This window comes from Oncorhynchus clarkii, unplaced genomic scaffold, assembly GCF_045791955.1.
Source record: "Oncorhynchus clarkii lewisi isolate Uvic-CL-2024 unplaced genomic scaffold, UVic_Ocla_1.0 unplaced_contig_327_pilon_pilon, whole genome shotgun sequence".
Taxonomy (NCBI): Eukaryota; Metazoa; Chordata; class Actinopteri; order Salmoniformes; family Salmonidae; genus Oncorhynchus; species Oncorhynchus clarkii.
Genome location: NW_027258170.1, coordinates 11692 through 83780, shown reverse-complemented (window position 1 = coordinate 83780; position 72089 = coordinate 11692). Strand labels below are relative to the sequence as shown.

The window sequence follows — 72089 nt, the reverse complement described above, 5'->3', positions numbered from 1 at the left end:
CTTGAGGTGTTCTGATCTGGAGAGACTCTTCTCTGCCTCTTCAGCATCATGATGTTGTTGAGGATCCCCAGAGGATCCACAATAGTCACGTCTCTCTCCTGCTTGCTCCTTTTTGTTTTGTCAACTTTTCGGTAGGGATGTTACGTTTGATACCGGAGCTACGAGGCATGCGTCCAAATAGCTAACCAGTAAACTTAGAGATTGCCTTATCTCGCTGCTTTCTCTTCCTTAACTCCGTCTGATCCAAAAGTTCTGTGCGTCCATGAATCCACGTAAGGCCACCGACTCTGTTGCCTTTCATCTGAACTATCTGTGGTGATCGGGGGAGTGGGCCATCAGTTATTGCTTATAGTTATTACCGCGGAGCGTGGCTTGGAGCGCACTCTTCAAACATATTGTGTAATGTGAATTGTCAATGATCATGGCCCTACAGATCCTCATAGGCCAATTATGCAATCGATATGGTTAATATGTAATGAAATGAATTATATGTACACATGAAGACAATTGAAAGGGTGAAATGAGAAACGTCATTGTTTGCTAACTGATCGACATTTGATGCCAAACTAATGGGGATTATAGATTGAATTACCATTCACTGTTTGTATTCTTTCATGTTTTATGATAAATAGTTACGAGCCTAAATGACTCACGGATGATTACTATTGACTTCTTAATGAACTGGATTGTTGACTCCCCTAATTATGTTAATCATGAATGATTGTTATGATATGATCTTTGGGATGAGGAATTTGATCGGATACATGTTATTTGTTTCCTTTGTTATGCAGCACAGACTACTCAGTAAATATATAACTTTATGGTTATAGGAATTCCTGCCTCAGTCTCATCCATTCCTCTGTCACCTGACACGTGACCGACCACCTGTTCACCTTCACTGTCAGTCATCCTACCTGTCCAGCAACCCACACAGATTCCACAAATTTTTCAGGCGTACTGCATTAGCATCGTATAGCCCACGTGATATGCAACTTTTCAGGGAAGTTAGGAACCAATATACACAGGCAGTTAGGAAAGCAAAGCCAAGCTTTTTCAAACAGAAATTTACATCCTGTAGCACAAACTCCAAAAGGTTCTGGGACACTGTAAAGTCCATGGAGAATAAGAGCACCTCCTTCCAGCTGCCCACTGCACTGAGGCTAGGAAACACTGTCACCACCGATAAATCTACGATTATCGAGAATTTCAATAACCATTTTTCTACGGCTGGGCTTGCTTTCCACCGGGCTACCCCTACCCCGGTCAACAGCTCTGCACCCCCCACAGCAACTTGCCCAAGCCTCCCCCATTTCTCCTTCATCCAGATAGCTGATGTTCTGAAAGAGCAGCAAAATCTGGACCCCTACAAATCAGCTGGGCTAGATAATCTGGACCCTCTCTTTCTAAAATAATCCGCTGCAATTGTTGCAACCACTATTACTAGCCTGTTCAACCTCTATTTCGTATCATCTGAGATCCCCAAAGATTGGAAAGCTGCTGCGGTCATCCCCCTCTTCAAAGGGGCAGACACTCTAGACCCAAACTGTTACAGACCTATATCTATCCTACCCTGCCTTTCTAAGGTCTTCGAAAGCCAAGTTAACAAACAGATCACCGACCATTTAGAATCCCACCGTACCTTCTCCGCTATGCAATCTGGTTTCCGAGCTGGTCATGGGTGCACCTCAGCCACGCTCAAGGTCCTAAACGATATCATAATCGCAATTGACAAAAGACAATACTGTGCAGTCGTATCCATCGACCTGGCCAAGGCTTTCGACTCTGTCAATCACCGCATTCTTATCGGCAGACTCAACAGCCTTGATTTCTGATAGAGGAATTAAATTCCTATGTTTAATACCCAATTAAATTAATACACTCAGCCCATTTCTAAGGATTTGTAAGAAACTTATGTGCTTAAAATGGGCGGAGACCAGTCTCAAAATCAAGCACTAGCGTTTATTCTCAAGAGTACTGAACACGATACAATTTACCACAGGTTATAAACTGAAAATGACGTCATTAGTTTTCGAACTGCCCTGTCTCTTCTCCACTCCAGTACAATGGCAGTATAGTTCTCAAGCCTTCCCACATCGTCTCTCACCAATTTAGATAATTTATGACCGAGCCAAGGTCTTCCTGTGTAGATAAGCATTCTAGCCAGTCTGACGATAAGTTCATTAATTTCTACCAAGGAACAGACAGTCATTGTTCTAATTCTTGATTATAATTACACACATTATATTATGTACTAGGATTCAAATACAATTCATACATCTTATACAATAACATAATAGTATTCTGATTAGTCAATCTTGATTGAAATGTATACATAATTAGTCATTATTGATAAAAAATCCCTTAACAGTTTCTCAAATGACTGTCTCGCCTGGTTCACCAACTACTTCTCCGAGTTCAGTGTGTCAAATGGGAGGGCCTGTTGTCCGGACCTCTGCCAGTCTCTATGGGGGTTCCACAGGGTTTAATTCTCGGGCCGACTCTTTTCTCTGTATATATCAATGATGTCGCTCTTGCTGCTGATGATTCTCTGATCCACCTCTACGCAACCGACACCATTCTGTATACTTCTGGCCCTTCTTTGAACACTGTGTTAACTAACCCCCAGACGAGCTTCAATGCCATACAACTCTCCTTCTGTGGCCTCCAACTGCTCTTAAATGCAAGTAAAACTAAATGCATGCTCTTCAACCGATCACTGCCCGCATCTGCCACCCCCTAGCATCACTACTCTGGACGGTTCTGACTTAGAATATGTGGACAACTACAAATACCTAGGTGTCTGGTTAGACTGTAAACTCTCCTTCCAGACTCATATTAAGCATCTCCAATCCTAAATTAAATCTAGAATCGGCTTCCTATTTCGCAACAAAGCATCCTTCACTCATATTGCCAACATACCCTCATAAAACTGACTATCCTACCGATCCTTGACTTTGGCGATGTCATTTACAAAATAGCCTCCAACACTCTACTCAGCTATTTGGATGCAGTCTATCACAGTGCCATCCGTTTTGTCACCAAAGTCCCATATACTAACCACCACTGCGACCTGTATGCTCTCGTTGGCTGGCCCTCGATTCATATTCGTCACCAAACTCACTGGCTCCAGGTCATCTATAAGTCCTTTCTAGGTAAAGCCCCGCCTTATGTCAGCTCACTGGTCACCATAGCAGCACCCACCAGTAGCACACGTTCCAGCAGGTATTTTTCACCCAAAGCCAATTCCTCCTTTGGCTGCCTTTCCTTCCAGTTCTCTGCTGCCAATGACTGGAACGAATTGCTCACTGCTGCCAATGATCAGTAATCAGAGCAACGAATGTAGCCCATCTGTATTGCTCCTTTGCACCACCGTATCTCTACTTCCACATTCATCTTCTGCACATCTCACTCCAGTGTTTATTTGCGAAATTGTAATTATTTTGCCACTACGGCCTATTTATTGTCTTTCCTCCCTAATCTTACTTAATTTGCACACACTGTATATAGACTTTTGTATTGTGTTATTGACTGTATGTTTGTTTATTTCATGTGTAACTCTGTGTTGTTGTTTGTGTCACACTGCTTTGCTTTATCTTGGCCAGGTCGCAGTTGTAAATGAGAACTTGTTTTCAACTGGCTTACCTGGTTGAATAAAGGTGAAATAAAAATTAATCAAATACTGTATGTGGGAATGTCCATCCTACATGTAGTGTTGGTACATGGACTATTCCTCAACTGCATATATCATAAATTGCTATTGAAAATAGAAGTATTATTTTCAACAACTGACATTTTCAGATTTTATTTTGACACACACTTTGGTGCTTACAATTCATTCTCTACTGTCATAGATTTGGTGGGCACTGTCATCTGTGATCTTTGTGATATTACTTTCTTTAAGCACGTACTGATGAAACTGTCACTTAATACTTTTTTCTTAAAGTCTAAAAACGCTCTACAGTCGTGGCCAAAAGTTTGGAGAATGACACAAATATTAATTTTCACAAAGTTGGCTGCTTCAGGGTCTTTAGATATTTTTGTCAGATGTTACTATGGAATACTGAAGTATAATTACAAGCATTTCATAAGTGTCAAAGGCTTTTATTGACAATTAGATGAAAAGAGTCAATATTTGCAGTGTTGACACTTCTTTTTCAAGACCTCTGCAATCCGCCCTGGCATGCTGTCAATTAACTTCTGGGCCACATCCTGACTGATGGCAGCCCATTCTTGCATAATCAATGCTTGGAGTTTGTCAGAATTTGTGGGGTTTTGTTTGTCCACTCGCCTCTTGAGGATTGACCACAAGTTCTCAATGGGATTAAGGTATGGGGAGTTTCCTGGCCATGGACCCAAAATATCTATGTTTTGGACCCCGAGCCACTTAGTTATCACTTTTAGCTTATGGCAAGGTGCTCCATCATGCTGGAAAAGGCATTGTTCATCACCAAACTGTTCCTGGATGGTTAGGGGAAGTTGCTCTCGGAGGATGTTTTGGTACCATTCTTTATTCATGGCTGTGTTCTTGGGCAAAATTGTGAGTGAACCCACTCCCTTTGCTGAGAAGCAACCCCACACATGAATGGTCTTAGGATGCTTTTCATGTTGGCATGACACAGGACTGATGGTTGCACTCATCTTGTCTTCTCCGGACAAGCTTTTTTCAGGATGACCCAAACAATCGGAAAGGGGATTAATCAGAGAAAATGACAGTACACCGGTCCTCAGCAGTCCAATCCCTGTACCTTTTGCAGAATATCAGTCTGTCCCTGATGTTTTTCCTGGAGAGAAGTGGCTTCTTTGCTGCCCTTCTTGACACCAGGCCATCCTCCATCCTCCGTCTTTGCCTCACTGTGCGTGCAGATCCACTCACACCTGCCTGCTGCCGTTCCTGAGCAAGCTCTGTACTGGCAGTGCCCCGATCCCGCAGCTGAACCAACTTTAGGAGACGGTCCTGGCACTTGCTGGACTTTCTTGGGCGCCCTGAAGCCTTCTTCACAACAATTGAACCGCTCTCCTTGAAGTTCTTGATGATCCGATAAATGGTTGATTTAGGTGCAATCTTACTGGCAGCAATATCCTTGCCTGTGAAGCCCTTTTAGTGCAAAGCAATGATAACGGCACGTGTTTCCTTACAGGTAACCATGATTGACAGAGGAAGAACAATGATTCCAAGCACCACCCTCCTTTTGAAGCGTCTAGTCTGTTATTTGAACACACTCAGCATGACAGAGTGATCTCCAGCCTTGTCCTCGTCAACACTCACACCTGTGTTAACGAGAGAATCACTGACATGATGTCAGCTGGTCCTTTTGTAGCAGGGCTGAAATGCAGTGGAAATGTTTTTGGGGGATTCAGTTCATTTGAATGGCAAAGAGGGACTTTGCAATTAATTGCAATTCATCTGATCACTCTTCATAACATTCTGGAGTATATGCAAATTGCCATCATACAAACTGAGGCAGCAGACTTTGTGAAAATTAATATTTGTGTCATTCTCAAAACCTTTGGCCACGGCTGTACATTTATTCACTCTGTGATAGGGTTGGATCCTATATACCACTTTTATTGTCCTGTAAATGGTTCAGTGCCTATAATTTAGGCTGTGTGTAGAATGGGGCATAAAGGAAATTACCTCTACTAATAAATGACTACTAGATTATAGTGATAAGGAAAACAGCATACAAATTTGGCCTGTGTATTCATTTGCCTTGTGTATTGATAACTAATCATAATTCCATTATTTTTACATAAAAAAGGGAATACTTCAAAATGAGAAGATCCTGCCATGGAAAAGACGACTGGGCTTCCATAAAGTGTAAAGGAGGGGAAATAACTCACCACGCAGCAGGACACGTTCAGCTGTGGGGTCTTTATAATGCAGGTTTGATAGTTATATTTTCAATAATGAATGGTTAGCTGTTCTTTTTTGGTGTAGATGGCCAAGGAAGTTGCACAGAACTTCCCCAACATCCCTTCCCAAATGAATATGGAACCTTCAAAAACACATGGAGCAACTGTGAAAAGAAATGGCTGAGGATATACTAAAAATGTCTGGTATGTAATGACATTTAATTCAAAGTAAATGTAAATTCTTTATTTTTATGTAGTAGTGTGGGACAGCCATATGTTCAGTTCATGACTCTGATTTCAGAGTTCAACAAAGCCAACAACTGCTTCATGTGTGCCACTGATAAAGAACCTGGATGTGGCCCAAAGACTAGTTAGTAACTTTATTTATCATGTTTATAATCTTTTGACAACAGTGACGGCATGTAAGACAATTTATGATATAACACAATGGACGGCTAATTCGAAATTCGTCATACTGCATTGATATTTGATATTATTTATAACGTCTTACGCTTTGTTTTGTTTTGATTTAATATTTTGCATGCCAACGGTGGTTCCATGTGCTGTGCCTAGGAATGATGACAGAGTTCAACATAGTAAAGAACACAAACTGGAAGTGCAGTCTTTGTTGTTGAAAATGTATGCTATACCCCATCCACACTGAAGAGATAAAACCAGGGATAAAGAGAAAGTCAACACTGTGAAATGTTTCATACTTAATTGAAGTTAAGTGTCTGTTGATATTTTGGAAAAGATTAAAGGTCTACAAGTTGTTTTATTTGTCAATATTACATTTTTATTAATTGATTTACTGGCCACCATTACTGTGGTTACATGTTCAGTATATGTATTGACCAGCAAACCCACTGCAGCCTACCTCACTAACTCCCTCTCCATCCCTGCTTTGGACAATTAATAACATGACTCTCGTACTTTGCCCCTTTCCTTTATGGTTGATATTAACAATGAAAATGAATATTATCTGTCTCTCTCCTATTGTGTAGGTCACTGTTAAATACTGTGGAAAAATAATTAAAAAAACAGGGAAAATAAGTACTTAGTACTACAAATTATTGTAGAGAAATATTAAAGAAAAGGGTAAACACTGGACTGAACCCCCTAATTGTCAAACTAATAATAATGTACAACAATATAGAAGAGACATAGAGGTTATGCAATATGGGTGTATATCCACTGCATGCTTCTTAGGTGTGTAATTGACATGACCAAGGAGCTATTGCAAATTTGAAACAACGAAAAATGTACGTTACACCACGTGATTTTACAGTACACAAACAAGAGTGTGCAATATAGAAGGGTAGTCAGCGGACATTAGGTCACATGACCAAGGAGCTATTGCAAATTTGAAACTACATTACCTTTGATTTTAAATTCATGTAAAACCATTTAAGTATTAAAACCATTGAGATGAAAATAGACAAACTAAAGGGTGTGCAATGTGTAGGCCTACTGAGTGGACATTCTGAACCTTGTTTGAAGTCACTAGGTCACACGACCAAGGAGCTATTGAAACTTTACATTTTGAAAAATGTGAGATGAAAATGCACAAACTAAAGGGTGTGCAATATAGATGGGTAGTCAGTGGACATTCTGAACCAAAAAAAGTTTGTACTTTGTTTTACGCTCCCTAACTAATTCAACTTGGAATACAAAATGCTGCTCACATTTCCACATGTTTATTGGCTTTGGAAAGCATATTAATGTCCAAATCGTGAAAATAAGACCTGTGCACTGTTGTGCGCAATTTTTCCAACATCATGACATTATTTGTTGTCTGTGGCTCAAGTGGTTTGAAAGCTTTTGAGGTTTGAAAGCTGACTTGAAACTGTCTTTACCTCGGTAAGATTAGCCTACTAAAAGCAACAGGGTTATGCATACATACATTACATATCCTATGGCCCAATCTGTTCTCAGAGCATTTCATATGATTCTATAAGTAATTCTGAGAGATGCAATTTAGTTTGATATGTTACATTTAGTATGGTCAGTTATAGCCTACAGTATATACCGATACTTTTTTACAGTGTTGTTCACTTTTCTTTCAATCTGACTGGACTGCGTCATCACTGAAAACCCTACAGTGGTTGGCGTATGCCGCTTGTGGAATGTGGGACATGTTGTTTTTAAACAATTAGCAGCGGGGGAAAAATAGATTACGGTAGGTTGTAATCTTTACTCGCACACTGTGCTCGTAAATCATTTTATTTTTTGGGGCAAATGCGAGTGAAATACTCGCACTGTAGAGCCCTGCTACTGTTCAAAAGTTTGGGGTCACTTAGAATTTGTTTTGTTTTTGAAAGAAAAGCATTTTTTTTTGTCTATTAAAATAACATCAAATTGATCAGAAATACAGTGTAGACATTGTTAATGTTGTAAATGACTAGTGTAGCTGGAAACAGCTGATTTTTTTATGGAATATCTACATAGGCGTACAGAGGCCCATTATCAGCAACCATCATTCCTGTGTTCCAATGGCACGTTGTCTTCGCTAATCCAAGTTTATAATTTTAAAAGGCGAATTGATCATTAGAAAACCCTTTTGCAATTATATTAGCACAGCAGAAAACTGTTCTGATTAAAGAAGCAATAAAACTGTCCTTCTTTAGACTAGTTAAGTATCTGGAGTGTCAGAATTTGTAGGTTCGATTACAGGCTCAAAATGGCCAGAAACAAAGAACTTTATTCTGAAACTTGTCAGTCTATTCTTGTCCTGAGAAATGATGATGGCCTTCTAGGCAGAGTTGCAAAGAAAAATACATATCTCAGACTGGCCAATAAAAATTAAAGATGGGCATAAGAACACACACTGGACAGAGGAAGATTGGAAAAAAGTGTTAAGGACAGACAAATCTAATTTTGTGGTGCTTGGATCACAAATAAGAACATTTGTGAGATGCAGAAAACATGTAAAGATGCTGGTGGAGTGCTTGATGCCATCTGTCAAGCATGGTGGAGGGAATGTGATGGTCTGGGGGTGCTTTGATTGTGGTAAAGTGGGAGATTTGTACAGGGTAAAAGGGATCTTGAAGAAGGAAGACTATCACTCCATTTTGCAACGCCATGCCATATCCTGTGGACGGCGCTTAATTGGAGCCAATTTCCTCCTACAACAGGACAATAACTCAAAGACCCTCCAAACTATGCAATAACCTTTTAGAAGAAGCAGTCAGCTGGTATTCTGTCTATAATGGAGTGGCCAGCACAGTCATCGGATCTCATCCCTATTGATCTGTTGTGGGAGCAGCTTGACCGTATGGTACGTAAAAAGTGCCCCTCAAGCCAATCCAACTTGTTGGAGGTGCTTCAGGAAGCATGAGGTGAAATCTCTTCAGATTACCTCAACAAATTGACAGCTAGAATGCCAAAGGTCTGCAAGGCTGTAATTGCCGCAAATCGAAGATTCTTTGACAAAAGCAAAGTTTGAAAGACACAATTATTATCTCAACTAAAAATCAATATTTATAACCTTGTCAATGTCTTGACTATATTTCATATTCATTTTGCAAATCATTTCATGTATGTTTTCATGGAAAACAAGGACATTTCTAAGTGACCCCAAACTTTTGAACGGTGTACATATATATATTTTTTGCTATAAACGTTGTGGGGTTCTGCCCCACCTTCCCTGAATGACGGGTCACCACTGAGTATGGTATTTATTCATTTGTGGATGTCCATCTTCGATTTTGTATGATATGTTAAGAATTACAATTCCTATTATATGTTACGAATATGTAAAATGTAAAATAAGTTATGAATTCGCAAAACATATTATATGTTACAAATTTGCAAAAATGTACACTATATTATGAATTTGCAAAATGTATGATATGTTACGAATTCTGGCTAGGTGGCAATCATAAGCTAGCTTGCAAATGTTAGCTAGGCTAGGGGTTAGTGTTAAGTTTAATTTATAATTTAACCAGGCAAGTCAGTTAAGAACAAATTCTTATTTACAATGACGGCCTAGGAACAGTGGGTTAACTGCCCTATCAAGGGGCAGAACGACAGATTTTTACCATGTCAGTTCAGGGATTTGATCCAGCAACCTTTCGGTTCCGAGCCCAAGACTCTAACTCCCAAGACTCTATATTCCTTTAACCACTAGGCTACCTGCCACCTCTAGGTTAGGTTAAAGGGTTAAGGTTAGGGTTAGGGTAATGGTTAGCTAGCATGCAAAGTAGTTGCAAAAGTGCTACAAAGTAGTAAGTAGTTGAAAAGTTGCTAATTAGCTAAAATGCCAAAGTTGGCTGTGGTGAGATACAAACTCGCAACCTTTGGTTGCTAGACATTTGCATTATACATAGTTGCAAAGTAGCTAAAAAGTAGTATGTAGTTGAAAAGTTGCTAATGAACTAAAATACTAAGTTGTCTCTGATGAGTTTCAAACTCGCGCACCCATCCACCCTGACCAACCACCCTTAAGTAACCATCTGTCTTATGTACCCATCAGTTGCGGTCGGTGCCGTTGAAGATGAGGGAGGACAATTTAGACTTTTCATGAGAATAGCTTATTTCTATTACAGTACATTGGATGACTGTCATTCATATTCCTTTCATCCAGTTCAATGTGACAGTGATAGGTTTAGGCTACTACATGATTCTCTAATTTTCCCTATACACATCATGAGGTTGCTACAACCTAGCCTATGAATGAAAGTTTACAACGTAGGTGCACACAGGCCGAGATCATGTTTTTGGGTGACAGACAGTGACACATGGACAGACGGTGACACATTCAATATCGCCTTGCACACTCTTCTTGCCTGCATCTAGCTGATCTAGGGTCTAATCATTAGTCCAACAGTTGCAAATACAAGTTGATATTAGACAAATTCAGGTATGTTTATCCCCGTTTTGTTCCTTTTGCTTCCGTTTAAGAAACTTATTTTCCACAGAATCGGCAGAATGAATACACCCCGAGATGATTCACTTTTATAGCAGCCACTGTTTTCCTTTTCGCATCCCCCTCCACTCACCGTTTCCCTTCCCTTGTGGACTTCACTGCACTACACATCGGCTGTATGTGACCAGGCGAAAAAACCTTTACAAGCAAAACCATATCATAACCCCTACATCGTTGTCACCATATTGGCTAAAATAACGTCATAGTCAGCATAGCTAATACTAGAACTAACATGTTAACCTGCTACAATCATACAGTCAGTAAGCAGTGTAGCAGTTACCTCAGCGAGCCCTGGTGGCAATAAATTAGTAAAACCAAAAGCTTACCTTGACTTGGAAGAGTTCCAGTGTTGTGTTGGATAGTCATCGCCAGCTAGCTAACATAGCATCCCTCTATTTGAGCAGGGTGTTTCAGTAGGCTAAACTAGCTCGCTGCATTTGCTAGCTAAGTAAGTGAAACCGAAAGTGATAAAAAAAAATCTGGAAATCTCTATCTTTCTCTTGTTTCTCCTTCATTTTGGAAGAAATTAATTTGTTCAAAACTGTGAAACTATTGTCTTACTCTCTCTTTGAGTCAACTACTAACCACATTATATGCACTGCAGTGCTAGCTAGCTGTAGCTTATGCCTTCTGTACTAGATTCATTATCTGATCCTTTGATTGGGTGGACAACATGTCAGTTCATGCAACAATAGATCTGATAGAGTGGAGGATGTCCTCCGGAAGTTGTCATGATTACTGTGTAAGTCTATGGAAGAGGGTAAGAACAATGAGCCTCCTAGGTTTTGTATTGAAATCAATGTACCCAGAGGAGGATGGAAGCTAGCTATCCTCCGGCTGCACGATGGTGCTACCCTACAGAGTGCATGTGAATATATTTAGTATAGTTTTATCTGAAAATAATCACTTCTAAAATGTTTTATTTGTATGAAATTCACTGAGGAGGATGGTCCTCCCTTTGCTCCTCTGAGGGGCCTCCACTGGTACCCATACCAAACACAACATATCTTGGAGTGTCTCGGATTTACATACAGAATAATACGAAATGCTCTGAGGTTAAATGGCCTGGGAATTTGTTTTCACCTGCCATGTTGTTTCGAAGTAGAGATAATGTATCCTACAGATTAAGAGGATAAGGAAAGAAATATAACATAAATTGTTTTATATGTTGTCCACCAGATGGCGAGATTGGCCTTTTTTGGTAAGTACTACTGGAATGTTTCCTGATACAACTTGCTACATTAATGCAGGTAAATTAACCTTGAAATGTTGTATAGCCAAAAATATCTAGAGATGTAACAAGATATTTGCATATCATTTATTTATTGATATGAAAATTACATTTCCCCCAATGTTTTATTCTATTTTCTCAAATTTCTACAACATAGAAATACATGCATACAATCCTATGTACATATCTGTTGTGCTGACTGATTGATAACAATCTCATCTAAATAGGTAAATTAGCAAATGTTGAACAACAGTCTGGTACCAAAGGACACGTGGACAGTTTGCCATAGGTAAAGCTGCATGTCTGTCACGACTTTACACCTTTGTTTCCCCTCTTCAGCAAGTGACAAAATGAAGCAATCAACCAAAGAAAAAATTATTGCTGCGAGGATTTGAAATGTATAAGTATTTGCTGCCTTCAAAACTACAAGGCAATATATGAGTAACACATGACTTGGCCCTTTTGAGGGAGTGGGTATCAAACATTTAAAAAAATCTATTTAGCAGTTCCTTGAAATTATAGTCATCACTTTATCATAAAGCCAAACACTAGAGGCAGATGGGGTTAACATGGTAGGCTATGCGATTGAATGGACTCTAGAATCTCATGAACAAAAATGACCCCAAAATTGTATTTACAAGAAGATAGCGAAAGTAGGCTACTATATGAAAAATTCCCCGTCCTGAGAAGGTGTGGTCTTTAAAAGCACCATCATTTTGAGCCAGGCAACTATCAGGAAGCACCAGAGGAATGAATCACAACAAAATAACATACGTTTTTTCCTCACTTTGACACAATGCGCACATCTGTATTTCTTCCCCATTTTGTCAGTTTCACAATCATTCCAATTTCTGTTCCGTCTTTTCATGACTCCCTGTCCCCCTTTTGTCTTGTATTCTCTCTTCCTCTCTCTTTTTATGTCAGTCTCCACATTCCCCTCTTTCTCCCCTTCTTCAAATCTGATTTTAAACCTAACCTTACCCCTAACCACACTTTTAACCTTATGCTTAACCCTAACCTTAAATTAAGACCAAAAAGTTATTTTTTGTTTTCATACATTTTTACATTAGAGCCAATTTAGCCTTTTTGGCTGTGATAACTAGTGACAACCACCTTAAAAAAAGTACATCTCTAAATACATAACATACTACCTGCCTTTGTAGAGATAAAAAAAAAAAAAAAAAACTTTATTTCTGCAACAACACACTCACTCAAATTGTAAGCACGCTAGTTACAGTGCCTCCTAAACACATGATTGACATTGGGTAAAGACGATAGGCTATCAGCTGATCATTGTGTTGATGATTGATGTAAACCTGATAGTTAACTAGCATTTTTTGTGATTTCTCTTCAATGCTCTTAAATAATAACTTCATTATATACTATAATATTCATACTCTTCTAACTCATGCTACGGTATATGGCTGGCTGGTGGCCTGTGTGGATATTTTAGTATATGGTGGCTAGCTAAAGTCCAGACTACCTGTGTTGCTGCTGCCCTGACACACATGTGCAACACCCGAAGGGATGAAGGGATGGAGTTGGGTCAGAGGGTCGTAGAGGGTCGTACAGCCTGAATGCAGCTGCTCCTCTCGGCCTTCTGCCTCTCTGCTGCGCGTAGGCTATGTAGACCAAACAAAATATTGATGATGATGTAGATCAAATGTTATGCTGCTGTGGCAGTACTGTTGATATTTAAACTAGGTAGCTTGCTACACAGACTCGACTGGTGACTGCATCCCAAGCCATGCATGTTTGGATACCAGGCACACGCAAGCTCTGTACAGGGCAGACCAATGGGATGGGGGGTTGGGGGTGGTGAACTTGACGACTTTACGATGACTTGTGGGTTCAGAACAACAACAAAAAGGTGCTCGGGTACAGGTAGACCCCTCTCTGTGCACGTGGCTGGCTCACGCCATGACAGAGAAGTGGGAGGTGTTCTCGCTCTCTACTGAGCTGAAGGACCCAGTGGTCCTCCGAAGTTTCCTCTGTCCTCCCCATCTGTCCATCCCTGGATAGAACCTCTGTCCCAGCAGACCCTTACACATTCTGGTCAGCTCCCTCCTAAACTTCACCCCCACAAAGCCATACAGCAGCGGGTTCAGGGCACAGTGTGACAGCCCCATGCTCTCAGACACCAGGATCCCGATGTCCACCGTGCGGCCAAACTGGCAGCCTCCACTAATTACGCCCAGCTTCTTCAGGCTTTCGGCCAATTGGAAGGAGTTGTAGGGTGCCCAGCAGAGCACAAACATGGACACCAGGGAGACGATGAGGTGAAGGGACTTCCTCTTCTGGCGGCGCGAGGCGTTGCAAAGGGAGCGGAAGATACGGATGTAGCAGTAGAGCATGACCAGCAGGGGCAGCCCAAAACCCAGCACCAAGTTGACTAGCGGCATCCCCACCTGCCACTGCACTGAGCTGTGGGGGAACACCGTCTGGCACACCAGCAGGCCCTGATGATCCCCCGAGCGCCCCACTTCCACCTCCACCACCTGTCTAAAGGCGATGTCCACCCCACTCAGGCCAAAGCACACTGTCCAGATGAGGGCACAGGCAATCTGGGCATGGCAGGTGTTGCGTTTCCAGCTGGTGCTGACGGCGTGGACGATGGCTAGGTAGCGGTCGAAGCTGATGCAGGCCAGGAACAGGATGCCGCTGTAGCGGTTCAGAGAGAACAGGGCTCCGGAAATCTTGCAGGCGGCCACACCGAACAGCCACAGGTGGGACCACTGGACGGCGAACAGGGGCAGCGTGAGGGCCAGCAGGAGGTCGGACACGGCCAGGTGGAGCAGGAAGGTGTCGGTGAGGGAGAAGGAGCAGGCCCCGCCTGTCTGAGAGGTGCGGTAGCGCATCAGCACACACAGCACCAGGATGTTACCCACCAGCGCCAGCACAAACACCAGGCTGTAGACCACAGGGGAGTAGCTCCGGGTGAAGTCCATGATGCCATCCTGGTTGCAGGGCACGCCACTGGATTGGCTACTGCCTGTTTCTGGTGAAAAGCTGTAGTTGTCTTCATAAATCTGGAGACATAAGAGAGGAAAAGAGAGTTTGAGGAAGGAAAATTAGCTAACTACAACAATGTTCTGGGTCCGTATGCATGAAGCATTCCCCCTGCCATATAATCTGGTTCATTATGATCAAAAAGGTAAAACTGACCCTAGATCAGCACTGCTACTCTGAGACACTTTATGGATACAGGCCCTGGATTTTCCTCATAGGACAGAGCGCATTTGTATCTCTGACTAAACTCAAGATGATGCAGTGCTATATTCATACAGATGTGTGTACCTATTACATATAATACACAATACACTTAATTTGACCTACAGTGGGGCAAAAAAGTATTTAGTCAGCCACCAATTGTGCAAGTTCTCCCACTTAAAAAGATGAGAGAGGCCTGTAATTTTCATCATAGGTACACTTCAACTATGACAGACAAAATTAGAAAAAATCATTTTTTATGAATTTATTTGCAAATTATGGTGGAAAATAAGTATTTGGTCAATAACAAAAGTTTCTCAATGAAGACTTACAGAAAACGTTTGACAAGATTTTCACACACTGTTGCTGGTATTTTGGCCCATTCCTCCATGCAGATATCCTCTAGAGCAGTGATGTTTTTAAGCTGTTGCTGGGCAACACAGACTTTCAACTCCCTCCAAAGATTTTCTATGGGGTTGAGATCTGGAGACTGGCTAGGCCACTCCAGGACCTTGAAATACTTCTTACGAGGCCACTCCTTTGTTGCCCGGGCGGTGTGTTTGGGATCATTGTCATGCTGAAAGACCCAGCCACGTTTCATCTTCAATGCCCTTGCTTTCACTCAAAATCTCACGATACATGGCCCCATTCATTCTTTCCTTTACACGGATCAGTCGTCCTGGTCCCTTTGCAGAAAAACAGTCACAAAGCATGATGTTTCCACCCCCATGCTTCACAGTAGGTATGGTGTTCTTTGGATGCAACTCAGCATTCTTTGCCCTCCAAACACGACAAGTTGAGTTTTTACCAAAAAGTTATATTTTGGTTTCATCTGACCATATGACATTCTCCCAATCTTCTTCTGGATCATCCAAATGCTCTCTAGCAAACTTCAGACGGGCCTGGACATGTACTGGCTTAAGCAGGGGGACACGTCTGGCACTGCAGTATTTGAGTCCCTGGCGGCGTAGTGTGTTAGTGATGGTAGGCTTAGTTACTTTGGTCCCAGCTCTCTGCAGGTCATTCACTAGGTCTTGTGATCATTTTGAGCCCACGGGGTGAGATCTTGCGTGGAGCCCCAGACCGAGGGAGATTATCAGTGGTCTTGTATGTCTTCCATTTCCTAATAATTGATCCCACAGTTGATTTCTTCAAACCAAGCTGCTTACCTATTGCAGATTCAGTCTTCCCAGCCTGGTGCAGGCCTACAATTTTGTTTCTGGTGTCCTTTGACAGCTCTTTGGTCTTGGCCATAGTGGAGTTTGGAGTGTGACTGTTTGAGGTTGTGGACAGGTGTCTTTTATACTGATAACAAGTTCAAACAGGTGCCATTAATACAGGTAACGAGTGGAGGACAGAGGAGCCTCTTAAAGAAGAAGTTACAGGTCTGTGAGAGCCAGAAATCTTGCTTGTTTGTAGGTGACCAAATACTTATTTTCCACCATAATTTGCAAATAAATTAATTAAAAATCCTACAATGTGATTTTCTGGATTTTTTTTCTCATTTTGTCTGTCATAGTTGAAGTGTACCTATGATGAAAATTACAGGCCTCATCTTTTTAAGTGGGAGAACTTGCACAATTGGTGGCTGACTAAATACTTTTTTGCCCCACTGTATATAGTCACAGCAAAATAGTCCTGAAGCCACAGGATATGAACATTTAGTCCATAATGGTGCTTGATTGGTGGTTAGAATATTAGCTGGACAAAAGTAGTCTACATGAAAAGTAATGTCAATATAACCGTGTGTAAGTTTTCAGTGAAATTATGTAAATTACAAAGCTTATCTGCATTTCCTGTGGTGCAGGAAAATTCTCAGCAACAAAAGCATGATCAAATTAAGATCATACACTTGTAGCTTCTATGATTTTGAACAATATTTAAGTGGCTTCAGATTCTCTAACCATTGTTTTAAAATACAAGTTTTAATGTACAGATTGTTATACATTGTCTCATACATATTTAGTTTTATTCTGTTCATTTCTTGACCAACCATGTTATAAATATATAATTTCTTATTTGACTTACCTGGCTAATAATTTTTTTTAGTCTGCTACTCCCAATTATTTATTGCAGCATCTATTGCTCTTGTAGTCATAAAGAACTACATTCATCAGTATGTGGCATAACAAGACCGTTACTCACATAGTAATCTGTGGTTGCCTTGACGTGATCCATTGTTACCAACAAAACAGCGGAACACCTGAAACACCTTCACAGACTCAGGACACTCTTCTCGTAGTCTCACCCGCGTTCCTCTCTTCTTTTGCCACTCTGAACCAAATAAAAAGGAGAAGCTAGTAATTCAGGAACTGAATCCTCTCATATTTTAGGCCAAGCATACCTATTCAAAGACAGCTGTTAGGAACCGGTGACTGTCCAAAGGGGATTGTGACATAAAGTTTTAAAAAATGTATGTGGCTTACTCAGAGACAGACAGACATGTTTTTCTAGTTATGCACTCTCTCTAGCTGTTATTCCTGGCTTATATTGGCGATATGTAGTACATTGCCATGTACAGTACACACAGTGCCTTCGGAAAGTATTCAGACCCCATAACTTTTTAAAACATTTTGTTAAGTTATTAAAACTAAAAAACAGAAATACATGATTTACATAAGTATTCAGACTATTTTCTATGTGACTCAAAATTGAGCTCAGGTGCATCCTGTTTCCATTGATCATACTTGAGATGTTTCTACAACTGGACCACCTGTGGTAAATTCGATTGATTGGATATGATTTGGAAAGGCACACACCTGTCCATATTAAGGTTCCACAGTTGACAATGTATGTCAGAGCAAAATCCAAGCCATAAGGTCGAAGAAATTGTCCGCAGAGCTCTGAGACAGGATTGTGTCGAGGCACAGATCTGGGGATGGGTACCAAAAACTGTCTGCAGCATTGAAGGTCCCCAAGAACACAATGGCCTCCGTCATTCTTAAATGGAAGAAGTTTGGAACTGTAAAGGTTTTCCTCCTCTTTGTCTGAAGAGGTGTAGCAAGGATCGGACCAAGATGTGGCGTGGTAAGTGTCCATGGTTGTTTATTTAAAAAACATAAACTGAACACTCAATGAAATACAAAACAATAAACGTGAACAAAACCGAAACAGAACCGTGTGGCGAACAAACACAGACACGGAAACAATCACCCACAAAACAACAGTGAAACCCAGGCTACCTATGTATGATTCTCAATCAGAGACAACTAACGACACCTGTTCTGCCTCTGATTGAGAACCATACTAGGCCGAACACAGAAAACCAACCTAGAAACACAAAACATAGAATGCAGTACTCTACCAATCAGGCCTTTATGGTAAAGTGGCCAGACGGAAGCCACTCCTCAGTAAAAGGTAGATGACAGCCCGCTTGGAGTTTGACAAATGGCATCTAAAGGAATCAGACCAAGAGAAACAAGATTATCTGGTCTGATGAAACCAAGATTGAACTCTTTGGCCTGAATGTCATGTGTCACATCTGAATGAAACCTGTCACCATCCCTACGGTGAAGCATGGTGGTGGCAGCATCATGCTGTGGAGATTGTTTTCAGTGGCAGGGACTGGGAGACTAGTCAGGTATGAGGGAAAGATGAATGGAGCAAAGTACAAAGATATCCTTAATGAAAACCTGGTCCAGAGCTCTTAGGACCTCAGACTGGGGCGAAGGTTTACCTTCCAACAGGACAACGACCCTAAGCAAATAGCCAAGACATTGCATGAGTGGCTTCAGGACAAGTCTGAATGTCCATGAGTGGCCCAGCCAGAGCCCGGACATGAACCCGATCAAACATCTCTAGAGAGACCTGAAAATAGCTATGCAGCGATGCTCCCCATCCAACCTGTCAGAGCTTGAAAGGATCTGCAGAGAAGAATGGAAGACACTCCCCAAATACATGTGTGCCAAGCTTGTAGTGTCATACCCAAGAAGACTCAAGGCTGTAATCGCTGCCAAAGGTGCTTCAACAAAGTACTCAATAAAGGGTCTGAATCCTTATGTAAATGTGATATTTCTGTTTTTAATACATTTGCAAAAATTTCTAAAAACCTGTTTTTTGCTTTGTCATTATGGGGTACTGTGTGTAGATTGATAAGGGGAAAAAACCATTTAATCCATTTCATAATAAAGCTGTAACATAACAAACTGTATGTTTTATGTGCAGTGCAGTAGCCTACATTCTAAGAAAAAACCCACACAAACATTGAGACCCCCCCCGAAGGAAAGTGTATTCAAATGTCTATGAGCGGACTAGATGCAGAAACTGATATACAAATCCCTGACTGCTTGCCAATCTAATTGAGTACAGATAGACTGAATGTCTGGCACACATTCCCATAACATTGGGAAATGTTTTGAACTTGCCTCATCTGGGGAAGTGAAATCTGTGTTTTGCAGGAGTTGGGTTTTTACTGTCTGTACTGTGGTATTATTCAGTTTCGACCCTGTCTATTGTAGCTAAAAACCAGACAAACATTTGCATTGTTTGTGGATATGAATCTGTTGGATGGATACAATCAGACATTCTTTGATTTCTGTAAGCATTTCTCTGAGCTCACATGGATATCCAGTTATTTCTAAACCTTGCGGCCATGCGATACAGTCTCCGATACAGTCTCCAAGAGCATGAAAATCATTCTAAAGATATTCCCCACTGTGGAACCATTGCAAAAACAGGATAGTGAAAAATACAGTGTCTAGCATAGAACAAACTCTTAAAGTCTTTACACATAACTAAATGCAAAGATGTTGTATTATATTATTACTGATATAAAAGCCTCTTACCTGCCCACTGTCGGAGTGTTGACGTGTTGGGGACGTGGACCCCCTGAGGAGATTGAGCAAGTTTGATATCGCTTGCAGTTAGGTGAGGAAGAAGATGTACCTCTGTTTCAGGTCACAGAGTTACCTCTGATGTGCTTTCACACTGTGTCACCCATGCAACGCCCCAGGGAACTGGAATAGATCAGCCATTTGCTGGTTTACTCACTATTTCCCTTAAGCATAGATACTGCATGTATATCTGTTATCTAGAATCTGGCCTTATTCAGATGGTGTGATCGTAAATAGTCATAGAGCAACTATTAATCAAATCAAATCAAATCAAATGTATTATATAGCCCTTCGTACATCAGCTGATATCTCAAAGTGCTGTACAGAAACCCAGCCTAAAACCCCAAACAGCAAGCAATGCAAGTGTAGAAGCACGGTGGCTAGGAAAAACTCCCTAGAAAGGCCAAAACCTAGGAAGAAACCTAGAGAGGAACCAGGCTATGTGGGGTGGCCAGTCCTCTTCTGGCTGTGCCGGGTGGAGATAACAGAACATGGCCAAGATGTTCAAATGTTCATAAATGACCAGCATGGTCGAATAATAATAAGGCAGAACAGTTGAAACTGGAGCAGCAGCACAGTCAGGTGGACTGGGGACAGCAAGGAGTCATCATGTCAGGTATTCCTGGGGCATGGTCCTAGGGCTCAGGTCCTCCGAGAGAGAGAAAGAAAGAGAGAATTAGAGAGAGCATATGTGGGATGGCCAGTCCTCTTCTGGCTGTGCCGGGTGGAGATTATAACAGAACATGGCCAAGATGTTCAAATGTTCATAAATGACCAGCATGGTTGAATAATAATAAGGCTTAACAGTTTAAACTGGAGCAGCAGCACGGTCAGGTGGACTGGGGACAGCAAGGAGTCATCATGTCAGGTATTCCTGGGGCATGGTCCTAGGGCTCAGGTCCTCCGAGAGAGAGAAAGAGAGCATTAGAGAGAGCATATGTGGGATGGCCAGTCCTTTTCTGGCTGTGCCGGGTGGAGATTATAACAGAACATGGCCAAGATGTTCAAATGTTCATAAATGACCAGCATGGTCGAATAATAATAAGGCAGAACAGTTGAAACTGGAGCAGCAGCACGGCCAGGTGGACTGGGGACAGCAAGGAGTCATGATGTCAGGTAGTCCTGGGGCATGGTCCTAGGGCTCAGGTCCTCCGAGAGAGAGAAAGAAAGAGAGAAGGAGAGAATTACGCACACTTAGATTCACACAGGACACCGAATAGGACAGGAGAAGTACTCCAGATATAACAAACTGACCCTAGCCCCCCGACACATAAACTACTGCAGCATAAATACTGGAGGCTGAGACAGGAGGGGTCAGAAAACACTGTGGCCCCATCCGAGGACACCCCCGGACAGGGCCAAACAGGAAGGATATAACCCCACCCACTTTGCCAAAGCACAGCCCCCACACCACTAGAGGGATATCTTCAACCACCAACTTACCATCCTGAGACAAGGCTGAGTATAGCCCACAAAGACCTCCGCCATGGCACAACCCAAGGGGGGGGAGGGGGGGGCCACCAACCCAGACAGGATGACCACATCAGTGAATCAACCCACTCAGGTGACGCACCCCCTCCAGGGACGGCATGAGAGAGCCCGAGTAAGCCAGTGACTCAGCCCCTGTAATAGGGTTAGAGGCAGAGAATCCCAGTGGAAAGAGGGGAACCGGCCAGGCAGAGACAGCAAGGGCGGTTCGTTGCTCCAGAGCCTTTCCGTTCACCCTCCCACTCCTGGGCCAGACTACACTCAATCATATGACCCACTGAAGAGATGAGTCTTCAGTAGAGACTTAAAGGTTGAGACCGAGTTTGCGTCTCTGACATGGGTAGGCAGACCGTTCCATAAAAATGGAGCTCTATAGGAGAAAGCCCTGCCTCCAGCTGTTTGCTTAGAAATTCTAGGGACAATTAGGAGGCCTGCGTCTTGTGACCGTAGTGTACGTGTAGGTATGTACGGCATGACCAAATCAGAGAGATAGGTAGGAGCAAGCCCATGTAATGCTTTGTAGGTTAGCAGTAAAACCTTGAAATCAGCCCTTGCTTTGACAGGAAGCCAGTGTAGAGAGGCTAGCACTGGAGTAATATGATAAAATGTTTTGGTTCTAGTCAGGATTCTAGCAGCCGTATTTAGCACTAACTGAAGTTTATTTAGTGCTTTATCCGGGTAGCCGGAAAGTAGAGCATTGCAGTAGTCTAACCTAGAAGTGACAAAAGCATGGATTAATTTTTCTGCATCATTTTTGGACAGAAAGTTTCTGATTTTTGCAATGTTACGTAGATGGAAAAAAGCTGTCCTTGAAATGGTCTTGATATGTTCTTCAAAAGAGAGATCAGGGTCCAGAGTAACGCCGAGGTCCTTCACAGTTTTATTTGAGACGACTGTACAACCATTAAGATTAATTGTCAGATTCAACAGAAGATCTCTTTGTTTCTTGGGACCTAGAACAAGTTTAAGTCCGAGTTTAAAAGTAGAAAGTTTGCAGCCATCCACTTCCTTATGTCTGAAACACATTCTTCTAGCAAGGGCAATTTTGGGGCTTCACCATGTTTCATTGAAATGTACAGCTGTGTGTCATCCGCATAGCAGTGAAAGTTAACATTATGTTTTCGAATAACATCCCCAAGAGGTAAAATATATAGTGAAAACAATAGTGGTCCTAAAACGGAACCTTGAGGAACACCGAAATTTACAGTTGATTTGTCAGAGGACAAACCATTCACAGAGACAAACTGATATCTTTCCGACAGATAAGATCTAAACCAGGCCAGAACTTGTCCGTGTAGACCAATTTGGGTTTCCAATCTCTCCAAAAGAATGTGGTGATCGATGGTATCAAAAGCAGCACTAAGGTCTAGGAGCACGAGGACAGATGCAGAGCCTCGGTCCGATGCCATTAAAATGTCATTTACCACCTTCACAAGTGCCGTCTCAGTGCTATGATGGGGTCTAAAACCAGACTGAAGCATTTCGTATACATTGTTTGTCTTCAGGAAGGCAGTGAGTTGTTGCGCAACAGCCCTTTCTAAAATTTTTGAGAGGAATGGAAGATTCGATATAGGCCGATAGTTTTTTATATTTTCTTGGTCAAGGTTTGGCTTTTTCAAGAGAGGCTTTATTACTGCCACTTTTAGTGAGTTTGGTACACATCCGGTGGATAGAGAGCCGTTTATTATGTTCAACATAGGAGGGCCAAGCACAGGAAGCAGCTATCCAGCGGCAAGGAAATGTTCCTTTTTTTCTGTCCACAACCACACCATGTAGTGAGCATCAGTGTGAAGAAAATGTCACACCTTATTTATTTATATATTTTACCACCGCTGGGGTATCAAAGCAGCATGTCACCATGTGTAAGAACAACCTCTAACTGAGGGTAACGTTCTCAATCCACATAAATACGTTTTGTGCAATTCAGTTTATTCAGATGTGGATGGATGTCCTAGGTGTTCAGATAAATGACGTTAGGTGGTGGAGCTGTCAGGTTTTCTTTATTCACTTGGGTAAAGAATAAAAACAACGTTTTTACTCTTGGTTGTAAGGTCAATACTACACAGGGGGTGGGGTATGTAGAGGCACTAAACAGGAGCACAAATGGAAGAAGCAATAATCTGATAATACCTGCAACACCTTTGCTCTTAATCTTAGTAGAAACTCATTACATAACATACAAAAAATTAGACCTTCTTATTTTCAAAGCACTGCAGAGACAAGGCTGAATTTGAGAGGGACATTATAGCATGTTGAGGTTGTTACTGTTTGGAGTGGTGGCTTATACAACTGCAACTTCATAGCTGCTGTTTCCTTCCTCTACACTCTGTGACTCAGAGAGGTGAGATGTTAGTCAATGGAAAAAGGCAACAGATTGTTGGGCACTGAGAGTAAGATAATGTACAAAGTATGTTTTGGTAAACTATTCAAGGTATGTGGGGAAATAACTTTCTTATTATATTAATGGGTAATTAGTTGGTGTGTAAACATTGGTTGAAAATCTTTAAAACTCTCAGGCTGAGTGTTTCTTTTCTATCCAATTGAGAGAAAGCTTTTTGCTTGATCTAATGGTGTATCAACATAGACTACTATTTGTTTAAGGAAACCAACCGGAAAGCAACTACATTGCACACACAATAGTGTAAGATTTCACATCCTTAATTTTACAGAGAAAGACGAAAAAGTCACTGCACACTTCCAATCAAATGCAAATGTATTTTAATTATAGCTGAGCTTTCGGTCAGTCGACCTTCATCAGAGCATATCTCCACAAACAATATTCGGACAGATAAGGCCACACAGAGAGCCTTTTAGCGAAAATATATTTAGAATGAGTCAGAGGGAGAATGAAAGAGGCCACCACATGCTCTTGCTCCATGTGTTTTCAGTGGCACGTGACAAAAACTCACTGCAGAAAAGCCCTCACAGAAGTTGCACAGCTGAGTTCTCATTTATCATCCTATTCAAATGTTTGCATTAGTACTATGAGCAGTGCACAGGGCCATGCACATGTGTTTTTATTTAAAAGAAAAATCTACTTTAATTTGTATTTACAGTGCCTTGGCACGCGACCTTTTACCACATTTCAGGCTTCAAACATAAAATATAAAACTTTATTTTTTTGTGAAGAATCACAACAAGTGCAATCATGAAAACGACATTTATTGGATATTTCCTTTTTTAACACAAAAACTGAAAAATTGGCCGTGCAAAATTATTCAGCCCCCTTAAGTTAATACTTTGTAGCGCCACCTTTTGCTGCGATTACAGCTGTAAGTCGTTTGGGGTATGTCTCTATCAGTTTTGCACATCGAGAGATTTATTCCCATTCCTCCTTGCAAAACAGCTCGAGCTCAGTGAGGTTGGATGGAGAGCATTTGTGAACAGCAGTTTTCAGTTCTTTCCACAGATTCTCGATTGGATTCAGGTCTGGACTTTGACTTGGCCATTCTAACACCTGGATATGTTTATTTTTGAACCATTCCATTGTAGATTTTGGATCATTGTCTTGTTGGAAGACAAATCTCTGTCCCAGTCTCAGGTCTTTTGCAGACTCCATCAGGTTTTCTTCCAGAATGGTCCTGTATTTGGCTCCATCCATCTTCCCATCAATTTTAACCATCTTCCCTGTCCCTGCTGAAGAAAAGCAGGCCCAAATCATGATGCTGCCACCACCATGTTTGACAGTGGGGATGGTGTGTTCAGCTGTGTTGCTTTTACGCCAAGATAACGTTTTGCATTGTTGCCAAAAAGTTCAATTTTGGTTTCATCTGACCAGAGCACCTTCTTCCAATGTTTGTGTGTCTCCCAGGTGGCTTGTGGCAAACTTTAAACGACACTTTTTATGGATATCTTTAAGAAATGGCTTCTTCTTGCCACTCTTCCATAAAGGCCAGATTTGTGCAATATACGACTGATTGTTGTCCTAGAGTCTCCCACCTCAGCTGTAGATCTCTGCAGTTCATCCAGAGTGACCATGGGCCTCTTGGCTGCATCTCTGATCAGTCTTCTCCTTGTATGAGCAAAGTTTAGAGGGACGGCCAGGTCTTGGTAGATTTGCAGTGGTCTGATACTCCGTCCATTTCAATATTATCGCTTGCACAGTGCTCCTTGGGATGTTTAAAGCTTGGGCCTTGTTCTTCATGATGCTCTCTGCGCTTTTAACGGACCTCTGAGACTATCACAGTGCAGGTGCATTTATACGGAGACTTGATTACACACAGGTGGATTGTATTTATCATCATTAGTCATTTAGGTCAACATTGGATCATTCAGAGATCCTCACTGAACTTCTAGCTGCACTGAAAGTAAAGGGGCTGAATAATTTTGCACGCCCAATTTTCCAGTTTTTGATTTGTTAAAAAAGTTTGAAATATCCAATAAATGTCGTTCCACTTCATGATTGTGTCCCACTTGTTGTTGATTCTTCACAAAAAAATACAGTTTTATATCTTTATGTTTGAAGCCTGAAATGTGGCAAAAGGTCGCAAAGTTCAAGGGGGCCGAATACTTTCGCAAGGCACTGTAAGCATAGAACTGATTATTTCTGCAACAACACCCTCACTTACAATCACAAATTGTAAGCAAGCTAGTTACAATCATGGCAGAGGGAAGATATTTCGGGGTGGGGATGCTGACAAATATTTTTGTCTGCTCATACAGGAGTAATAAAGGCCCAGCATACTAATTTGGTGCGATTGTTTTGTTATTGACATTTTATTTAAAAAATATGGTATTCTTATTCAGGGGGTGCTGTAGCATCCTCAACACCTCTACTTCCCCCTGCTATGGTTACAGTGCCCCCTAAAGAGATGATTGACATGGGGAAAAGAGGGTAGGCTATAAGCTGGTCATTGATGTTAATGATTGATGTGAATCTGGTAGTTAGCTAGCTAAATATTTTGTTTTATTGATTGTGATTTATCTTCAATGCTCACTAACGTCTAACATTCATAATCTTCTAACTCATGGTACAGTGCCTTGCAAAAGTATTCATCCCCCTTGGAGTTTTTCCTATTTTGTTGCATTACAACATGTCATTTAAATGGATTTTTATTTGGATTTCATGTAATGGACATTCACAAAATAGTCCAAATTGGTGAAATGAAATGAAAAAAAATTACTTGTTTAAAAAAACACATTTAAATAACAAACGTGGTGCGTGCATATGTATTCACCCCTTTTACTATGAAGCCCCTAAATAAGATCTGGTGCAACCACTTACCTTCAGAAATCATATAATTAGTTAAATAAAGTCCACTTGTGTGCAATCTAAGTGTCACATGATCTGTCACATGATCTGAATATATATATACTCCTGTTCTGAAAGGCCCCAGAGTCTGCAACACCACTAAGCAAGGGGCACCACCAAGCAAGCAGCACCATGAAGACTAAGAAGCTCTCCAAACAGGTCAGGGACAAAGTTGTGGAGAAGTACAGATCAGGGTTGGGTTATAAAAACATATCTAAAACTTTGAACATCCCACGGAGCACCATTAAATCCATTATAAATAATTGAAAGAGTATGGCACCACAACAAACCTGCCAAGAGAGGGTTGCCCACCAAAACTCACGGACCAGGCAAGGAGGGCATTAATCAGAGAGGCAACAAAGAGACAAACGACAATCCTAAAGGAGCTGCAAAGCTCCACAGCAGAGATTGGAGTATCTGTCCATAGGACCACTTTAAGCTGTACCCTCCGCAGAGCTGGGCTTTACGGAAGAGGCCAGAAAAAAAGCCATTGCTTAAAGAAAAAAATAAGCAAACTGTTTGGTGTTCGCCAAAAGGCATGTGGGAGACTCCACTGACATATGGAAGAAGGTACTCTGGTCAGATGAGACTAATATTCAGCTTTTTGGCCATCAAGGAAAATGCTATATCTGGCGCAAATCCAACACCTCTCATCACCCCGAGAATACCATCCCACAGTGAAGCATGGTGGTGGCAACATCATGCTGTGGAGATGTTTTTCATAGGCAGGGACTGGGAAACTGGTCAGAATTAAAGGAATGATGGATGGTGCTAAATACAGGGAAATTATTGAAGGAAACCTGTTTCAGTCTTTCAGAGATTTGATACTACAAAGTAATGACTTTGGGGGTGAATTGTTATGCACTGTCACGTTCTGACCTTAATGTCTTTGTTTTAGTATGGTCAGGGCGTGAGTTGGGGTGGGTAGTCGGTTCTTTTTTCTATGTTGTATTTATGTGTTATGTGTATTTATGTGTTTGGCTTGGTATGGTTCTCAATCAGAGGCAGGTGTCGTTCGTTGTCGTTCGTCGTTCGTTGTCTCTGATTGAGAATCATACTTAGGTAGCCTTTTCCCACCTGTGTTTTGTGGGTGATTATTTTCTGTTTTAGTGTTTAGTGTTTTACGCATTGTTTCGGTTTTCGTTTATTTTCACGTTGTTATTTTGTACTTTCAGTGTTCAGTAAAATAAATCATCATGAACACATACCACGCTGCGCATTGGTCTGACATTTCACACTCCTCGTCAGAGGAGGACAAAGAATTCCCTTACATGCACGCTCAAGTTTAGTTTTTTGGCTTATGTTTTGTTTGTTTCACAATAAAATATATTTTGCATCTTCAAAGCGGTAGGCATGTTGTGTAAATCAAATGATACAAACCCCCCCAAATACATTTTAATTCCAGGTTGTAAGGCAACAAAATATGTCAAATGGCAAGGGGGGTAAATACTTTTGCAAGCCACTGTATATGGCTGGTTGGCTAGTGGCTTGTGTTGATATTTTAGTTAGAGTCTAGACTGCCTTGTTCAGTGCTTATGTTACGGCTTTCTTGTGTCGAAGGAGAGGAGGACCAAAATGCAGCGTGGTTATTTTGATTCATCTTTAATAAAAGATAAACACGAACAATACAAAACAAGAAACCTAAAGTGAAAACCTAAACAGCCTTATTTTATTTTTTTTATAAAAATAATTTATTATCATCAATACCATTCATTCTTTACAACTCATAATTTCCATACAAACTCAAATAGTGGTATTTTAATTTAAACAAAACAAAAACCCCAAACAAAACCTCAGGGGAGCATCTTCCCTCCCCGTCATCCTACAAACTACCTTTCCCTATCTCCCCATCCCTAATCTATCCCCTTACAAATCTAAATGACACCCAGCCCTAAACCCCCCTTCCACCTCTCCCGGGCAGCATGCTGCCCCCACTTCCTCTCCTCCCTCTTCATCCTCCCCCTCAAATCTCCTTCCACCCTCCTCACTATCCCTTCCACCCCCCAATCTCTCCCTGTCTTCACCATGTTCTGCCTGGCTTCCCACAGCCCCCGTTTAAAGAGACTCATGAGAAGCCAGAGCAGAAACCTGTCCCTATCCGTCCCTCTCGCTCTCCCTACACCTCTCTCTAACCTGGCCCACGTCAATACAAAATCCCCCCTTACCAAACCTAACAACACCCGTGCCCTAGCCCATACTACTCCGGCAAAGGCACAGTCCCAAAAGACATGGCGCACAGTCTCCTCCCTGCCACAAGAAGATCTTGGACAGGTGGGGGATTGCACCAAACTATACCGGTACATGATGGAACGTACCGGCAAGCACTTATGGAGGCTCAACCAATTCAGGTCCTTGAGCCTGTTGTCCAGACCCCGCGCCTGCACTCCCTCCCAGACCACTTCCGAGATGCCCACTACAGGCGCCGGACTCCCTGCCTTTCTGACCTCCTCGTACAGGTGCCTGTGATCTAAACCTACTCGGGCAACTTCAACCTCAGGGTGCTCACGCAGTCACTTGGCCGCATGACCAAAGTGCCACGGCAGCTGTTCCGCCCGAGGACCCGTGTTAGACCACACCATTACGCTTCTCGCCTGATACGAGAAGAACACCCGCAGGAGGTAACCGGACGGGTGTATCACTGGATGAGCAAGCTCCGTTAACAAGAAAGAAACAAAAATTGCGTCCAGCTTGAGGGGGAAATGTGGTACCCCCCTACCTCCCTCCCCGATGGGACAAAGCATGCGTGCCCTGGCGACCCACTCGCACCTGCCACTCCACATGAACTGAAACACAAGCCTCACTAGAGGCCTCCTCAGACTAGCCGGCAATGGGTAGATGTACGCCAAATACAAAAGAGACGGCAACACATCCACCTGTAGAACCAGGACTTTGCCCATAAAAGACAAATACCTAGCCTTCCACATTGCTAGCTTCCTCTGTACCCCTGCGATACGCATGTTCCAGTTTAGCGTCGCTGAGCCGGAGGTCTCAAAATGGACCCCGAGAATCCTCAGGGCCCCCTCACAGAGAGATAACCCCCCGGGCACATCCGTTCTACCGCGCCATCTTCCGAAAAACTTGACGGAAGACTTTGCATGGTTCAGAACTGCTCCCGACGCTCAGGTGAAATCCCCAAAGATGGCAAGGGACCTTGTCAGGCACGAGTCCTTGCACAGCAGCAAGGAAGTGTCGTCGGCGTACTGCGTCATCTTAACACGCAGCCCACCACTTCCAGGGATCAACAAGCCTTCCACCCCTGTGTCTGCACTAATGGCAGCCCCCAGAGGCTCCATGTACAGAACGAAGAGGAGAGCCGAGAGTGGGCACCCCTGCCTGACCCCAGACGAGAGGTCAAAAACGTCACCCAAGTGACTATTTACACTAACTCGGCACCCCGCTCCGACATATAATGTACGAATCCATCCTATGAACTTCTCCCCAAATCCTAATCGACCTAACACTCTGAATAAAAATGATCTATTCACGCGATCAAAGGCTTTCGCCTGATCTAGCGCTGCTACCATTAAAGGCAGTCCTCTATCTTCAACCCAAGCGATGGAGTCCCTGATTAACTGTAGGTTCCATCTAATAGAGCGGCCCTCTACCCCGCACGTCTGATCCTCATGGACGACGTAGGGAAGGGCTGTGCGCAACCGGTCTGCTAAAACCTTTGCAAGTAGCTTGTAATCTACACACAGCATGGTCAACGGCCGCCAGTTGCCAAGGTCTGTTACTTCCCCCTTCTTATATAAAAGTGACAGCACACCAACAGCCATTGATCCCCCCGGGACCCCCGTCTCAAGGATGGCCTTCAAGACTTCGAGGACCACTGGTCCAAGTATACCCCAAAACTTGAGATAAAACTCAGCCGGCAGCCCATCTATCCCAGGCACCTTCCCTTTTCCCATCCTCCTAAGAGCGCTCTCAACCTCTTCTAGTGAGATCTGGGCCTCCATCACTTCTCTAATGTCCTCCGGCAACCGCCTGGACAAGTGTTCTAAAAACACATTTCCCTGCTCTACATCTATTTCCCTTTCCTTAAATAAACCTTGGAAATGATCAGTTGTCACCCTGACCATATCCTCTGGTTCTCTAACTATACTACCATTTTCTTCCCTAACGCCATGCATTACCTTCCTACTCTGTCTGGCCCTAACCGACTTAAAGAACATAGCAGAACAAGTCTCATTGTGTTCTAGAAAGCCACTATGCGCACGCTCCAGGAAAGCTCGAGCCTTCCGCTCCTGCAACTCCCTGAGCTGCGCCTTTAGGGTTGCGGATCTCTCCCAGTCAAACGACCCGCCGAGGTTGCCTGCCTCGTACTCGAGTTCAATTAACCTTTGGATACGATCCACCTCCCTCCTCTCCTCCCTTTTTTTCCTCTTGCAATATCCTATTATAAAAGCCCTAATCCTCACCTTAACTAAATCCCACCACTCTAACACCCCCTCGCACATGGACCGGAGACCCTCAAGCCTCCAAAAGAAACCATAAAACCCGTCAACAAAAGCCTGCTCCTCCAGCACATCCCGATCTAGCTTCCAGTACCCCCTACCAAAGAGGCAGACTGGCGACCCCACCTGCAGGAGCACCCCGTCGTGATCCGAAAAGAAAACAGGCAACAGCCGCCCAGACAACTTACCCAAAGACCTGGGTACAAAAATATAGTCGAGCCTCCGCTCAACCCCCCTGGAGTTGCGCCATGTAGGACCGTCCATTTTCGGAGTAGTGTGCAGACCACCATCTACCAGACCATGGCAAGCCATTAGCCTGGCAATGGCGCCTGCACTGCTATCCCCCCCTCTTCCTAAATCTGTATTAAAATCCCCCCCTATCACTAATTTCCTATTTGTGACACACAGGGGCGTCAGACAGTCCACCATCTCCCTCCTGTCTGCCACCACCTGTGGTCCATACACCACCACTAATCTAAAATTACAATCCCTTATCGTGACATCCACCCCTATAACCCTCCCCTGCATTACCACAAAAGAATCCTCCACTTTAACCTCCCTGTGCCCACACAAAATCCCTACCCCCGATGAGTGCACCCCCCCAACACCCCAAACCGACTCCCCCTTGTCCCACTCCCTCTTAAACCTATTAACATCCCCTCCATCCCTCAGGTGAACCTCCTGTAAAAAACAAAAATCAAACCCCACACCCTCCAAATAACTAAAAACCGCCCTCCTCTTAACACAATCCCTTAAACCCCTTACATTTAAACTAACAAAAGTAAAATCAGACCCCATGAAAGAATAAAATAAAAACACCCAACAGATATTGAGAGCCTGTGGAAACCAGCAGCAACCCAGAGGTTTCTCCCACCCCCATCACTCTCTTGGCCATCCCCTCCCTCTCACTGTCGGCCAATCGCTCCCTCCTCTTCATTCTCTTCTTTGGTGATGACGGCAGTGGAGAGATACCAACCCCCCCCCCCCGCCAGCTCCTCCACCATACCCCTCATCTCTTCCACCAGGGCACATTCCCCCCAGTCCACTTGCTCTTCCACCGTCTCCTTCTCCACCACTCCTCCATCGCTTTCTTCTCTCTCATGCTCCTCCACTCGGTTGCCGTCTTCCGCCGCTTTTCCTGGTTCTCCTACTCCCGTGCCTTCCGTTTCCTTCTCTCTTCCTTCCGCCGCTTCTTGCTCCTCCTCCTTCCTTGTGGCCTTCCCCTCTGGACCTGTACTCTGATCATGAGGCGTGCTTCCTTCCCCTCTTCTTCCCCCATCCCCCGCCCCTGCTCCCCCCCCCAGCCGCATATGACCGCTGACGGGCCGGGCACCCCCGCCACAGGTGTGCTGACGAGCCACACCCATGGCACGTCTTAGGCTTGTCACAATCCCTCGCCTCATGATCCTCAGATGCACAAAATCTGCATTTTCTTGTACTGCATGAGGCGAATATGTGACCGTAGGCCATACAGCGTCTGCAAAATGGGGGCTGACGTGCATAAAACAACGTCCCCCTGTCAGCCCCTAGGGAGAACATAGCAGGAGGATGGAGGTAGCCACCATGTCCCTTTGGGTCCTCTCTGAGGAGGGCCTGGAAACCTCTCCTCCCATTCCAAAACCCAAGGGAGTCTTTGAGGTGCCTTGCTGAGGAGACGTTATCCATATATCTCCCCAGAAAAGCCCTCACCTCTTCGTCCTTAACGTAAGGGTTGTAAATGTTGACAGTTACAACCCTAAAATTATTCTTCGCCAGGCTTGTTATTTCGTAGTGGCACATCGGCCTCTCACCTCCCACTGCTCTTGCCCTTCTCAGGATATCATCGTGTTTTGCCTCTGTATATAGTGCCACGTCGTATGCTCCCTCCAACGAGTTGCCTTGGAAACAAAACACGTCCTTCACCGTCAGCTTTAGAATCCCCATCAATATTATCCTTCCAAAAGATTCCCGTCCTAAAGGCTCCATCTCCTTTTCCTTCCAAGCAAACCTAATCGTGTTAGCCAGCCCAATCCCAGGGACCGACCGTGTTGATGTATTTAGCACCATCTCCGCAAGGAGAATGGCGCTCGTTCTCTTCTCTTCCAAAACAAGTGAAAAGAAAAAACCAAAGTGACTGAGCCTATCTGGTGCAAACGATCACAGAGACAAGAACAATCACCCACCAAACACTCAAAGAATATGGCTGCCTAAATATGGTTCCCAATCAGAGACAACGATAAACACCTGCCTCTGATTGAGAACCACTTCAGGCAACCATAGACTTTTTTAGACAACCCCACTATACCACAATCCCAATACCTACAAAACCCCAAGACAAAACACACCACATAATTAACCCATGTCACACCCTGGCCTGACCAAAATAATAAAGAAAACACAAAATACTAAGACCAGGGCGTGACAGAGTTAAGGCAGACGCACTGTCCCGGCTGTATAATACAGAGCAGCGGTCCACGGATCCCACTCCCATAATTCCAGCGTCTCGCCTGGTGGCACCGGTGGTATGGGAGGTGGACGCGGACATCGAGCGGGCGTCACGTGCAGAGCCCACTCCCCCTGAGTGTCCAGCTGGGCGTCTATACATTCCGTTTGATGTCCGCGATCGTTTGATCTGTTGGGCTCCCACGTCACCCTCCTCTGGTCATCCTGGCATCGGTCGAACGGTGCGCTGCCTTGCTGGGAAGTACTGGTGGCCCACTTTAGCTAAGGACGTGAGGGTTTATGTTTCCTCCTGTTCGTTATGCGCACAGTGCAAGGCACCTAGACACCTGCCCAGAGGGAAATTACAACCCCTTCCCATTCCACAACGACCGTGGTCACACCTATCGGTGGATTTCGTGATGGATCTTCCCCCGTCGCGGGGTAACACCACGATCCTGGTCGTTGTGGATCTTTTTAAAATATTTTTAAAATATTTTTTATTTTTACCCCGTTTTCTCCCGAGAGTCAGCCTTACCTCAGGTTTTCACCCCGAGAGTAACGGGCAGGTGGAAAGAGTCAACCAGGATGGTGGTAGGTTTCTGCGGTCCTATTGCCAGGACCGGCCGGGGGAGCATAACCCCATAATTATGGACTTATTAGCCAGCCCTACTCTGTTGTTTATGATGTTGTTGTCGTGGAGGATTAGTTGAGCTTAAATTGCTTCGAGAAATGCTGCTCTCATAGAATTGCATGCTTTGAGCACTACAAAAAAGTACTATTTGCATGTGAATACTTAATGCCTTATGCTGCATTTGCTATAGGCCTACTGTTTACGATTTTGTTGGTGACACTTTATCTTGATAATTTGCAGTGCGTGAGTTTGACATGTGTCCTTTAGGACAGACCATAGACTTAGATATGCAGTTTTAGAAACTGTTCTTCATTTTGTAAGCAATACATGGCAAAGTAGCCAGAAGGTTGTGGATTCACAGACCACTGTGGACAAGGTTAAGGGTGAAAAGATATCCATTATAATAAAAGCACTGCATGAATCTATCATCTTATTTGCGTTCAGAGAAAAAAATGCCTTTTATATACGCATTTCATGCAATTCTACGTCATTTTACATGACTGGAGACAAGCAGAATCTCTTTTAATACCACAACAGAGCATGCCAACGAATGAGTGCATGCGCAGCATCGGATGTGTTTTGATTTCTATACAGACTAATGTTAAAAAAGAGGATAGTCTAAGTTTGGAAAAGTGCTAAAGTTTTATATCAACTATAAAAATGTAGTGCAACAGATCCAGTTACGACTGAAGTATCTGATCATCAATGAATTAAAGAAAAAGTCATTAATTGTTTAACACAGCAGCCACATATCATCAGCTAGGTCTATATGCACTTGTAACTTCTTTCATTTAGGAAACTCTCATTTTCTACTGTATAAAAGTTTATTCCATGATATTGTTGTTACATAATATACTTATTTTGACTGTGATTAGTGCATGGGAATATAAGAGCACCTGCTGGGCTAAATTAACAAACTAGGCATGTGTAGCTCACCACAGACCCTCAAACCAAAGACTGGCCAAACTCGTGTTTCTAAAAGTTCATTCAAAGGCACTGACTGTACAGTATATCCTAATAAGGCTTTTTTCGTTTCATTATTATTTAATTCTAAGTTTTTTATTTATTTTTTACTTATGTTATGTATAGAGCCTAAATGCAACAGTTATATGCATGTTGTTGACGTGCTGTTGTTGATGTGTTGTTGAAATGCTGAGCGCTCCTGCGAGCTTGTAGCGTGTCACAAATGAAATAATAATAATATTGCCAAATTAATTCATTTTTGTTCCTTCTTAGACTACCTGGCTTGCTCCTGACTAATTTAGAGTTAGTATGTTGTTTAATATTCTGTTGAAATGTTGAATGTCAATTGAAAGTGACAGAATCACACACTACTTCCCAAGCAAAGTACATTTATTCTCTCCTTGGTTGTAGCGCAGCCTCTGAACGTCATAGAGACAAACCAAATATATCCTATATGCATTGGAGTCACGTCTTTCCCTTGCATACAGCTTGTTTCTAGCATAAAGCATTGCAGACTAAAGCGTCATTGTAGATTATATAAAACAATCAGGTCCATTTAATTTAATTCAAAGCTTATGCTAACAAGGCCTATGCTTTTAGCCATTTTCTTTAACAAAAGCTACAATACCCTCACATACCCCCCAATTACAGCCCTGGTTTTTAATTTAACACACCAACTCTTCACTAGAAACTAGATATTTAAAGAGTGCATGTTGATTGAAGGAATTTGCTGACAAAATGAAAAGTAGACTATAATTTCATCTGTCTAACAGGTAGCTAATACCTCTTATTTCTTGAATAGGAATAAATAGGCTCCAACACAAAGGCCTCTTGTTGTTAGTAGCTAAAGTCAAATTAAAATGAAGAATGTTCCAATTAATTTGGCTTTCTCGAATAAGCCTACTTTCAGCACCCATGCTCTGTCCATATCTGCAGCTGCCAATTCATAGTAATGTAAGTTATGTAAATTACTCAAATATGGCTTATTTTGAGGTCAATATCTGTATATCTCGGATAAAAATATTTTTTATGGGCAATGTTTTTATTCAAATATATTATAGCAGTAGCAAGCTTACCGCTGGTCCTTCTCATCTTCACACTCTCTCTCTCAGTAGGCCTAATCCACACACAGATACAGAATGTTTTGGACAAATACAAAATTATTTTCAGAAGAAGCCTTTGACTCACCTCCTGAAGTGCCACCGTACACAGCACAGTCGTTGGTTAGGCAGCACACAAGGGTTTACATCAGCAAGACCAGGGCTGGCCGGGGCTCATGTTTGGGAACGCCTATCCATTGCAATGTGTAATGAATGCAGTGTAGCCTAGTTTTATATACACTATCCCAGTAGCGCATACACTCGGGAAGGAAGTACATTTTCTTATAAATACAACTTTTCCCAGTGCTTCTCTGAGCATCCTCTTCGTATAGTCTAGGCCTAAAGTCTACAGAATAGGCTATGGATCATTTTATTGAAACCAGACTAGGCACACTTGATATTGCTTGCCCAGCAGAGAATCAGGGATGGGGGAATCATCGGACACACATCAATATACTATAATAAGCAACTCATTCTCAAACCCTGAGCAAAATGACATTTAAATGACAAATTACATGACCCTCCCCTGGACTAAATAAAACAAATACTAAACCCTCACCCTGGCTGAAATTTAAAAAGCATGACCCCCAACTATTTTTGCTCCCTTAGTGAGGAATTGAAACCTTTTTTGGTGTTGTTTCCTCTCTCTAAAGCTCATGAGCACTATTTTGGTGTTACGAGTTCTGTTTACTGCAGAATAGGAACCCTTTATTTTGGTGATGTTTCCTCTTCAAAACCCCTGAACACTATCAGAGTTAAAGTGTTACTCCACAATGGTACATCAATTGACTATACAAAATACAGAACGAAAAAAAAAAACACACACATTGCAGACTGCTCAAAGAGTTGTGAGACACTAAAAACCATCATAGTCAAACATGGTACAGTATTTCCTTTGGCATCATCTATAATACTTTATATCATATAAACATTATTGGTACATTACATCATCTATACACACGTTTGCATAAACAAACAAGAAGTACAGTACTAACTTCAACATGATGAAAGAGACATGGTATACAACATTTAATCTGGAATGACAAAAAGTATCATTAAACTCTATTCACAATATTTCTAAACATAAATTAACTGCCTCCAGCATGCCTAACTTTAATACTCAAAATTATATATATAAAAAAATAGCAAATTAAAAAAGTGTTTATCCAGACATGTTTTTGAAGTTGGCCTTTTCAGTATCTGCACCTGTAGACATTTGAAAGTTCAGTTACACTTATTTGGATACACCATCCAAAATATGTCAAATTAAAATTATAATGCAGCAATGGCATCTACAAAATCACACAGAACAAGTACTGCTTTGTTTTCCACCACTAATTAGAAGCGTGTTGAAAAATGGACTGAGCCAATGATCGCAACATAGGGAGATTGAGGTCCTGTGGTGACATCAGATGGTGTGGAAGTCTCCTTAAATGAATAAAATACAATATATTATACAATTTATTTAATGAAAAAGAATGTAGCATACGCCAATACATTAAAAACCATAAATAGTAACTTAATGAAAACTCCTTTAGAAAAAGTGTACTGTCTTCCCCAAGGAGATGGGGAAGCATCGGGAGGCCAGCTACTGAATGGTGGTGTGTTACCGTCCAACTTGGGTCTTGTGTCGTTATGTCTTCATCCAAGGCATTGTTCATTCTCTCCACAATGTCTTTGAGAACTGCTCACTTTGAATTGATCCTTTGCTGTGGGTTGCACTCCATTCTTTCTAATTTGGCTCCACCCATATCCAATAACTTCACCGCCAGAGTGCCAGCATGTCTGTGAAAGTATCTGAGCTCAAATGTTGAGTTAGTGAGTAGCTCCAAGTCTTCAATTAAAAGGGGTTTTCCTCCATTATTTCATCTTTATTTTCATGTGTTAAGTAACTATCTCCTTTGTGTGAATGTTTTATCAAAAATACTTGTTAGCTTGTTCAAATCCCTCTTGCCTCTATCTTCCTCATTTCATCTTTCATTAGTGACACTGCATCAGATGGGACCTGGCATGGCGGTGGCTCCAAGTTCACACGGGTTGGAGTGTCAGTCCTATATCGACATAACCTGAAAGGCCGCTTAGCAAGGAAGAAGCCACTGCTCCAAAACCGCCTTAAAAAAGCCAGACTACGGTTTTCAACTGCACATGAGGACAAAGAACTTACTTTTTGGAGAAATGTCCTCTGGTCTGATGAAACAAAAATATAACTGTTTGGCCATAATGACCATCGTTATGTTTGGAGGAAAAGGGGGGGCTTGTAAGTCGAAGAACACCTTCCCAACCGTGAAGCACAGGAATGGCAGCATCATGTTGTGGGGGTGCGAGCAATGAGGTCTACAAAGTTTTTATTTATTTTTTATTTCACCTTGGTTTAACCAGGTAGGCCAGTTGAGAACAAGTTCTCATTTCCAATGCGACCTGGCCAAGATAATGCAAAGCAGTGCGACACAAACAACAACACAGAGTTACACATGGTATAAACAAACGTACAGTCAATAACAAAATAGTAAAAAATCTATATACATTGTGTGCAAATTAGGTAAGATAAGGGAGGTAAGGCAATAAATAGGCCGTAGTGGCGAAGTAATTACAAGTTAGCATTTAAACACTGGAGTGAGATGTGCAGAAGATGAATGTGCAAGTAGAGATACTGGGGTGCAAAGGAGCAAAAAAATAAATAACAATATGGGGATGAAGTAGTTGGATGGGCTATTTACCGATGGGCTATGTTCAGGTGCAATGAACTGTGAGCTGCTCTGACAGATGATTCTTAAAGTTAGTGATGGAGATATGAGTCTCCAGCTTCAGTGACTTTTGCAATTTGTTCCAGTCATTGGCAGCAGAGAACTGGAAGGAAAGGCGGCCAAAGTAGGAATTGACTTTGGGGGTGACCAGTGAAATATACCTGCTAGAGTGCATGCTATGGGTGGGTGCTGCAATGGGGACCAGTGATCTGGGGCTTTACCTAGCAAAGACTTATAGATGACCTGGAGCCAGTGGGTTTGGCGACGAATATTAGCGAGGGCCAGCCAACGAGAGCATACAGGTCACAGTGGTGGGTAGTATATGGGGCTTTGGTGACAAAACGGATTGTACTGTGATAGACAACATCCAATTTGCTGAGTAGAATGTTGGAGGCTATTTTGTATATAACATCGCCGAAGTCGAGGAAAGGTAGGATAGTCAGTTTTACAAGGGTATGTTTGGCAGCATGAGTGAAGGTTGCTTTGTTGTGAAATAGAAAGCTGATTCTAGATTTAATTTTGGATTGGAGATGCTTAATGTGAGTCTGGAAGGACAGTTTACAGTCTCACCAGACACTTAGGTATGTGTAGTTGTCCACATGTTTTAAGTCAGACCGTCCAGAGTAGTGATGCTGGATGGGCGGGCAGGTGGGGTAGTGATCGGTTGAAGAGCATGCATTTAATTTGACTTGCATTTAAGAGCAGTTGGAGGCCACAGAAGGAGAGTTGTATGCCATTGAAGCTCGTCTGGAGGTTAGTTAGCACAGTGTCCAAAGAAGGGCCAGAAGTATACAGAATGGTGTCGTCTGCGTAGAACTGGATCAGAGAATCACCATCAGCAAGAGCGACATCATTGATGTATACAGAGAAAAGAGTCAGCCCGAGAATTGAACCCTGTGGCACCCCCATAGAGACTGCCAGAGGTCTGTACAACAGACCCTCTGATTTGACACACTGAACTCTGTCTGAGAAGTAGTTGGTGAACCAGGCAAGGCAGTCTTTTGAGAAACCAAGGCTGTTGAGTCTGCCAATAAGAATGTGGTGATTGACAGAGTCTAAAGCCTTGGCTAGGTTGATGAATACAGCTACACAGTATTGTCTTTATCAATGGCGGTTATGATATCGTTTAGGACCTTGAGCGTGGCTGAGGTGCACCCATGACCAGCTTGGAAACCAGATTGCATAGCGGAGAAGTTACGGTGGGATTCAAAATGGTCGGTGATCTGTTTGTTATCTTATCTTTCAAAGACCTTAGAAAGGCAGGGTAGGATAGATATAGGTCTGTAACGGTTTGGGTCTAGAGTGTCTCCCCCTTTGAAGAGGGGGATGACCGCGGCAGCTTTCCAATTTTTGGGGATCTCAGACAATACGAAAGAGAGGTTGAACAGGCTAGTAATAAGGGTTGCAACAATTACAGCTTATAATTTTAGAAAGAGAGGGTCCAGATTGTCTAGCCCAGCTGATTTGTCGGGGTCCAGATTTTGCAACTCTTTCAGAACATCAGATATCTGGATTTGGGTGAAAGAGAAATGGGCAAGGTTTGGACAAGTTTCTGTGGGGGGTGCAGGGCTGTTGACCGGGGTAGGGGTAGCCAGGTGGAAAGCACAGCCAGCCATAGAAAAATGGTTATTGAATTTCTCAGTTATCGTGGATTTATCGGTGGTGACAGTGTTTCCTAGCCTCAGTGCAGTGGGCAGCTGGGAGGAAGTGCTCTTATTCTCCATGGACTTTACAGTGTCCCAGAACTTTTTGGAGTTTGTGCTACAGGATGCAAATTTCTGTTTGAAAAAACCAGCCTTTGCTTTCCTAACTGCCTGTGTATATTGGTTCCTAACTTCCCTGAAAAGTTGCATATCGCGCGGGCTATTCGATGCTAATGCAGTACGCACAGGATGTTTTTGTGTTGGTCAAGGGCAGTCAGGTCTGGAGTGAACCAAGGGCTATATCTGTTCCTGTTTCTATTTTTTTTTAAATGGCTCATGCTTATTTAAGATGGTGAGGAAAGCACCTTTAAAGAATAACCAGGCATCCTCTTCTGACGGAATGAGGTCAATATCCTTCCAGGATACCCGGGCCATGCGATTAGAAAGGCCTGCTCGCTGAAGTGTTTTAGGGAGTGTTTGACAGTGATGAGGGGTGGTCGTTTGACCACAGACCCATTACAGACACAGACAATGAGGCAGTGATCGCTAAGATCCTGGTTGAAGACAGCAGAGGTGTATTTAGAGGGCAGGTTGGTCAGGATGATATCTATGAGGGTGCCCGTGTTTACGGATTTGGGGTTGTACCTGGTAGGTTCATTGATAATTTGTGTGAGATTGAGGGCATCTAGCTTATATTGTAGGACGGCCGGGGTGTGAAGCATGTCCCAGATTAGGTCACCTAACAGTACGAGCTCTGAAGATTGATGGGGGGGCAATCAATTCACATATGGTGTCCAGGGCACAGCTGGGGGCAGAAGGTGGTCTATAACAAGCGGCAACGGTGAGAGACTTGTTTCTGGAAAGGTGGATTTTTAGAAGTAGAAGCTTGAAATGTTTGGGCACAGACCTGGATAGTATGACCGAACTCTGCAGGCTTTCTCTGCAGTAAATTGCAACTCTTACAGTTAGAGATGGAAATTTCGAGATTTTTGGGGGCCTTCCTAAGCCAGGATACAGACACGGCTAGGACATCCGGGTTGGCAGAGTGTGCTAAGGCAGTGAATAAAATAAACTTAGGGAGGAGGCTTCTAATGTTAACATGCATGAAACCAAGGCTTTTACGGTTACAGAAGTCAACACAAGAGCTCCTGGGGAATGGGAGTGGCGCTGCAGGGCCTGGGTAAACTACTTTCACTACACAATCATGGTGTTTTTTGTCTTTCTGTTTTTACAGTGTAGGCCTATGACGTTTTTTTTTTAAATCAGCACGAATTACTGTAGATTAAGCAATTAAAGCCCCACTCGTGGTCTTCTTAAATTAAAGTCATTTTTGACAGTATGGAGCACAATACCAAGAACTCCCTCAAACTTGTTTTCCAAAGACTGGGGTTCGCACTAGGCAGCTGCTGTAAGAGCTTATTTTTCACTGACTCTCCAAAGGTCGCAAACACAAGCTTGATAGGCAGTTTAAACTTCTTAAATTCAAACATTAAAATACACATATAGTCTACATTTGTGAAAAGTCATCCACAACAACCACAAACTGTAAAGTGCAAAAAGCTAAATGAGAGCAGAAGTGTGATTCACATCAATGAGCTATGTAGATATCAATAAGCGATATCCGTATCGCCCGTGGCTACACCACTGCTGTCGTCTTTTACCTCCAAGCGTTTATTCAAGTTGGATAATCTTTGGATACCAACAGCAGTTGCACCATTGGAAGACATACAGTAGCTTGGACTGTAGCCTACAAGCCTATTCCTGCTCTTTTCCCGCAATACATCAAACCGATTTGGTGTGTCATCATAGTGGTCTCCGACTTGTGGTCAGACTCTCTCAGGCTGAACTTGCGCCTTTTTCCAATGCTGATTTGAATTTCATTGAGAAAACGTGAACATCCTTTCTGAATTTAAAAGGCATCCTAGAAGTAGGCCTAATCGATTGATAAATTGATTGACAAAGTCATTAATATTTTGTTTTAGTATGAGATTTAATTGTGAAGATGATTGTTTTCTTGACAGCTACCACACAAATGTCAATAGCCAGGGAGACCCCATATATGTTCTATCATTCTCACTCAGATATCATATTAATTTGGCATAAGTATGGCAAAATGTGTAGAATTGCAGGAAATTATCTTTAAAACTGTAAAAAAGGCTCTCCACCCCATGCCAAAATGGGTAGAATTGCATGAAATGACCTGTAAAACCTCTGCCCCATGAGACAATTGCATGAATTTTGTTACAAAATTGCAAAACAATTATCTTCCCCCCATGGCAAAATGTGTGGAATTGCAATAAATAAACTTACATTTGTCTCTCCGCCATCAAGAGGGGAGCCACTAAAATGTTTTGCCGCGATGTGGGTGGCCCCCCAACCAAATCTCCCTTAGGGCCCCCCAAAATGCCCTGTCAGTAGTGTTGTTGCCCTGATAATTTGTTCAATTTCTGATATTGGATGGGGCCGTTGGGTCTGTTAATGGCCATCGCTCTTGCATTAGATGTACAGAATTGCTGGTCTTGATTATCCTCACCCAGTATGTATTTTAAGAGAGTGTAAACAACACGAACCTAGGCTTGTACATTCATCATTAAACACACAAACACGCACATGCACACACCTGAGTGGCTGAAGTACAAGGTGACGCACTATGTTCCTGCTTTGTCCCATTTACCATACTGATAACAACAACCAAATAAAGAGGTTGACTTTTGAAAGGACTGAAACTTCTACGCCCAGAAACCAAACATTTGACATTTCTCTCTATGAGGTGTTCCGACAGTTCCAAATGGGTGGGCAGAACGCAGGTACTCTTAGTCTCGCCATATTTCATGGAAATGGCATTGTCACCATATGATGATGTCACCATGGGTATAAGAGCAAAGGGCCCCGTGGCGCTCCCATTCACAGCTTTTCCCAAAGCTCACCCAGGATATCTAAGGCCCCAGTGGAGACTGACAGGGACTGAGCACCAGCAGGTAAGTGGCAGGAGATAACCATTGGGACTCTAGTCGGCTTGAATATGAATATTGAATGGTATCAGTGTGTGGAGGTGTAAACGGATGTAGAACTTTGTCCAAATGTCTTCTTCTTCTCCCTGATAGTAATGGCTTATCAGAGTGAGATGGTGATCAGCTCCCAGCCTCAGGTCACCATCAACAACTACACCGTGACCTCCTCTGGGTCCTCAGATTGGAGCTCCAACGTTTGTGACTGCTGCGATGACTGCGGCATCTGTGAGTCCCCCTCTGTGTGTGTAAAGTTATGCAAGCACAATGTTTGCATTGTGTTGAGTACACTGTTTAAAAATCCATAGACTGGGTGAGGTTATTCGGTATCAGGAGTTCTGCACAACTAATGTAACCGTGATGACCTCTCAAACGGCCACACCAACAATTAATGGTGGAGACAGTGTGTGACTTTAAATGTTTTTTCTTCCAGGTCTGTGTGCGATCTTCGTGCCCTGTATCCTGGGCTGTAAAGTTGCACAGGACAATGGGGACAGTTGCTGTGTGCCTTTCCTCCCTGGAGCCTTGATTGCCCTGAGGACAAGCATCCGGAGCAAATACAGCATCTCTGTGAGTGACCCTACTACATCCACAATACAAAACCTATGTCCAGGACCTAAATATAATGGGAAAAATACAATTCTAAGCCTCCTCAAAGAGTTATAATTTTAATATTTCCTTTATCACTCTAACTGAATGTTAGCGAGTATAGTATATAGTGTAAGGCTGGGAATCAATCCGATCTCGGGTTGATAGGCATTGCGTTTTTTAAAGGCAATCCAATTGAGACAATATATGTAGCATTTACTGTGAGTGAGATCTCTGTGAACACAGGAACATTGCCTGAGCTGCAATGCCTATAACCTCCGATTTAATTGAATACTGGCCTTAGTCTAGTAGTGAAGACTGAAGGAGTCAACAGTTGGCTATTCCTATTAAACAACAATGCAGTCAAGGATGTGCAAGTTTACAGTTAGCCACAACTGGGTGTTTTCATTCTGTTTTTCTACTGCAGACCATAGAATGCAAAAAAAAAGATGGTGAAAAAAATAATGCAAAGAGATGAGAGTTTAGACAAGTCAACCTTATGGGTCCCCCCCCTGTTCTCTCTCCACCCTCCTTTATAGAACTCCCCTGTAATAGGGTCAGGAGTTTTTTCTGACAACATGACCCGAACAAGAAAAACTCTGACCCTATTTATAGCCTAACTGCGACCTGACTAAGATTTTACTTTTCAGGTCATGTGGTCAAGCAAACGTCAAGGCCCTACCTATAAGTGTTGTCATGGTGTTTATGTTATGCTTGACATGTTAATCTTTTATGTTTTTACTCAGGGTTCCGTGTGTGATGACTGGGTAGTTATGACCTGCCTGCCTTTCTGCGGACTCTGTCAGATGGCCAGGGAGCAGAAGATGAGAGGCTGATCGGTTAAATGAGGGGAATAGGTACAGGCTTAATGGCAATCATGCATCCAGTCATGGGAAAAAAACACAGTGTGCCTTCTGACGTCACAGGTACGATGTCACAGCCTGGTTGGAATATCCTATGCTTTGAACACAACTTTGTTGAAGTATTGCCTTGACTGTGGCCAGTCCATCATATATTTATTATGGGCTGTGCAATACTTTTATAATATCATTATACTACTAAAGAACCGTACCTTAAACTATACATTATAGTTTACTACTATGAGGTACTTTATATAGTGGTGTTTTTTTTAATCATTATCCAATGGTGTGTATTTGCTTGTCGAAAAATGACCTGATTGAGATGTTTCAGATTTCAATAAAGCACTATTTTCACATTCAAAAGAAAGTTGTTCTTCACTTTTTTTCATTTCCATAGAGATGGAGAGGAACATCCAGGGGTAGAAAAGTCAAGAATGTGCTTTTCTACCAAAGCTTTTTTTGGCACATTCTTGACTGGAGTCCCTAGGGGTTTTCTTCTCCCTCTCGATGTAAATAAAGAACAATACATGGAGAGCAACTTTCAATTGAATGTGTCCCATGACTTCGGGTCAGTTGTCCATTTTCTTCCTCTTTCTGTACAACCAAAGTGAAAATCGTGTCAGTCATTAATCAAGTATTAAGAGACACATTTTCATAACGTAGCAGAAAGGACCAACATGACACAGCCCTCAGAGCACAGGTAAAGCGGGACTGGAGGCTTTTCAGTAAGATTATATGGGACTGAAGATATGATTTTGCTTTATTTTAATGTTATATATAGACTCTCTTAACCTAAAAATAACAAAAGTATTTGATAATTCATAATCAAATTATGTTATGATGGATTATGATAGGTTAATGAAATATTGCTTCCAGCGTCGATCAAAGCTCAGAAGGCTCATTTATCTTCTTGATCTGAGTTCTAATCACGCCTGCCTCTGTGAACAAGTGGAATCATTAACAGTGGTTTGTTCGTTATGTTTGCTTGTGTCCCTCGGATTTTTCCTTTTTAGCAGCACATTCACCACTCCCTCAAACGGCCAACTCCGCCCTCACGCAGCACAGGCCGAGGGCCTTAGACATGAAACGGACTCAGAGCAGGTGTTGTGCCCAAAATCTCCCCCTGCCAGAATCCCCCCCCCCCCCCCCCCCCCCTTCGCGTGAGCGCGCACACACACCATTTTTCATTGCTGCAACTTGCTTGCTAGTGGAGATTTCGGCTCTAAACTCTTGTCAGTTTAGCCTACATTTCACTGATGTTAGTAGCAGAAAGCATTTTTTATTCGTGTCCTTCAAGGCAGCTGTCAATGATCACATTAGGTTGCGTTTCATTTTGTTTTTTTATGGCAGTTTGATCGCGGGGGAGGCACTAACGTCTGCAGTTTTCGGTTTGGCTATTTGTTTCAAGTGTATTAGTCTATAAATAAATCTCTTTGCCAAAATTCGTCATCACTCCCATGTCTTATTCGACTAGTAGTTGTTCTGAAATGTTTATTGCTTGCCTACATTTCACTCCCTCCTCTGTTTAATATAATCACCCACTGGCAAAATCCTGCCAAAATTCTCAAAATACAACGGAGTGAAGAGCAGAAATCTCAACTAGCAAGCAAATGAAGAATTGGGTGTGTGCGCGTTCACACGTAGGGGGGAGGGGGGATTCTGGGGGGGGGATTCTGGGCACAACACCTGTTCAAGTATGAGTGCACAATTTGTAAATAGTTGTTGATAGATCAGTCAGCTGGCTGCAGACTTATATTGCAGTAACATTGATGGGCTCTGGATAGTATTCCTTAGCCAGCTAAGAGGAAGTAAGAAGCTAACGTTAAAGTGAAATATGCAGAAATGTATTGCTCCTCCATCTCCTGGTTGCTAAAATTCTAATAGTTAGCTTAATCTCAGTTTATGTGACAAAACAAGCAAGTATAGGATAGAGAATAATTGTAAACCACTGAGAAAAATATTTTCCATAACCAAAAACATTGTATTTTCAGCTGTTTTAAGCTGGTGTATAAAACAACAAATCACATTTCTACGTGAATTTGATCAGGTGGCCCAAAAAGTTACATATTGCAGATTCAAACAGTGCCTAAACTGAGCAACAAATAGACTACTAAATTCTCACAATAACTTTTCTTTACAGAGAGTAGGCTACTGAGACAGACCTGTGATGTAGCGCTCACGCTTCAAACACACCATAGTATGCAGCATCATCTGGATATGTATGCAACAAAAGTTCAACATTCACCCAATTTCTGTCAAACCGTCTACACATACAGTTTGAGCATACATTCAATAGCACCACACCGAACGAACGCACAATGCTGCAAGGCAAACGCAGCATTTCATTGGAAATGAATGTTATTCTGGTGTAATTCTGGTCCAAAATGCAATGACGCTGTTGGTGTGATAGAAGCGTCAGTGGTGAGAATGAGGCAGGCTGCAATGCATGCAGAAGGAAGCAGAAGAGACAGAGAGAGAGAGGTTAGTACAGTAGTTCCCAAACTTGTGGGCCCATGTGGGGTCTCCTGAGAAAATATGTACTTATCTTATCGAACAAGTTAAGAACTTTAAAAAATGAGATATATTTAAATATGAACATATCCACATGGCCTATCTTCCCTAGGCCTATTTAAAATGCAATCAACATCCTAACAATACAGTTCTAACAATGTAAAACGTTTTTGTTTATATCAATGTTTGTTTGTCTTATCTCCATCGCCCACCGGATATTATAGGTTACCCATCACCTTTCATTTTTTTTACAACTACAAAACTGATATAAATACAGAATAGTAAGTGATATTCTAATAATTCATGTGAAGGGGCGCGTGCTCAGTCCCCTCCTGTACTCCCTGTTCACTCATGACTGTGCAACCAGGCACGACTCCAACACCATTATTACATTTCCTGAAGACACAAGAGTGGTAGGCCTGATCACAGGCAACGACGAGACAGCGTATAGGGAGGAGATCAGAGAACTGGCCATGTGGTGCCAGGACAACAACCTCTCCCTCAACGTGATCAAGACAAAGGAGATGATTGTGGACTACAGGAAAAAGAGGATAGAGCATGGCCTCCGACCGCAAGGCACTGCAGAGGGTAGTACTAACTGCCCAGTACTTCACTGGGGCCAAGCGTCCATCCAGGACCTCTACACCAGGCTGGGTCAGAGAAGGCCCAAAAAATGGTCAAAGACTCCAGCCACCCTAGTCATAGACTATACTCTCTGCTACCGCACAGCCAAGTCTAGGTCCAAGAGGCTTCTAAACAGCTTCTTCCCCCAAGCCATAAGACTCCTGGACATCTAGTCAAATAGCCACCCAGGCTATTTGCATTGCCCCCTCCCCTCCCCTCTTTAAACCATTGTCACTTTAATAACTCTACCTACATGTACAGTTGAAGTTGGAAGTTTAAATACACTTAGGTTGGAGTCATTAAAACAAATTGTTCAACCACTGCACACAATTCTTGTTAACAAACTATAGTTTTGGCAAGTCGGTTAGGACATCTACTTTATGCATGACACAAGTAATTTTTCCAACAATGTTTTACAGACAGATTATTTCACTATTATTTTACTATTACTATTACTATTATTACTATTATTTCATTATTACACTTTCACATAATTCACTGTATCACAATTCCAGTGGGTCAGAAGTTTATATCCACTACGTTGACAGTGCCTTTAAACAGCTTGGAAAATTCCAGAAAATGATGTCAATGCTTTAGAAGCATCTGATTGGCTAATTGACATAATTTGAGTTAATTGGAGGTGTACCTGTGGATGTATTTCAAGCCTACCTTCAAACTCAGTGCCTCTTTGCTTGTTATCATGGGAAAATCAAAAGAAATCAGCCAAGACCTCCTCCAGAAAAAATGTAGAACCCCACAAGTCTGGTTCATACTTGGGAGCAATTTCCAAATGTCTGAAGGTACCACGTTCATCTATTCAAACAATAGTAATCAAGTATAAACACCATGGGACCACGCAGTCATCCTACCGCTCAGGAAGGAGACGCGTTCTGTCTCCAAAAGATGAACCTACTTTAGTGCGAAAACCGCAAAGGACCTTGTGAAGATGCTGGAGGAAACAGGTATAAAAGTATCTATATCCACAGTAAAACAAGTCCTAAATCGACATAACCTGAAAGGCCGCTCAGCAAGGAAGAAGCAACTGCTGGGTCTTCCAAATGGACAATGACCCCAAGCACACTTCAAAGTTGTGGACAACAAAGTCAAGGTATTGGAGGGCCATCACAAAGCCCTGACCTAAATCCTATAGAAAATTTGTGGGCAGAACTGAAAAAGCATGTGTGAGCAAGGAGGCCTACAAACCTGACTCCGTTACACCAGCTCTGTCAGGAGGAATGGGCCAAAATTCACCCAACTTATTGTGGGAATCTTGCGGAAGGCTACCCGAAACGTTTGACCCAAGTTAAACAATTTAAAGGCAATGCTACCAAATACTAATTGAGTGTATGTAAACTTCTGACCCACTGGGACTGTGATGAAAAAAACAAAAGCTGACATAAATCATTCTCTCTACTATTATTCTGACATTTCACGTTCTTAAAATAAAGTGGTGATCCTAATTGACCTATGACGGGGAATATTTAGTAGGATTACATGTCAGGAATTGTGAAAAACTGAGTTTAAATGTATTTGGCTAAGGAGTATGTAAACGGAACTGGCAACGGAAATGTGTAATGTAAATGTACCATTCATACCATTTGAAGGATAGGATGATTTTTAGTTAAATTATCACTTTTAAATTATGTTATTGAAATGTTACTTCATGAATTGACTAAAGTGTAATATTTTTAAACACTATATACTGTACACTATAATTACATAAATATGTATCATATATAATATGTATCATAATATATATCATATATATCCAAGATGGCGTAGCAGTCAGACGTGTTTGTCCTTCCTCTTGTCGTGAATTTTTTTTTGTTGCATATCTTTTTATATTTTTCTAAACCCTTACTTCAAAATACTCTCCTGCAACCCACCTCACCCAATGTGGTGTGGACCTGCTTTTTCTCTAACTTATTTTTCTTTGCCTCTTACTGGAATCTCTCCAACATAAACTAGCCAGCTAACTAGCCAGCTAACGGTCATCAGCTAACCTTAGCTCGGAAAGCTCTCGCCAGTTTGTACAACGCGATTCAACCAGAGCATACCGGACCTATTTTTTTCTCTCCATATCCCCGGATTCCTATCGCAAGCTCTGAACTTTCTCACCTTCGCAGCTAACGTCCCCTGAATGCTAGCTGTCTAGAGCACAACGGACTGTTGGCTTACGAGGCCCATCGAATACGTTCTGAAGCCACTAGCTAGCAGTCAGCTATCCTTTGCTAGCGGTCATCAGCTACCTTTATCCTGGACAACTCTCGCCAGTCTGTACAGCGTGACTCAAACCAGAGCTAGCCGGACTTATTCTTCTGGATATCTCCGGATTCCTACCGCAAGCTCTGAACCTATTCTTTTTTTATAAACATATTATAAATGTATTTTTTCCACCTGGAATTATAGCAGCTAACGACCCCTGAACGCACAGCCGCTAATCTGTGGCCTGCTAGCTATCTTAAGCACATTGGACTGCTGATTTAAGAGGCCCTTCGGACATATTTTCTTCGGCCACTATACATATTTTGCCAATTGGCCTGGTTTACCACGCAGAGCTCTGCTGATCCGTCCGCTGATGTAACTGCACGAGGGGGGCACAACAGACTTCCCTCCGTTGCGTCATCCCTCTAAGACCTTTCTGTTAGCCTGCTAGCCCCATGCCGCTAGCTGCTTGAAGCCACACACTGGACTTGTATGATCACCTGGCTACGCATGCCTTTCCCTAACGTCACCATGCCGTGTCGATTGCTGTTCTGGTTTGTAACTATTGTTTTATTTCACTGTAGAGCCTCTTGCACTGCTCAACACTCCTCGGCCAACAATTTAGTTCCACCCCCCACACACGCAGTGACATCACCTGGTTTAAATGCTATTTCTAGAGACAATATCTCTTTCATTATCACTATATGCACAGGTTTACCCCCACTGTATTCACATCCTAATATACCTTTGTCTGTACATTATGCCTTGAATATATTCTACCTTGCCCAGACATCTGCTCATTTTTTTCTCTGTTATGAAAGTACTAGGCGTCCAGTTCTGTTAGCCTTTAGCCGTACCCTTATCCTACTCCTCCTCTGTTCCTCCAGTGATGTAGAGGTTAATCCAGGCCCTGCAGTGTCTACCTCCACTCCCATCCCCCAGGCTCTCTCATTTGTTGACTTCTGCAACCGTAAAAGCCTTGGTTTCATGCATGTTAATATTAGAAGCCTCCTCCCAAGTTTGTTTTATTCACTGCCCTAGCACACTCCACCAATTCGGATGTCCTAGCCGTGTCTGAATCCTGGCTAACTATAACATTTTCCGACAAGATAGAACTGCCAAAGGGGGCGGTGTTGCAATTTACTGCAAAGATAACCTTACTATCCAGGTCTGTACCCAAACAATTTGAGCTTCTACTTCTAAATTAACCTTTCCAGAAACAAGTCTCTCACTGTTGCCGCTTGCTATAGACCACCCTCTGCCCCCAGCTGTACCCTGGACACCATATGTGATTTGATTGCCCCCCATCTATCTTCTGAGCTCGTGCTGCTAGGTGACCTAAACTGGGACATGCTTAACACCCCGGCCATCCTACAATCTAAGCTTGATTCCCTCAATCTCACACAATTTATCAATGAACCTACCAGATATAACCCCAAATCCGTAAACACGGGCACCCTCATAGATATCCTCCTAACTAACTCACCCTCCAAATACACCTCTGCTGTTTTCAACGATCACTGCCTCATTGTCTGCATCCGTAATGGGTCTGCAGAGGGGTCACTGTCAAACGCTACCTAAAACACTTCTGCGAGCAGGCCTTTCTAATCGACCTGGCCGGGGTATGTTGGAACAACATTGACCTCATCCCGTCAGTAGAGGATACCTGGTTATTCTTTAAAAGTGCCTTCCTCGCCATCTTAAATAGGCATGCCCCATTCAAAAAATGTAGAACCAGGAATAGATATAGCCCTTGGTTCACTCCAGACCTGTCTGCCCTTGACCAGCACAAAAACATCCTGTGGCGTTCTGCATTAGCATCGCAAAGCCCCCGTGATATGCAACTTTTCAGGGAAGTTAGTAACCAATATACACAGACAGTTAGGAAAGCTAAGGCTAGCTTTTTTAAACAGAAATGTGCATCCTGCAGTACAAACTCGTAAAGGTTCTGGGACACTGTAAAGTCCATGGAGAATAAGAGCACCTCATCCCAGCTACCCACTGCTCTGAGATTAGGAAACACTGTTACAACTGACAAATCCACTATAATTGAGAATTTCAATAAGCATTTCTCTACGGCTGGCCATGCCTTCCACCTGGCTTCTCCTACCCCGGTCAACTGCCTGGCACCTTCCACAGCAACCCGCCCAAGCCCCCACCATTTCTCCTTCACCCATATCCAGATAGCTGATGTTCTGAAAGAGCTACAAAATCTGGACCCTGACAAATCAGCCGGGCTAGACAATCTGGACCCTCTCTTTCTTAAATTATCTGCCAAAATTGTTGCAACCCCTATTACTAGCCTGTTCAACCTCTCTTTTGTATCATCTGAGATTCCCAAAGATTGGAAAGCTGCCGCAGTCATCCCCCTCTTCAAAGGGGGAGACACTCTAGACCCAAATTGCTACAGACCTATTTCTATCCTACCCTGCATCTCTAAGGTCTTTGAAAGCCAAGTTAACAAACAGATTACTGACCATTTTGAATCACATCGTACCTTCTCCGCTATGCAATCTGGTTTCTGAGCTGGTCATGGGTGCACCTCAGCCATGCTCAAGTCCTTAACGATATCATAACCGCCATCGATAAGAGACATTACTGTGCAGCTGTATTCATTGACCTGGCCAAGGCTTTCGACTCTGTCAATCACCACATTCTTATTGGCAGACTCAACAGCCTTTGTTTCTCAAATGATTGCCTCGCCTGGTCCACCAACTACTTATCTGATAGAGCTCAGTATGTCAAATCGGAGGGCCTGTTGTCTGGACCTCTGGCAGTCTCTATGGGGGTGCCACAGGGTTCAATTCTCGGGCCGACTATCTTCTCTGTATACATCAATGATGTTGCGCTTGCTGCTGGTGATTCTCTAATCCACCTCTACACAGACGACACCATTCTGTATACTTCTGGTCCTAACCTCCAGATGAGCTTCAATGCCATACAACTCTCCTTCTGTTGCCTCCAACTGCTCTTGAATGCAAATAAAACTAAATGCATGCTATTCAACCGATCATTGCCCGCACCTGCCCGCCCATCCAGCATCACTACTCTGGACGGCTCTGACTTAGAATATGTGGATAACTACAAGTGTCTGGCTAGACTGTAAACTCTCCTTCCAGACTCACATTAAGCATCTCCAATCAAAAATTAAATTTAGAATTGGCTTCCTATTTCGCAACAAAGCTTCTTTCACTCATGCTGCCAAACATACCCTTGTAAAACGGACCATCCTACTGATACTTGACTTCGGCGATGTCATCTATAAAATAGCCTCCAACACTCTACTCAGCAAAACGGATGTAGTCTATCACAGTGCCATCTGTTTTGTCACCAAAGCCCCATATACTACCTACCACTGCAACCTGTACGCTCTCGTTGGCTGGCCCTCGCTTCATACTCGTCGCCAAACCCACTGGCTACAGGTTATCTACAAGTCTCTGCTAGGTAAAGCCCCGCCCTATCTCAGCTCGCTGGTCACCATAGCAGCACCCACTTGTAGCACACGCTCCAGCAGGTATATCTCAATGGTCTCCCCCAAAGCCAATTCCTTCTTTGGTCGCCTTTACTTCCAGTTCTCTGCTGCCACTGACTGGAACAAACTGCAAAAATCACTGAAGCTGGAGATTCCCATCTCCCTCACTAGCTTTAAGAACCAGCTGTCAGAGCAGCTCATAGATCACTGCACCTGTTCATAGCCCATCTGTATACAGCCCATCTATCTACCTCATTCCCATACTGTATTTATTTATTTTGCTGCTTTTGCACCACAGTATCTCTACTTGCACATCCATCTTTTGCACATCTACCATTCCAGTGTTTAATTGCCATATTGTAATTACTTCGCCACCATGGCCTATTTATTGCCTTAACTCCCTTATTTGTTCTTATTTGCACTCACTGTGCAGATACTTTGTTTTCTTATTTTTCTACTGTATTATTGACTGTATGTTTTATTCATTCCATGTGTAACTCTGTGTTGTTGTATGTGTCGAACTGCTATGTTTTATCTTGGACAGGTCGCAGTTGCAAATGAGAACTTGTTCTCAACTAGCTTACCTGGTTAAATAAAGGTGAAATATTCTTTTTTTTTAAGTAAAAAAAACTATAATTACAATATACGGTACACACTAAAATTACATGTCACAAAACTGTGGCAGTCTGGTGTAATGGTTAGCCACCAAGACACTGGACCACATACAGTGAGGGAAAAAAAACTATTTGATCCCCTGCTGATTTTGTACGCTTGCCCAATGACAAAGAAATTATCAGGCTGTAATTTTATTGGTAGGTTTATTTGAACAGTGAGAGACAGAATAACAACAAAAAATTCCAGAAAAACGCATGTCAAAATTTTTATAAATTGATTTGCATTTTAATGAGGGAAATAAGTATTTGACCCCTCTGCAAAACATGACTTAGTACTTGGTGGCAAAACCCTTGTTGGCAATCACAGAGGTCAGACGTTTCTTGTAGTTGGCCACCAGGTTTGCACACATCTCAGGAAGGATTTTGTCCCACTCCTCTTTGCAGATCTTCTCCGAGTAATTAAGGTTTCGAGGCTGACGTTTGGCAACTCGAACCTACAAGCTCCCTCCACAGATTTTCTATGGGATTAAGGTCTGGAGACTGGCTAGGCCACTCCAGGACCTTAATGTGCTTCTTCTTGAGCCACTCCCTTTGTTGCCTTGGCCGTGTGTTTTGGGTCATTGTCATGCTGGAATACCCATTCACGACCCATTTTCAATGCCCTGGCTGAGGGAAGGAGGTTCTCACCCAAGATTTGAAGATACATGGCTCCGTCTATCGTCCCTTTGATGCGGTGAAGTTGTCCTGTCCCCTTAGCAGAAAAACACCCCCAAAGTATAATGTTTCCACCTCCATGTATGACGGTGGGGATGGTGTTCTTGGGGTCATAGGCAGCATTCCTCCTCCTCCAACCACGGCAAGTTGAGTTGATGCCAAATAGCTCCATTTTGGTCTCATCTGACCACAACACTTTCACCCAGTTGTCCTCTGAATCACTCAGATGTTCATTGGCAAACTTCAGACGGGCATGTATATGTGCTTTCTTGAGCAGGGGGACCTTGCGGGCGCTGCAGGATTTCAGTCCTTCACGGCGTAGTGTGGTACCAATTGTTTTCTTGGTGACTATGGTCCCAGCTGCCTTGAGATCATTGACAAGATCCTCCCGTGTAGTTCTGGGCTGATTCCTCACCATTCTCATGATCATTGCAACTCCATGAGGTGAGATCTTGCATGGAGCCCCAGGCTGAGGGAGATTGAAAGTTATTTTGTGTTTCTTCCATTTGCGAATAATCGCACCAACTGTTGTCACCTTCTCACCAAGCTGCGATGGTCTTGTAGCCCATTCCAGCCTTGTGTAGGTCTACAATCTTGTCACTGACATCCTTGGAGAGCTCGTTGGTCTTGGCCGTGGTGGAGAGTTTGGAGAATCTGATTGATTGATTACTTCTGTGGACAGGTGTCTTTTACACAGGTAACAAACTGAGATTAGGAGCACTCTCTTTAAGAGTGTGCTCTTAATCTCAGTTTGTTACCTGTATAAAAGACACATTGAAGCCAGAAATCTTTCTGATTGAGAGGGGATCAAATACTTATTTTCCTCATTAAAATGCAAATCAATGTATAACATTTTTGACATACGTTTTTCTGGATTTCTTTGTTGTTATTCTGTCTCTCACTGTATACACCTGGTGATGTGGAAACAATTCCCTCTCAACCCGTCCTCTCTGTCTCCCTCTGTATCTGCTTCCCCTCTATATCTTCGACTATCACTGTCCATAAAACAATAACAAAAAAAACAATTATTTCAAATCAAATCAAATGTATTTATATAGCCCTTCGTACATCAGCTGATATCTCAAAGTGCTGTACAGAAACCCAGCCTAAAACCCCAAACAGCAAGCAATGCAGGTGTAGAAGCATGGTGGCTAGGAAAAACTCCCTAGAAAGGCCAAAACCTAGGAAGAAACCTAGAGAGGAACCAGGCTATGTTCAATTGTCCAATTTACAAATACATCATTGGGAGATGTCTGAGGGGAGGTTGTCGTGGAAAATTGCAACATTATGCTATAGTGCTTGTAAGATTATAATCTTTGTATTGCATTAGAATGGTTGTTTTATTCGACAGAATAGAGTATTCTGTTAACTATTGTGTGTGTGTTCCACTGAGGATGGGCCTCTATGAGATAGCACTGACAGAGGAGATTTACGATGTCTTTGGGTAATAAAGCCTAAAGAACATTCCAGATAGTAAAGGTCATGTTTTTGTGCTATACCGTACCAGGGAGACGGGTTCCAGTTTGGTGTAGGAGATGGCCAGACACTGGTCTTTACAATGAGAACTGTTGACACAGCAGTAACTGTCTATGTATTATAGATATCTTTCACACAAATCCTAACCTTTGTGAATTGTTCCTAAGATCTGTGGTTCGTCATGTAAGTTGAGAGGGGTGTGTCTTGGCTATAAAAGATCTTTGTACTTTTCTGTATTCACTTTTCAATGGTTCATTAGAGATAGCATGTCATTGAAAGGCAAAAAGGGCTATTGCAAAGCTCTTAATAAAAATATGCAGTTTAAGTGTAACTCTGACTGGTGTGTAGTTTGTAACTCTCCTCATTTGGTAAAGCAGAAAAATGCCACCATAAGGTTGAGGTGTATCATGATATGGTGAAGGAAAATACCTAATGAAAAAGAGGAACATAAAGCCGTAAGAGAACTAACAATTAACAATGGCAGTTATTTTTTTTATTTTCCAATGAAGTCACTGAGAAATGTATTGTAAAGTCACTCAAATGTGTTTTTCCCTTCCCAATTGAGCTGGCTTATTGGCATGCATACCTATGGAGAATATAAGAGTCTAACTCATTTGAATAAACAAAAATAACACATTTATTTTCCCAATGCAAACAATTCCTGGAACTGAATTAAAATGATGGTAATGTGCTTTTAATTAAAGGACAAGATTCTCATTGGAAAGAGTTCAGACTAGATGTAGAACATTACTCACCTTTTCCCTTTCCTGCTGCACAAGTCAGACATGGCCGGGCTAAAAGATGTAATGTAAATACCTTCGACCATCTTCCAAACCTCAGGACGCTTCAGATTGACAATAACCATCTGGAGACCATAGACAACCAGACATCCCAAAATCTGATCCAACTGAAGAGCCTAAACATGTCCTTGAAAAAAAATATCAAATCTCAGCTCCTCTGTATTTCAGGACCTCAAGAAACTTGTCAACCTGTCACTAAATAATAACTCACTGATTATGCTCCCTCCACTTATTTTCTCCTCACTCTACAATCATATTACAGCAGAAATACCTGAACAACTTCTCTGCGGTGGCAGAATCTGTGACTCACTTACTGAAGCTGACAAAACTAGATATGTGCAATAACAATCTAACGTCCATCCAGCATTATAACCATACAGACCTACCAGAGTCCCTCACCACCCTCTATCTCTGTAACTGGCCACGTTAGCATGTGAGTGGGGCTTCCATAGCCATATACTACTACTGGATCTCTCCTACAATGACCAGCTTCCCTTCAAGGGCTTTCCAAGGTGTGGACTTGCGGAAGCTAAACTACATGCGTTTGCATTCAACCAATGTCACAGTGCCAGAGCTTTTGAACATCAGCAATGTTAGAGCTGGGAACATAGACTTCTCTGGTATGGGGTTGAAGACTGACAATCTGCTCATGGAGTTATGCAGCCTTTTGAGTACAAAGGTTACATTTTTAAAGCGCTGTGTCTGGGTACCAATGGGATACCGTCATTGCGGAAGAACACACTTTCCAACTGTCCAACAATCAGAGGTTTATTGGATCTTTTCTTCAACCAGTTGAGGAAGGTAAGATGCCTCCACTTTCTCAAAGAACAGGATCAAATCAAGAAGTTCACCAAAGAAAAAAAGCACCTCACCTCCATAATGTCCTGCAACAGACAGAACCTCTCGGTCGCAAATCTGACAGATCTGAGCTACCATTACAATTGCACTCTTTTGCTTTCCACCACACACCAAATGTGAAGACCCTACAACTCGCAGCGGACACTTTTGACAATCTGACCAAGTTGACTTTCCTCTCCTTGGACAACTCCTGTGCCGGGGTGATGCAGCTGCAGTCGGGCATCTTCAAAAATCTGCGGAAATTGAGCAAGCTCAGTGCAAGGAACATGGGCATCCAGTCCTTCTCAAAGGAGGTTTTTGGGAATCTGACAGAGCTGCAGATCTTGCTTCTCAACCAAAACGTAATGCAATCCTTAGATGTGAATGTGCTGGAGGCTCTCCCTAAACTGCGCTACCTGGACCTGCGCAACATTCCTCTTAGTTGCACCTGCCTCAATAGTGACCTGCAGAACTGGACTTTGACTAACCAGAGAGTCCAGTTAGTCTTACAATACAGTCTACACTGCCAAGATAAAAAAAAACTCCAAAAAAGCTTTTACAACTTTGACACCAATGTTTGCTACCTGGACCTGGGAGAGTACCTTTTTGCTACTACAACCACTGTGATTTTACTGCTGACTATAATTCCACTTCTCTACACCAAGCTGTATTGGAAACTGAAGTATAGCTATTATGTGTTCCGCTCCTGGTTCGGCCAACACTGGCGCAGGCTGAGGGAGAAAGAGGAGCACTGCAAATACGATGCTTTCATCTCCTATAACTCAGCGGACGAGCCCTGGGTACTTGACCAGCTACTTCCAAACCTGGAGGGCAACGGAGCCTCTTTCTGGCTGTGCCTGCGCCACCGTGACTTTGAGCTGGGCCGCAACATCGTGGACAACATCGTCTCCACCGTGTACAGCAGCCGCAAGACCATCTGCGTGGTTAGTAGGCATTTCCTGTGCAGCGAGTGGTGCTCCCTGGAGATCCAGCTGGCCAGCTACAGGCTCTTCCACGAGCTCCGGGACGTGCTCCTGCTCATCTTCCTGGAGCCCATCCCTGAAAGACAGCTGTCGGCTTACCACCGTATGAGAAAGGTCATGTTGAAGAAGACCTACCTGCAGTGGCCGGGGTCAGACTGCACTGACCCGGTCAAGGCCCAGGAACTGTTTTGGAACCATCTAAGGAGGGCACTGAGGAGCGGGAGCAGCAGGTTTGAAGAGGAGGATGGGGGGAGGGAGGAATACTTCAATCAGCCACTGACAGATGATGATAACTATTACTTAATGCCTTAAGGAAAGGGTTATAGGACACACTTTGCCCTAGCAGCAGCCATGATTTTCTACTTGCTTGCATCTAGCATTGTCTATGCTTTGATTGATTGCTATGATAAGCTTAATTCATTTTTGGTGGGCTTTTGTAATTTGCTCATGGAAAAAAACGAATTTAATCCTATTATGTACTAAATAATATTGTATTACTGTATGTATATTTAAAAGATGCAGAGGAAAATGGAAATAAGATGATCAGACATACGCTGATAAATCATGTTGCAAAGTTAAAGTATTCTTTAAGTATACTTCTTGTTGGTAAATATCACTGTCTCAAATCAGCAATACACCGACATGTTAGACCTATTACTTAATCACTTAAGGAAAGGGTTAGAGGACACACTTTGCCCTGGCAGCAGCCTGTTTCCAGGACATTAAACAAAGTTAAATGTAATGAAAGTACTGACATCATGCATACCCACACATACAGTGCCTTGCGAAAGTATTCGGCCCCCTTGAACTTTGCGACCTTTTGCCACATTTCAGGCTTCAAACATAAAGATTTAAACTGTATTTTTTTGTGAAGAATCAACAACAAGTGGGACACAATCATGAAGTGGAACGACATTTATTGGATATGTCAAACTTTTTTAACAAATCAAAAACTGAAAAATTGGGCGTGCAAAATTATTCAGCCCCTTTACTTTCAGTGCAGCAAACTCTCTCCAGAAGTTCAGTGAGGATCTCTGAATGATCCAATGTTGACCTAAAATGACTAATGATGATAAATACAATCCACCTGTGTGTAATCAAGTCTCCGTATAAATGCACCTGCACTGTGATAGTCTCTGAGGTCCGTTAAAAGCACAGAGAGCATCATGAAGAACAAGGAACACACCAGGCAGGTCCGAGATACTGTTGTGAAGAAGTTTAAAGCCGGATTTGGATACAAAAATATTTCCCAAGCTTTAAACATCCCAAGGAGCACTGTGCAAGCGATAATATTGAAATGGAGGGAGTATCAGACCACTGCAAATCTACCAAAACCTGGCCGTCCCTCTAAACTTTCAGCTCATACAAGGAGAAGACTGATCAGAGATGCAGCCAAGAGGCCCATGATCACTCTGGATGAACTGCAGAGATCTACAGCTGAGGTGGGAGACTCTGTCCATAGGACAACAATCAGTCGTATATTGCACAAATCTGGCCTTTATGGAAGAGTGGCAAGAAGAAAGCCATTTCTTAAAGATATCCATAAAAAGTGTTGTTTAAAGTTTGCCACAAGCCACCTGGGAGACACACCAAACATGTTGAAGAAGGTGCTCTGGTCAGATGAAACCAAAAATTGAACTTTTTGGCAACAATGCAAAACGTTATGTTTGGCGTAAAAGAAACACAGTTGAACACACCATCCCCACTGTCAAACATGGTGGTGGCAGCATCATGGTTTGGGCCTGCTTTTCTTCAGCAGGGACAGTTAAGATGGTTAAAATTGATGGGAAGATGGATGGAGCCAAACACATGACCATTCTGGAAGAAAACCTGATGGAGTCTGCAAAAGACCTGAGACTGGGACGGAGATTTGTCTTCCAACAAGACAATGATCCAAAACATAAAGCAAAATCTACAATGGAATGGTTCAAAAATAAACATATCCAGGTGTTAGAATGGCCAAGTCAAAGTCCAGACCTGAATCCAATCGAGAATCTGTGGAAAGAACTGAAAACTGCTGTTCACAAATGCTCTCCATCCAACCTCACTGAGCTCGAGCTGTTTGCAAGGAGGAATGGGAAAAAATTTCAGTCTCTCGATGTGCAAAACTGATAGAGACATACCCCAAGCAACTTACAGCTGTAATCGCAGCAAAAGGTGGCGCTACAAAGTATTAACTTAAGGGGGCTGAATAATTTTGCACGCCCAATTTTTCAGTTTTTGATTTATTAAAAAAGTTTGAAATATCCAATAAATGTTGTTCCACTTCATGATTGTGTCCAACTTGTTGTTGATTCTTCATAAAAAAATACAGTTTTATATCTTTATGTTTGAAGCCTGAAATGTGGCAAAAGGTCGCAAAGTTCAAGGGGGCCGAATACTTTCGCAAGGCACTGTATAGAAACAGAGAGAGGAACTGAAAATCTTGTAAATGTGCCCTCTGTGCCATGACTCTGTACCGGTACCCCCTGTATATAGCCTTGCTATTTTACTGCTGCTCTTTAATTATTTGTTACTTTTATTTAAAAAAAAACTGCATTATTGGTTAAAGGCTTGTAAGTAAGTATTTCACTGTAAGGTCTACACTTGATGTATTTGGCGCATGTGACAAATAACATTTGATTTTATTTGATGTTCTACTTGCTTGAAATCCAGCGTTGTTGATGTTTTGATTGACTGCTATAACAAGCTAAAGCCGTCATTTGCATTTGTAATTTGCTGTCATGGAAAAAATGTACTTAATCCCGTTGTGATCAGTACTTAACAATATTGTAATACTGTATGTACATTTAAAAGATGCAAACTGGAAATTAAAAATAAGATGATCAGGTGTACCTTGACAAATCATGTTGCAAAGTGAATTCAAATATTCTATAAGTATACTTCTTGTTGGACAATATCACTGTCTCAATCAGTAGTACACAAACTAAAACAAGTAAATAAATAATCTATTATTAGATTTTAATATAAGTGACTATGTACAGTATTTTATTCACAGGTTCATTTTATTCAGTCCATTTTACCGGGAGAGAATTGTATACTCGTGTTCTCGCTCCTTCTCAAAACCAATTGGAGAAAAAGGTCAGAGGGGAGGGACATCTGGCTTTCTCATCTGATGGGTTTTGAGAAGGAATATGCTAGGAATATGCACTTGGGATGGGATCTAACCATAGACAGCAGACAATCCTCTGCATAATGCATTAATGCTGATTCATGTCTTTTATAATCTGAGCTAAAGGTATCCTGCTTGTCAAAAATAATAAAGTATACTTTGAGTAGGCCCACTGGCCACAAAAATAACGAGGGACACATTCACATGTGCTGCCAAAGTTGACTTGTCCACTGTAGCTGTCTGTAAATGCATACGTTCTGCAATGCATTTTATTTTATAGTGCTCCTGTATGTTTTTGCATGCGCATGTTTCAATTAGAAGTATTCATGCAATACAAAATACAGTCTGCTGCTGTTACTTTTCCACAGCATTATTGTGTTTTTATTGTCCAGGCTGGAAGTAGTTTTAGAGTTGCAAAGTTAGAGTGGATTGATACATTAGTAGGAAAACATCCATTGGGTTGAGAGCAGCTTTGTTTTGCACATTCTGCAGCATTTGGGCTGAATACTATGTGTTTTGGAATCACAGCGGTGGCAGGCCTCTTCGATCATTTGAACACTCAATCTTTATTTTTGACCACATGCAGCTTTGCCCTTGGCTCTTCTGACTGGACCCTCTGGCGGGTAGTGGCGGTTGGCGCTTCATTATCAACAGTGGAGGTGGTGGGGGAGGGAGGGTGGTGGATGGGGGAGGTGGTGGTGGTGATGGGTGGGTCATCATCACTGATAACGTTGTTCCTGTCATGATCTGTTTGCATAGGTTCAGCATATGCATTCAAAATCCTGGCAGGCAAATGGCCTGTCTCCCCCTCATAGTCCATATCTGACCCATCGCTATCACAATCACCGGGGACAGCATTTTTCTCATTTTGAGGGATAACTGCAATGTTGCATGCCTTGTCTGGGCAGTCACCTAGATCCAACATATCCAGAACTTGACTCAAAGTGAAACTAAAAGAAAGAACAGAGTAGAACGTCAGGTAGAACAAGAACTATGTATGTGTGTAAGTATGTGTACACCTGGATGGTCACTATTGTTGCCGTCAACGTTTACTCATTCTATGACCACACTGAACAAAGTTGAGTAATTGCAAATGCACATAGCAATACTAGACACCTTAAAAATGATTGAGTGAATTGGTATACATTTAGAGAGAGAGAGAGTAATATTATACAATTAAATAATAGATCATCACTCACACACACAGACATGTCTTCATAGTTGTTCATAGTTTATCATAGTTTGTCAAAGTTTCTAATTATCGTTTCCAATCACAGTTTGAACACAGTTGGACATGGTTTCTAATCATACTTTCTAATAATACTTTCTAGTCTGAGAGGTTTGATATAATAAGAGGGTCAAATAGACCCTAAGAGGGCCGAAGCTATTGTTTACAAACAAATAAATAAAAACAATGGTTCAATGGATAAATAGCCTTGATTTAAAAAAAACATACTTGTCAATGAAAACAATTTAAGACATATCATTCTTAAATAATATATGTCTATAGACAAACATCACATTGAATATTCAACTCACCTTCAAAAATCTCCATGAGGAAGGAAAGATTCCCAGATGATCTTTTAGATGTTCTGTCTTCATGCTGTTCTGGGCTGTTGGCTGTTGTAGAGGGGAGGGGCAGTTGAGTGTGCTGGGCCATTTTATGGTCCTGCCTCTGGGAGCCTGTCAGCTTGTGACACGATGAGAAAGTGAAAGTGATATTTTGTGCTACAAACATACTTCTATTTGAAGAGATTTTTTTGACCATTCAGGGATCTAATACCAAACAGTCATGAAATCATTTTTTTTTTTTAATCTACACTAAAGAATGTGAATTTGGTCATAAAAATAATTGTTGACTAGTTATATGCATGGAAATAAAGATGCTTAAAATATTTGACATTCTGGAGAGATTATTGGACACTATAGGGGCCTCCAGACCTTGTTAAAGACAAATGTCTATAAAGATGGATTGGTATGAGATATCTGTTCCATTTTTGGGGGACATGTTGACAAGATGTTGGGGAATCACTCGAGGTGGAATATTGACCAACTGAGCATCTCAGTGTACAGTTCAATTGGCATTCTGTAACATTTTAGTCTTCTGTGATGTATTTAAAGTGGCATGTTTGGTTGCAAACTCAAAAATGAATATATTTAAACTATATCTGACATGTTACTGGTGTCTATTTTTAAGTCAATAAGCATTTGTGTAAATTGTGCGCTTTTGCTTCACAGTAGATTTGTTTAAGACCACCAAGAAACACCTGATTTAGCCCACTGCATGAATTATTAAGGGGGTAAAAAGGAATCTGTTTAATGGATGGAGGACGGGTGGCTAAACATTTGGGGGTCAGGTCGGAAAGAATTGTCGGGAAGCTGCAGGAAGGCTCTGTCAGTAGAAGAGTGGCTTATGCTTAATAATCACAAGAAGAAGGTACAAGATGAAAAGTACAATTTCCAAGACTGGGGATTACACCCAATATCCCAGAGTCAGAAAGAAAGGCCATCAGACTGTTAAACAGCCACCACTAACATTGAGTGGCTGCTGCCAACACACTGACTCAACTCCAGCCACTTTAATAATGGGAATTGATGGGAAATTATGTAAAATATATCACTAGCCACTTTAAACAATGCTACCTAATATAATGTTACATACCCTACATTATTAATCTCATATGTATATGTATATACTGTATTCTATATCATCTACTGCATCTTTATGTAATACATGTATCACTAGCCACTTTAACTATGCCACTTTGCCACTGCACTCAATACCATCTACTGTATCTTGCCTATGCTGCTCTGTACCATCACTCATTCATATATCTTTATGTACATATTCTTTATCCCCTTACACTTGTGTCTATAAGGTAGTAGTTTTGGAATTGTTAGCTAGATTACTTGTTAGTTATTACTGCATTGTCGGAACTAGAAGCACAAGCATTTCGCTACACTCGCATTAACATCTGCTAACCATGTGTATGTGACAAATAAAATTTGATTTGATTTGATATGTCACGATCGTCATCGTCGATTGAGAACCATACCCGGCCAAAACATAGAACATAGAGTTTCCCACCTGAGTCACACCCTGACCAACCAAACATAGAGAATAAAAAGATCTCTACGGTCAGGGTGTGACACATTACTGAATTTGAGAGGGTTGGAAGAGGTGAATAGGAAAGACTTATATAGGCGGTGTGTCAATGTTTTGAATAAAGATAAATTGAAGAATAGAAAAGACACTCCTTGGAGGGGAAAACTGGGTATTGGTGACAAGGTAAAGTTAGCATGCAGAGCACTGTATAAGCCACCGTTACAAAAGAGCACTGGTGACATCTAATGGATGGTTTAGCATGGCATCATTACTTATTTTCCACCATAATTTGCAAATAAATTCATTAAAAATCCTACAATGTGATTTTCTGGATTTTCTTCCCTCATTTTGTCTGTCTTAGTTGAAGTGTACCTATGATGAAAATTACAGGCCTCTCATCTTTTTAGGTGGGAGAACTTGCACAATTGGTGGCTGACTAAATACTTTTTTGCCCCACTGTATGTATGTATGTATGTATATATATATATATATGCTTTTTCTCTCTCTCTGGCTCTCGATTGATCTCTCTCACTCGCTCTCTCTCTGGGGGGCCTTGATCCTACCAGTGTCTCAACAGCATCTCTGTCACAACTTCTACCGAAGGTAGTTCCCCTTCCTGTTCGGGTGGCACTCGGCGGTTGTCGTCACTGGCCTACTAGCTGCCACTGATCCCTTTTCCCCTTTTCTGTTTATTCGTTTCACCTGTGTTTGTTTTAGGCTGATTGGTTGGGCTTTATTTATGGGCCTGCTGGTTGTGCGGGATTGTTTGGTGTACGTGTGTACACGTCTGTGTGTCTCGGTTTGCCCATGTTCTTGGGTTTTGCTGGACTGTTTAAGTCCCGTGTTTGGGGCATTTGTTTCGTGGGGTTGGCGTATGTTCACCGTTTTTGTGCATTAAAAGGTATTAGCACTACCCTGAACTCTCTGCTTCCTGCTCCTGACTTCTCACCCACTACACCCCGGACGTTACAATCTCCTTATCCAAGTCAGTATCCAACTACCTAAAACCATTAAACACTACCTCTAATCTCTTACCATTACTACCAAAACAATTATGTTAACTCCCAATTATAGAGAGCCACATTTTACTATATGTTTAGTAACATAGTATTTGGCAGTGTGTTATATGTTTGCTATTTTGTTATGACATTGCAACAGTGGTTATTATGCTGTAACAATGAAGTGTATAGTAAATCAATCTCCCTGGAAAGTTGACCTGATTTAACAGGCCTGTCCTATGTGGGTCGGGTTAGAGCTGAATTCAAGACAACCTTCACCTGCACGTCCAACCGCATCCTAGGATGCACTACACCTGGTTGTTGAAGGGGCGCACTTTATATGAGACCTGTTGTTTCTTCTGCTGGTCATCTGTATGGGACTGCTGTTACTCCTGGATCCCTAGAGGGGGCGCTATTGGACAACAGCAGATTTGCAGGATTTAGGAGAACGTTGAATGAGGCCAGGTTCACATTCAGAATGAGCAATAAAACAGGAACTAACATTTAGAAATTTAGTCCTGTCCAAAAAGAATGCTCATTGCTCATTTCCATAATAAAGTTTCCTCTGGTATGGCATAAGGATAGTTGAGTAATTGGAAGTTTCCAGTGAATTATGTTTATCATTCACATGCAGTGGATAATGATGGGATAAATAACAAACCAACATATTCATACTTTCTATGTAATATTTTCTGGTTTTCAATAAAGTGGCTTGTGAAAGTATTCACCCCCCTTGCCATTTGACCTATTTTGTTGACTTACAACCTGGAATTAAAATGGATTTTTGGGGGGTTTGTATCATTTGAGTTACACAACATGCCTACCACTTTGAAGATTAAGAAAATGTTTTATTGTGAAACAAATAAGAAATAAGACATAAAAACAGAAAACTTGAGCGTGCATAACTATTCACCCCCCCAAAGTGAATACTTTGTAGAACCTACTTTTGCAGCTATTACAGCTGCAAGTCTCTTGAGGTATGTCTCTATAAGCTTGGCACATCTAGGCTCTGGGATTTTTGCCCATTCGTCAAGGCAAAACTGCTCCAGCTATTCAAGTTGGATGGGTTCCGCTCGTGTACAGCAGTCTTTAAGTCATACCACAGATGCTCAATTGGATTAGGTCTGGGCTTTGACTAGGCCATTCCAAGACATTTAACTGTTTCCACTTATACCACTCGAGCGTTGCTTTAGCAGTATGCTTAGGGTCATTGTCCTGCTGGAAGATGAACCGCTGTCCCTGTCTCAAATCTCTGGAAGACTGAAACAGGTTTCCCTCAAGAATCTCCTTGTATTTAGCGCCCATCCATCATTCCTTCAATTCTGACCAGTTTCCCAGTCCCTGCCGATGAAAAACATCCCCACAGCATGATGCTGCCACCACCATGCTTCACTGTGGGGAAAGTGATTTCGGGGTGATGAGAGGTGTTAGACATAGCATTTTCCTTGATGCCCAAAAAGCTACATTTTAGTCTCATCTGACCAGAGTACCTTTTCCCATATGGTTTGGAGAGTCTCCCACATGCCTTTAGGCAAACACATAACGTGTTTCCTTATTTTTTTTCTTTAATCAATGGCTTTTTTCTGGCCACTTCTGTAAAGCCCAGCTCTGCGGAGTGTACGGCTTAAAGTGGTCCTATGGACAGATACTCCAATCTCCGCTGTGGATCTTTGCAGCTCCTTCAAGGTTATCTTTGGTCTCTTTGTGGCTTCTGATTAATGCCCTCCTTGCCTGGTCTGTGAGTTTTGGTGGGCGGCACTCTATTGGCAGGTTTGTTGTGGTGCCATTTTCTTTCAATTTTTAAAGAATAGATTTAATGTTTCTCCATGGGGTGTTCAAAGTTTGGGATATTTTTTTTTTATAACCCAACCCTGATCTGTACTTCTCCCTAACTTTGTCCCTGACCTGTTTGGAGATCTCATTGGTCTTCATGGTGCAGCTTGCTTTGTGGTACCCCTTGTTTAGTGATGTTGCAGACTCTCAGGCATTTCAGAACAGGTGAATCAAATCAAATGTTATTTGTCATATACACATGGTTAGCAGATGTTAATGCGAGGGTAGCAAAATGCTTGTGCTTCTAGTTCCGACCATGCAGTAATATCTAACAAGTAATCTAACCTAACAGTTACACAACAACTACCTTAAACACACAAGTGTAAAGGAATGAATAAGAATATGTGCATAAAAATATATGGATGAGCGATGGCCGAATGGCATAGCCAAGATGCAGTAGATGGTATAGAGTACAGTATATACAGTGGGGCAAAACATTATTTAGTCAGTCACCAACTGTGCAAGTTCTCCCACTTAAGATGAGAGAGGCCTGTAATTTTCATCATAGGTACACTTTCCACCATAATTTGCAAATAAATTCATTAAAAATCCTACAATGTGATTTTCTGGATTTTTTTTCTCATTATGATGAAAATTACAAATACTTTTTTGCCCCACTGTACATATGAGATGAGTAATGTAGGTTATGTAAACATTAAATAAAGTGACATTGTTTAAAGTGGCTAGTGATACATTTATGTAATAAATGTTTTCATTATTAAAGTGGCTAGAGATGAGTCAGTATGTTGGCAGTAGCCACTCAATGTCAGTGATGGCATGTCTGATGGCCTTGAGATAGAAGCTGTTTTTCAGTCTCTCGGTCCCCGCTTTGATGCACCTGTACTGACCTCGCCTTCTGGATGATAGCGGGGTGAACAGGCAGTGGCTCGGGTGGTTGTTGTCCTTGATGATCTTTTTGGCTTTCCTGTGACATTGGGTGGTGTAGGTGTCCTGAAGGGCAGGTAGTTTGCTCCCGGTGATGCGTTGTGCAGACCACACTACCCTCTGGAGAGCCTTACGGTTGTGGGCGGAGCAGTTGCCGTACCAGGCGGTGATACAGCCCGACACGGTGCTCTCGATTGTGCATCTGTAAAAGTTTTTGCTGACAAGCCGAATTTCTTCAGCCTCCTCAGGTTGAAGAAACGCTGTTGCGCCTTCTTCACCATACTGTCTGTTTGGGTGGACCATTTCAGTTTGTCCGTGATGTGTACGCCGAGGAACTTAAAACTTTCCACCTTCTCCACTACTGTCCTGTCGATGTGGATGCTCCCTCTGCTGTTTCCTGAAGTCCACAATCATCTCCTTTGTTTTGTTGACATTGAGTGTGAGGTTTTTTTCATAACTCCACACTCTGAGGGCCCTCACTGTAGGCCGTCTCATCGTTGTTGGTAATCAAGCCTACCGCTGTAGTGTCGTCTGCAAACTTGATGAATGAGTTGGAGGCGTGCATGGCCATTCAGTCATGGGTGAAGAGGTAGTACAGGCTGAGAACGCACCCTTGTGGGGGCCCAGTTGAGGATCAGCAGGGTAGAGATGTTGTTACCTACCCTCACCACCTGGGGGCGGCCCGTCAGGAAGTCCAGGACCCTGTTGCACAGAGCGGGGTCGAGGCCCAGGGTCTCGAGCTTGATGACGAGTTTGGAGGGTACTATGGTGTTAAATGCTGAGCTGGAGTCGATGAACAGCATTCTCACATAGGTATTCCTCTTGTCTAGATGGGTTAGGGCAGTGTGCAGTGTGATTGAGATTGTGACGTCTGTGGATCTATTGGGGAGGTAAGCAAATTGGAGTGGGTCTAGTGTGTCAGGTTGGGTGGAGGTGATCTGGTCTCAAAGCCCTAACACGTTTAAATGTTTTACTCCCGTTGGCTGCAGTGAAGGAGAGCACGCAGGTTTTGGTAGCGGGCTGTGTCAGTGGAACTGTATTGTCCTCAAAACGAGGAAAGAAGTTGTTTAGTCTGTCTGTCGAGCAAGACATCGTGGACCACGATGGGGCTGGTTTTCCTTTTTTAGTCTGTGATTGACTGTAGACCCTGCCACATACCTCTCGTGTCTGAGCCGTTGAATTGCGACTCTACTAGTCTCTATACTGACACTTAGCTTGTTTGATTGCCTTGTGGAGGGAATAGCAACACTGTTTGTATTCGGCACCTGTCACCTTGCCCTGCTTAAAAGCAGGTTTGCACGAATGCTGCCATCAATCCACGGTTTCTGGTTGTGGAATGTTTTAATAGTTACAACATCACAGATGCACTTGCTAATAAACTTGCTCACCGAATCAGCGTATTCATCAATGTTATTGTCCGCTGCTATGCGGAACATATCCCAGTCCACGTGATCGAAGCAATCTTGAGGCGTGGAATCCGATTGGTCGGACCAGCGTTGAACAGACCTGAGCACGGGCACTTCCTGTTTTAGTTTCTGTCTATAGGCTGGGAGCAACAAAATGGAGTCGTGGTCAGATTTTCCGAAAGGAGGGCGGGGCAAGGCTTTATTTGCATAGCGGAAGTTAGAATAACAATGATCCAGGGTTTTGCCAGCCCGGGTCTCGCATTCGATATGCTGATAAAATTTATGGAGCCTTGTTTTCAGACTAGCCCAGTTAAAATCCACAGCTACAATAAATGTAGCCTCAGGATATGTGGTTTCCAGTTTACATAGAGTCAAATGAAGTTCGTTCAGGGCCATCGATGTGTCTGCTTGGGGGGAATATACACGACTGTGATTATGATCGAAGATGATTTCTCTTGGTAGCGAATGCGGTCGGCATTTGATTGTAAGGAAATCTAGGTCAGGTGAACAAAAGGACTTGAGTTCCTGTATGTTGTTATGATCACACCACATCTCGTTAGTCATAAGGCATACACCCCTGCCCCTCTTCTTACCAGAGAGATGATTGTTTCTGTCAGTGCGATGCATGATGAAACCAGGTGGCTGTACCTACTGATGACGTATGCCGAGTGAGCCATGTTTCCGTGAAACAAAGAACATTAAAATCTCTGATGTCTCTCTGGAAGGCAACACTTGCTCGGATTTCGTCTACCTTGTTGTCAAGAGACTGGACATTGGCGAGTAGTATGCTAGGGAGCGGTGCGCGATGTGCCCGTCTACGGAGCCTGACCAGAAGACCGCATCCGTCTGCCCCTTCTGCGGCGCCGTTGTTTTGCGTCGCCTGCTGGGATCCTATCTATTGTCCTGGGTGGTGGACCAAACAGAGGATCCGCTTCGGGTAAGTCGTATTCCTGGTCGTAATGTTGGTGAGTTGACGTTGCTCTTACTTCCAATAGTTCCTCCCGACTATGTAATAAAACCTAAGATTTCCTGGGGTAACAATGTAAGAAATAACACATAAAAAATGTAAATACTGCATAGTTTCCTAGGAACGCAAAGCGAGGCGGCCATCTCTGTCAGCGCCGGAAGTACTATATAGAATCTATACTGAGATCATGTGACAGATTATGTGACACTTAGATTGCACACAGGGGGACTTTATTTCTGTAATTATGACTTCTGAAGCTAATTGGTTTCACCAGATCTGATTTAGGGGCTTCATAGCAAAGGGGGTGAATATATATGCACGCACCACTTTTCAGTTAAAATG

The 72089-nt window shown here is 42.5% G+C and overlaps 2 protein-coding genes and 1 pseudogene across 3 annotated transcripts; 2 read left to right on the top strand and 1 right to left on the bottom strand.

Moving 5' to 3' along the window:
* Positions 1-12086: 12086 nt before the first annotated feature.
* LOC139395898 (C-X-C chemokine receptor type 3-2-like) lies at positions 12087-17497 on the bottom strand. 2 transcript variants are annotated; one of them, XM_071143209.1, is made up of 2 exons: positions 17250-17497; positions 12087-15040 (listed from the first exon to the last, which is right to left on the bottom strand). In XM_071143209.1, the coding sequence occupies exon 2, from the start codon at positions 14957-14959 to the stop codon at positions 13925-13927; it is 1035 nt and encodes a 344-aa protein (XP_070999310.1). In that variant the 5' UTR covers positions 14960-15040; positions 17250-17497; the 3' UTR covers positions 12087-13924. The 2 variants fall into 2 exon arrangements, with proteins under 2 accessions (XP_070999310.1, XP_070999309.1); XM_071143208.1 differs by having other exon boundaries at positions 17367-17497.
* A 26180-nt stretch (positions 17498-43677) lies between these two features.
* Positions 43678-45502, top strand: LOC139395901 (cornifelin). The gene is made up of 4 exons (XM_071143212.1): positions 43678-43726; positions 43853-43984; positions 44190-44326; positions 45091-45502. Exons 2-4 carry the CDS (start codon positions 43855-43857, stop codon positions 45178-45180), a joined length of 357 nt encoding a protein of 118 aa, XP_070999313.1. The 5' UTR covers positions 43678-43726; positions 43853-43854; the 3' UTR covers positions 45181-45502.
* Positions 45503-45881: 379 nt separating this feature from the next.
* Positions 45882-59752, top strand: LOC139395900 (toll-like receptor 13; annotated as a pseudogene).
* Positions 59753-72089: the final 12337 nt, after the last annotated feature.

Excerpts from the sequence above, each read along its gene's own strand:
- LOC139395901 (XM_071143212.1), top strand. The coding sequence starts at position 43,855 with ATGGCTTATCAGAGTGAGATGGTGATCAGCTCCCAGCCTCAGGTCACC. Across the intron at positions 43,985-44,189 it reads CTGCGATGACTGCGGCATCT|GTCTGTGTGCGATCTTCGTG; the intron begins GTGAGTCCCCCT and ends TTTTTCTTCCAG. Across the intron at positions 44,327-45,090 it reads GGAGCAAATACAGCATCTCT|GGTTCCGTGTGTGATGACTG; the intron begins GTGAGTGACCCT and ends GTTTTTACTCAG.
- LOC139395898 (XM_071143208.1), bottom strand. The coding sequence starts at position 17,399 with ATGGATCACGTCAAGGCAACCACAGATTACTAT. Across the intron at positions 15,041-17,366 it reads AGGCAACCACAGATTACTAT|ATTTATGAAGACAACTACAG; the intron begins GTGAGTAACGGT and ends TTATGTCTCCAG.